We start from the raw sequence: 54,639 nt of genomic DNA on the forward strand, positions 1-54,639 counted from the left end.
CTTGTGTGTGATTTTTTTTACCTCTCTACCTAATCTTATACATATGTGACTGCAAGAAACTCTATCTGTCTATCCAAGACTGGTTTTTACCTCTTCACGTTTAAACCGCTAAACCAATTTCGATGAAAAGTGGCTTACTTGAGTTTTGCGCATTGTAATATGCCTACTTGACAATAATATGGAAGTACTCATTCTCGCGGACGAAGATGATTCATTAATAATTAAATTAAATACCTGCATTTGGATTAAAACAACCATTTATCTAACCTAAAGTACCTATTGATTAGAAATCAGCCTTTTTGAATAGTAAACTCGAAATTGTACATGTACCTAACGCTTTGTGTAGAGGCAATCTTATTATTACTATGATATATATGTTCCGCAAATTGCGCAGTGATTCCGGTATTATTATTTATATTATCGTGGCACAGCCGGTAGACATTTACGTGTTGTGGCGTGGCGTTATCGAGTGCGTAATCAGTTTATAACGTCTAAATAAGCAGCACACCACCGACAGACCTGTTATTTACTACTATGCAAATTACCGCGTAGAATGTTCTCATAAATTTACGGGAACCACAGCACGGAGACAACTATGCCATTATCACCCGATTTGGTATACGCAATGCTTTGATATGAGAATAAACGAGTTAATCAAATCTAATAGGTAGTATTATGGAAGCGCTAATTTGTATCGGCGGGGATTGTTGTAGAAAAGTGACATTGTAACTATAATATAATAAACCATGCCGTAAAAAACTGGCAATAGGCGCGATATAGCGAAAAAGTGCACAACGTTAAAAATTGCAAGCTAACAAATATTAAAAGTGAACTCAAGTAGGTGCGTTGTGGTGTTTGATGAGCTTTGATGAGATGAGCCGCACAAACGGCACAAAATAAACACAAGAAAAATAAAACCGGCCAAGTGCGAGTCGGACTCGCGCACGGAGGGTTCCGGACCATCAACAAAAAATAAAGCAAAACAAGCAAAAAAACGGTCACCCATCCAACCCCTGACCCCGCCCGACGTTGCTTAACTTCGGTCAAAAATCACGTTTGTTGTATGGGAGCCCCACTTAAATCTTTATTTTATTCTGTTTTTAGTATTTGTTGTTATAGCGGCAACAGAAATGTACATCATCTGTGAAAATTTCAACTGTCTAGCTATCACGGTTCGTGAGATACAGCCTGGTGACAGACTGACGGACGGACGGACGGACAGCGGAGTCTTAGTAATAGGGTCCCGTTTTTACCCTTTGGGTGCGGAACCCTAAAAATTAACAAGTTTGTGTTGAAAAATTACAAATTATAGGGCAAATGATACACTTTCCTGTTCCATCAACAGCACTCCGGTAATACGGTACCAATAAGTAAAACACCGGCCGATAGCATGTCGGGCTATTTATTATGAAGAGAAGACTTTTTGCGATAACTTAAAAACGGCTTAACTGGCACGAATGTGCTATATCGAGCTCTATTTTCACGATTTTTTTTTGATGGATTGATTGATTTATATTATATCCAATACCAAATTGCAGTTTTCTAGTTTGCAGGTTCACTAACCAGAAACGTCATCAACTATCTTTGAAGAACTCAACTCTTTGTTTTTATTGTGGTCGATTTAGGCTTTATTAGTCTACCTATAGCAAGTTTCACTCATTTGTTTTATCAAAACTGTTAAATACCGGTCCACTGAATATTAATTAAATCAATCGATTTACCCTTCCCACAATGGGGAGAGGCTGTCAGGTATCAATAAATAAGATGATTATCGTTTTTAGTGAACAAAGAAAATGTTAAGGGTAATTCGTTACGAATTCTCTTGAGAGGGGTCTCCTCGTTCCGAGCGTAACCTTAATAATTATTATAATGCAGAAGGCGGTGATCTTGGACACGGCGCGGATAGTCCGCCGGTTCCTGTCTCTGCAGCCCTGACCACCGGTAGCTTGGGCCTTGCCCCGCTGCTGGCGGCACCCTAGGTTAGGTTTTTTATAATGTGTTTATATGTATTTTGTATTGTTTTTGTAAGTGTTTTTGTATTTTATTTTTATATCCATATTATAAAATAACCTAACCTAAGTTCAAAAATAAATAAAGTGAATTATAATAACGTTTATTATCTTATTTCAGCTTGGCCTTTTCTTTGACATCAACATATACCTACCAGACATCTATAAATAAACACTCTTCAACATAGTGTTCATAGCTTGTAAAGGTATTAACTAGCAAAAAGCAGAGCTTTGTAAGGGCTCGCGGAGTTTTTCTACCTAAACGTACCGGACCGCGACTTTGATCCAGTTTGAGTCTTGTTCCATGTTCGATCGATAAGTGAGAGCAAATAGAAATATACTTACCTACTATTTGGACCCCGGGCGCTGTCCGGTACGCCTGTCTGTTACAACTTTTACTTTGTCCATTAGAAACCTGTCATCATCTTCCTCGCGTTGTCCCGGCATTTTGCCACGGCTCATGGGAGCCTGGGGTCCGCTTGGCAACTAATCCCAGTAATTGGCGTGGGCACTAGTTTTACGAAAGCGACTGCCATCTGACCTTCCAACCCAGAGGGTAAACTAGGCCCGCATTGGGATTAGTCCGGTTTCCTCACGATGTTTTCCTTCACCGAAAAGCGACTGGTAAATATCAAATGATATTTCGTACATAAGTTCCGAAAAACTCATTGGTACGAGCCGGGGTTCGAACCAGCGACCTCCGGATTGCAAGTCGCACGCTCTTACCGCTAGGCCACCAGCGCTTCCGCGCTTCTAATTGTCCATTAGAAACCTGTGCAGACGACAAAATCAAATTGCCAATATCATCCACACGTAATATACAATTTCATTAGCGCTTACTACATCGTACACGGTCGCCCAGTACTTTTTGCAAGGAAGCCTTCCTACATAATGTTGGTCAGCGAGCCAATGTCCTTGAATTTATTTATGCGTCCACACCACACAATTGAACGTAAAACTATCCCGTCTGGACACCTACTGGCGGTAATCATGCTGCTCCGCAGATAAACTTACGTATAATTTGCTCTCTTACGTGCTCATCAAGACGAGTGAGATGTCCAAAACAGCGTGTGCCTATGTTGCAACAAACGTGAGTTCCACTAAATACTGCCAGGGTTCAGCTACAGCTCTATCGTGAGTATCGAAACAGCTCTATCGTGAGAGATTGTGCCTATATTGTATAAAACCCGAGCTCCACTAGGTACTGCCAGAGTTCAGCATCAGCTACCTTGGGTACTACCCTACCAAGTGATCATCATGACGAGTCGGATGTCCAAAACAGCGTGTGCCTATGTTGCACCAAACTCGAGCTGCACTAGGTACTGCCAGGGTGAACCCTGAAGCATCAGCTCTATCTTGGGTACTACTCTCCTAAGTGCTCATCAAGACGAGTGAGATAACCAAAACATCGTGTGCCTATATTGCGACAAACCTGAGTTCCACTAAATACTGCCCGGTTCAGCTACAGCTCTATTATGGGTATCTCCCAAGTGCTCAAAAAAACAAGTCGGATGACCAAAACAGCGTTTGCCTATGTTGCACCAAACCTGAGTTCCAATAGGTACTGCCAGGGTTCAGCATCAGCTCTATCTTGGGTACTGCTCTCCCAAGTGCTCATTCTGACGAGTCGGATGTCTAAAACAGCGTGTATCTATGTTACACCAAACCTGAGTTCTACTAGGTTTAGCATCAGCTCTATCTTGGGTACTACTCTCCTAAGTGCTCATCAAGACGAGTCGGATGACCAAAACAGCGTGTGCATATGTTGTATTAAACCCGAGCTCCACTCGGTACTGCCAGGGTTCAGCATCAGCTATCTTGTGTACTGCTCTACCAAGTGATCATCATGACGAGTCGGATGTCCAACCCAGTGTGTGTATATGTTGCACCGAACTTGAGTTCCGCTAGGTACAGCCAGGGTTCAGCATCAGCTCTATCGTACTGCTCTCCCAAGTGCTCATCAAGACGTGTCGAATTACTAAAACAGCGTGTGCCTATGTTGCACCAAACCTGAGTTCCACTAGGTACTGCCAGGGTTCTGGGTCATTTTGTTGAACTGCACGCCGACGTTGCAATTGGCGTGCAGTCGGCGTGCAGTTTCCATACAAGTTGCAGTCGGGTTGTAGTCCGTCTGTATCGGCCCTAAATCACGGCCTAATATGCTTATCTTTATTTATAATTTTGGCAGTTCCAAGCAATAGTAACACTAAAACTGTTTCTCGAACTGAAAATACCCGATTTAAGTTTGCTAACACAACATGACTGATCAGTTCATCGGCGTCACAAAACATGCGAGTAAATTGACCTCCGCAGTGAATATACAGCAAGATTGAATGTTCCAGTATTCAGAGAAACTTAATTGCTAAATTGGGAATCAAACCGAGCGGTCGAGATGGGTCAGAAAAGTCAGAATCTAAAATTTTAACCCTATTTTGTATTCATCGTTGTTAGCACATAGTACATTAGCACGAATTTTAATTCATAATTTTTCTAACAGATGGCGCTAGTAGTAATACAAAGTGTTTTTCCTTTATTTTATTTTTTTAGGTTTATAAAATGATATTTTTATGTTTGATAACACATCTAGACATGAATTTAAATTACTATGTTAAATTTCAAACCTATAAGTGCGATAGTTTTTCCGTAAAGTGTACCACAAGAATGCATAGTTTGTCGAATAGTGATAGGCCTCGCTTCGCTCGCCCTAATTATGTAGGTACACTCAACAGTACAGAGATAGTGAATGCCAAAGTACATAGAAATAAGGACCACTTTGGCCGTCACTCTCTATTGCACGCTGACTGTACAATGACTTGTATTAGTTATTCTTTGTAAATATCTGTTATACAGGACGCTTGGAAGGAAACAAGGATTATGTATGTAGTTTATCCCAAACAACTTTTATGTGGGTAGTTGCAGGCGTATTTCTAGACCCACACCAATATAGATAATATTTTAACTGTACACAACGTTCAAATAGGCTAGCCTAGCCTATTTTAACTACTAGCAGAAATAGCACACCTGAGAATGATTCCGCATGATTCATGTGACCTTAAATTTAATTTAGGGATATATTTTACACTGCGCAGAGCACGTTTATGCTTATTCATTATTTGCTGTTACGTATTATGTAGAAAGCCCATATTTCCTGGATGCTGGCTGCAGCCTGTGCCCAAATGAAAGAGAGCTTTGATACATGTATTTCTGTAACTGCACTGCGGCATCGGTGCGATGTTAAAGCAAAAAATCCAAGCGAGAGCCACTGTTTTCCATTACCGTAATGGAGTTACTATTCGGTAACATTTTAGAGACTAAATTTTAGGTAGCGTTTCTGTGTGACTTTTTGGTAACGCAAAAAGCATACCTACCGCTCTTTGGAATCACTTTCCGGCTTAGCTACACTTGTTTACACAAACATAACACATACAGTCATACAAAGAGCGACTGAGTTACAAATGTGGCTTAATTTTAGTAAGTATCATTATAATATTATTCTGACCGAATAGCTTAAATGAACAACAGATTACTAGGTGGATAGTTGTAAAGGCTTGGCCAGTAGTATATCTACATTATCTACCTACCTGAGATTTACCTACTGTTGGTTACAAACTTAAGCATCGCTTAAACACAAGCCAAGACAAGGCTCTTTTTCTGTGAGAAAAGAAGACTAAACTAAACTTTACTAATTAGAATCATTGTAATTTAATTATTATTTTTTACATTATTCACAATGCATCTCGCTCCTTATAAAATCAAAAATTGTTAGTTTGAATAAGCCTTCAAATGTCACAGCCACCACAGTTTTGTGACCGTAACATATAATGCGACAAGAAATTGTAAAAATATATTGAAGCGAAACATCCATATAACCATCTCGTTCTCGCTCATAAGCGTGTCCTTTACACTTGTTGTTTGACGTTTGTCTTTGACCTATAGGTATACTTGGTCAATCAGATCTTGACAGTAGAAAAAGGCGGCAAATTTGAAAAATGTAGGCGCGAAGGGATATCGTCCCATAGAAAATTTGAATTTCGCGCCTTTTTTTACTGACACGGTTTGGTTGACCAGCTATACCTTCCTATGCATATAACCGATATTTTCAAGTGACCTCAAACTTTATAATAAATAAATTAGATCAAAACACTAAGAAATTCATCAACAACTGTAAATCCACTCCTAGATTTATGAATATATAAAGTTATGTAATAATCTACCCGTTATTTCACCAATTCTTTCATTAAGCATCTTTAAATCTGCTTGTTTGAACTGTATCTCCATTATTTTTAATTTTAATTTCAGGCTGAAAATAGCCCTACACGCGATTAACGGGATGCACGCGCGGCGTCAAAAGCGAGTACCTTACCTACGTCACAAACTCACATTAAAAAAAAATTCAAGGTATTAAAAATTATTAAAAAAAATTGGAAAACAATGGTGTATATTGAACACTTCAAAGAATTTATTTCCGTTAGAAATTTATGTTCAAATTAATTTTTCAACAAGTTAAGCAATTGTTAACTACCTGTATATACTGCTGTATAAATGTATATGTATAAATTGAAACCATCTTTATACATGTATTATTTATTACCTAAATAAACCGTTTTAGTGAAAACGCGGTCTCCCTATCTACAACTAGTTTTCTGTATCACCTCGGTGAAAATGCGTTTTCACTAGTTAAAACTAGTATTCCGTAAGGCTTTGGTGAAAACTAGTTTTAACTAATTGTTCAAATATCTATTTCAGTGAAAACTAAATTTTGACTAGACGGTACGCATAACACAAAAAAAAAGCAATTTTTCTAAGTTAACATTATAACAAAATCCTAGTTAAACGTAGTTAATGTAAGTACCTACTACAAAAATAAAATTGACTTCATTGACTTACATCATTAAGCAATATAATGATTCAGCTAACCAGCTGAATAAAGCAAGCGTGATTTAACCGAAGTGACGACGAAAACAGGTAAAGGGCGATAAATTTAAAGTTAATTACCTCCAGGTGTCAGAGCAACCGCTCCAACAACTTTACTTCATAAGTCAGCAGCGTCACGTCGACGAGCTGTTCCGAACATCCTCACATAATTTTATCCGGTTTTGATTCACTTTTGATTCTATTTAGCATGATATTCCGCTCAATCACAGACTCAAAACTTTTAGAAATTAGGTAGTCGTGTTTTTGTTAATCCAGTTAAGCATTTTTGAAGCAAAGAGTATTCACATGCCACGCAATAAGTATGGCGAATCGGCGACTGATAACCTCAACTACTTATCTTAACCATACAATAAACATTTCGCTTGCTTGCTTCAATTATATGAGTACTATTCATCATTATGAAAGCAATTTAAAGAGGCAGATTCTATACAAATACCAATAATAATTTTCTTATGCCGGGGCCACACTAACGGGAAACGCCGCGGGAAACGTCGTTGATTATCGCGATAATCCCAGTGTGGCCGTATGAAAAGTATTAATTATCGCGATAATCAACGGCGTTTCCCGGCGTTCCCGTTAGTGTGGCCCCGGCATTAGTTCACAATCAAGTTATCGGGAACGAGTGAGCGTTTTTGTTGTTGTTGGTAGGTTGAAAAATTCATGTCCCGTCACTTCCACACTCAATTATTTTAATTTTACTGAGCTTAACATCAAATTGTAAATATTTGATCAATAAATCGCTTATTAAATTCTTATTAAAGCTAAAAATGCAAAGGCACTGTAAAACAACAAGTGATTATGTTATTGTTATCGATAGATATTCCAGGCGGTATATCAGTATTGGTAAAAGACAAACATACAAAAAGTTCTTGACAGATATTAACAGTGAATCTAAGCTATGAAAACAGAATTATATTGCGTAACTATGAGTAACTATCGCGGTAACCGAAGACAATATTAGATTTTACAGTGTCACATCTGAGAAACACCAAGCGGCAATCCTTTATTTAGTAAAAATTGGTGAAACCTAATTCACTGTGGGTATTTTGCTGGTAGAACCAGCATACTATACATCAAATACACAACAGACGATCAATAAGCTGTCATTTGTAGTAAATAAATATTATGTCACAATAAAGCGCATTATCGTTTTAACAACATACTAATAGAGTTGGAAATCAACGTCGCTCATTGATAATAGTTGCTCCTAAGCAAAAGGTAACGTTAATCTTGCTGTCAGACTTGATTAAATCTAAAATACGAGCCGTCGCGGCAGCTATTGAGACAAGTAAATAAATAGCCGGCTTCAAAGTTGTCGCAATGTGCTAACGGGCCAAATATATCTTTAAGCGAGACCAAAAGCCTCCCCACCTTTAAAACAAAAGAAATACAAATGACCGCCCTGGCGTGAAATTAATTCAAAGCAATGGGTCGACGAAATTGTATACAAAGCTAAGCGCGAAATAAAGCGAGCGCTTGAAAAAACCCAAGGTTCTTGTTAGATAAAGACCGTGGCGAGCCTTAATTGTCAATTCATGTAGCGAACCCAACTGCGATCTATTTGTGGGGTCACTTCGTGTTTTCTTCGGCTTTCGAGCAATTGTTCAGGCATTAAGTAGGGAATTAATTCTGTACCGCATCGACTCAGATAATTAAATTCACTCAAACGTTCGTCTTGTATAATAAGCATTTCAGGTACGAGTATATTTCGCTTATTAATCAGCTTCCGAAACGGTTGGTTATAAAATGAAAAAAACATATTTCTTTCCACGACTAAATAGTAGGTAGGTAACATGTAATTTTATATAGGTAAATGTTGATAAACTAGATATGAACGGCCGAAATACGAGCAGTTAAATGGTCTCCGCTCATTAGAGCGTATTCTCCGCTGGAGCGCGCGGACAGCATCTTGTTTTTCCCACAATTTTACTTTCACTCCCTTGCTAAAGAGGTACGAGATCAGTGAAGAGTATTTTGTAGAGAACTTTTAAGACAGATCCGAAATTAGTGTTAATTTATGTCCGGATGATCGTTTGTTATATAGTTGACGTTAAAGGCTGAAATATACCTGCTGCATTCCGTATCTGCAACTTAGGTTTTCTTAAGTTTCGTAAGTTATTTTTCATTAATGGTAATATAAATATTTCGGAACAAAGTTATTTTTTTTTAAATTGAAAACGTATCCATGGTAATACATATAAAAGGCGGCATAAGTATAAAACAAACAATAGTAATATTAATAAATCACTACCTACATAGTATAAAACAAAGTCGCTTCCCGCTGTTTGTCTGTCCCTATGTATGCTTATTAGATTTTTAAAACTACGCAACGGATTTTGATGTGGAGCTGGGTACGTAGCAAGTAGTTAAAATAATGGAATGGAAAGTAAAAAAAAAAAAACAATTTCCTTAGAATAACATGGGCTATATCTCCCGCTAAACTGCTTATAATATTACGCCTTGTGAGCAAGTGATGAAAAGACTTTTATTTATATTTAAACAGTTTATTCAAACGCTTTGGGCAAGCGTGGGGACTATGACCCCAATCCCCCTAGCGTATTAGTGGAAGTCTGTGAAGAAGCAACGTTTGTGAAAAAATATCTTTATTAATATTAAATTTGTTCAAACATTATTAATAAGCCCACCCTGCCTATAACATGTTAGTTAAATCTTAAGACTGCATGTTTCAGCCGATAATTCGGTGGGTTACCTTATTCGGTGCCGCCAGCCAGTAGCTTAAGAGCCAACAGGAGTGGTCATTTCTCCATACAAACGTACTCGACTGTTTTCTCCGTGGGTTTTGAAGCTAGAGCAATGATTTTTTCAACACAGATTAATATTGTCAATATCTGTGTCGGACCGTTTTGCTTTTTTTGATATTTTTGTTTTTTAAGGCGCTAGAGCACTTCAAAAATGGCCAAAATGGCCTAATTGACTATGGCGCAATGAGAGGCGTGGTATTCAAAACTGATATCAATTAGCCAAAAAAGCAAAACGGTCCGACACAGATAATTTCATAATCATTTAGATTTCCAAACTTGGTTACGATTGGTTAAGTTTTGGAGGAGGAAACAGTCGAGTACGAAACCTCGATTTTTGAGATTTTTACGCAGGCTTTTTCGCCTTGTCCTTATCGCACTAGTTTTAGGAGCCGCTTCCGTTAGCGAGACGAGTATATTTACCTAAAATATTTAAATCTCAGCTCCTGTTTCGTCTTAATGATGTGGAAATAATGAAGACGGCTAAAGGCATTTGTTTAAAATGAACATTAAAAACGTTGAAGCTTAGCAATCTTCTTCCCAATATTTCCAAGTTCTTAACCCTTCGTATGATTCTGTAAAACGTTGGGTTTTATCTTAGCCATCAATGTTAGTCCGTTGGCTGGTTAGGGGGTCGGTGGGCAGTTAAAAAAACTGTTAAGTAGATTGTGGATGTAGTTAGTTTGGTCCACGTTGATGCTATACATACTTAATGTGACTATTATAAAGTGAAATAATTAGCATACTCTAAGGAAAAAGTGACCAAGTCACAATAGACACAAGAATATTTCACGGGTAGCAATATATTACTCGTACCTTAATTTGACACGCTCGAGCAACTACAAAAATCCGCTCTTGCCTACCCTTAGTTTTATAGATTCGAACTGAATTATCCGCACTTAATACCAGATTTGCACTTATCCCAACATAATACCTTAATCATTTCGTTGTATTGAAGTTTTAATTAATATACTTACTTAGTTGATAGTAAAACTTTAATAACGATGCCAAACACGTACTTTCGTACCCGTAATCCAAAAAAAAAATTATGTATATACTTCGCATTTTCTACATTCCTTGGCTGGTAAAATGGACGGTGTAATCGGACCACTGAACGCGGATTGTATGAACGTGTCTCTCTTATTAAATTTTTCAACGCTATACAATATTGCGATAGTCACGTTGTATTGTGAGTTCTGACATCGCTCGCTCTTTGTTCAGTGACACCAATAAATGTAACAAATGTCTTGTAATACATTTAATTCCTCCTCGACTGCTATCAGCCGCGCCGCATGCCTTAATTCAAATCTCTTGCGCAATTAGTATTATTGTCACACAACGTGACTCGGCGATGTCGTTGTATCATAATATTGTGGAGATTCTTGTTTGGTGAGTGCCTAATTTTGTACTCTCCTAAATCACGGTTTTGTTTGTGTGTGGCAGGCCTTTTGTTCGAAATGGCCGGGAGCGGCTATGGGTCGTTCTCGCATTTCGTGCAAATCGGTGTTTTCGGAAATTTACCAAAAATGTGGTGGCGTTTTCAAATATCTGTTAATGCAAGGTTGTAACATAGGGCCTAAAGTATATGTCTCTCCAATGAACAATTCTAAAAAGGTATGTATTTTCTTTATATGTACAATTAACACCCAATTTTTTCATTCATCTCTACATGTAACGCGTGAAGATGTAACTTTCACCTACATTTTAACCTTAAGATACTACAAATAGAAAATTCGTTGTTTGTTCAATAAATGACTTATATAGTTATGTTTTAAATCGTATAATATTAGAAGCTAGAAATAAATAATAAAAACTATACAGCCTTATAAGTGTATGGTTCAAGTAATTTCTTCATTACCGACGCGAGAAATAGATTAGCTATATTTTGCTATATTACGAGGTATATAGCGCCTACCGCCGATGCAACACATTGTTCGTCAGTCAGTTGGCCGCGTGATCTCGTAGCGGACACCCGTGTGCCGCTGTTAGCGAAAATATATACGATCTCTCGGGTCGGGAAGGAGTGTGGTTCTCGTTAGTCTTCATCGCCATCGCATGATTTATACAGTACGTAGCAAGTGTACATTATTATAATTATACGTAATGAAGTGTTTTAGTGTCGCCTTTCAGATGGTTTATTCTGCAAAATTAAGGTCTGATGCCAACTGATGTAGGCGACAAAAACTTCCAAAACTTCATTCATATCGGTTTCATTCACTTCTTTTCCTTCCAATTTTACTGGGGAAGGTAATGAATGACTTAAGAAGGTAATGATAATATATTCGAGGCAGTGCATTTAATGGAAAGAGGCTTAGTTATTATAAATATTACGTTGTTATAAACATTTAAAACTGTTTATGATAATAGGGGAGCCCAACCGGGGAGCCTTTGTAGTCTAAGATGGTCGACCTTCACCAATATGTCTGACGGATGAAACTTACATATTATGAAAGAAAATATGTTCCTGAACATAAATAAATAGGGTTGCTTAAAGAAATATGGTAAAGATTATTTTTAATTATTTTTTGAAAAAAAAATTTTTTTCTTCAAATTTCACCGATCTGTCTGACAAACGAAATAAGTTCCAATGGAAAGTATACAACTTGTACAATATAAATCAACTAGGTTGCCTATCTTTTTCCGGTCACTATTATGTGGTTATAGGGTTGCTTGCGAAAATCCGGTCACAAATAAGGGTTGCCAGGCTTTTAAATAAAATAAGAAGGGAAGACTTTTAGCGATAACTCATAAACGGCTTAACTTATCAAGTTTGCTTTAATTTTGTTTGAATGAGTTTATTAGGCACTATTTTTATGATTTTTTTCATATTTTTTGGATCGATTTTTCAAAAGTTAGAAGGAATAACCGTTTTTTATTCTTTCTAAATTATTATTTCCGAAATGATTCACTTTATCAAAAAATGTTGTTTGCAAACTCCTATTTATTTTTAAAGACCTATCCAACGACACCCCACACTATAGGGTTAAAACGATTAAAAAAATTTACATAGGTACAAAACGCGAATGATTTAAATATATTTTGTCTATGCTAATTTTTGAAAATTTGAAAACTATGTTTTATGTGATATGGTGCGCAGATGATCAAACCGACTTAACAAACACTTGGGGTTAACAATCTCGACTTATAATGATGATAAGTAAATGGTAAATGTACCATTTAGCTTGAACATTATAAGTTGAGATTGTCAACTCCAAGTGTATGTCAAGTCGGTTTGATCATCTCCGCAGTGCTTAAGACACATGTTTTTAATATTGTTGATTTTAATTGGTGTTAATTTTCTTGAAATACAGTTTTTTTATGTTCGATTTCATAAGTTTGTTTCATTACCGTCCACTGATAAAATTACCATCTCGGCCGAATTCATTACCAGCGCGTAGTTCATTACCAGTAGCCTTATTAAATGAAAAGTAATAACGTTACAAAGGTGCCTTTAGCAGAAAAATGTTAATAAATGAATCCACAAATTGACGAAACTCAAAAGTTTACCATTTAAAAGAAAAATTACAAATCGAGAGAATCTCACCGATTTGCACGAAATGAGAGAATGACCCCTATGTGTCTCGTTCCACCTTCATGTACATACTTCTGAATAATCAGAGCCAAGGTGAACGGGCCAATGTGAAATACTATAATAATGCGTTATATTCATATTCATACACGACAATTATTATTATTCTTTTTGTATTCTATTTTCTTTATATCTGTGATTAGTCACGTCTGATTTTTTCATTCTACTCTGTTTTCTTTTTTGTGTGTTTTATATACCTAAAACTGAAATATTGTATAGGTACAATACAATAGCACAGAACAAATAACACAAATATCGTCTTTCTCTAGATATCTGTAAGCAGGACTTCGCAGAGTTAACAACACGATAGTGTACTCGTAAATAGGTATGTACTATACATCTATCTACACAAAATATTGTACCAACTTAGTTACAATATTTTATTTTCTTTAACATTTTTCATTTATTCTTTCATAGACTGCCGAAGTCAAAACAAAGCGAGAAAAACCGCAAGCCACAATACAACTCCCCGCAAAAGTTTGTTTAGCAGCACATGGGTTATTAATCAAGTTGATAGCGGAATTGAAATTTAATCCGCAAATTCCAGTTTATCTGGCACAGCTGTCGCATCATAATCCTGAATTACGCAAGTCTCCAAGTAAATTTATTTTTAATGCAAATAAATACAGATTCGTCGCACCTGCCTGTCTTGATGTAGCGTATAATTAAAGCAGAACATGGAGCGAAATAATACAAATTACTTTGCGACTCAACTCGACTTTATTTGACGCGAGCGCTATAATTTTGGGTAAATCGCTTGACGTATCATTAGTATGTTGTCGAATATTTCACTGGTTTGTAAGGGATTACATTACCGTCATGAAATATTTATTAATGCAAACCGATAAAACCATTAAATATTACGTATTTGTTTAAAATTGTACTAGTATCTGGTATCGTTTCAAAATTAATAGCAAGCAGTAAAATCAGCTGCTAATATTTCGTTTCCAATTAACATTGTAATTTTATATGTTTGTAACTATTGCCTAATAAGTTAGCTACTATTATTGTATAATTAATGTAATTTTAGACTTTTAATTTTCGATTATATATCTACAATTTTAAAATTTTAGTGCTAAGTTGAGCTAAATATCAATTTATAATAAATCTTAACTAACAGCACTATATCACTTAGTTATTTTTCTTACGAAATATTTCATAAAAAAGTATATAGTGCCGTTGAGTCGAATGGATTAAGCTGACCACACATCTAATAACGTATTTACCCTCGACAAACAGTCCTTTGTAGACAAAAACTGGCCACTATAATGTTGTGACGGAATAATGTCCTAAATCCGCCCATTGGCATGGAACTGTTGTTTTCTCGGAAATATCTCTTCGTGATTGCCGACGAGACGAGCCCGTAATTGCTTCTTCCGCCTCTTGACATCATTATCTTTGCCATTATGCACCAAGCTAAGCCGCGACTCTCTCAACAGACACTTCCATAAAGTTATTGTATAAATAAAAGCCGTGTCGTTTTATCAATGCCGAGTTGCCGTTCAATTTTGTCAAAGAAATATTGTTCTGCAATATAAATTACCAAATTCAGAATAATTCGCAAAAAGCCATAATTATATTTTATTTTATGTATTGTATTTATATTTTAGTGTATTGAATTAATATAAGTTATTGTATTCAAGGACAAATTACAAAAAAAAAACACACGGAAACTAGATTATATTTGCAAGCCAGCAGGGGAAGACTCTTAAAGTCACGTAAACGTCTAATTTTCATTTAACTTCAGTTGTATTTTTAGGGTTCCGTAGCCAAATGGCAAAAAACGGAACCCTTATAGATTCGTCATGTCTGTCTGTCTGTCCGTCCGTCTGTCCGTCTGTCTGTCCGTCCGTATGTCACAGCCACTTTTTTCCGAAACTATAAGGACTATACTGTTGAAACTTGGTAAGTTGATGTATTCTGTGAACCGCATTAAGATTTTCACACAAAAATAGAAAAAAAACAATAAATTTTGGGGGTTCCCCATACTGTGAACTGAAACTCGAAAAATTTTTTTTCATCAAACCCATACGTGTGGGGTATCTATGGATAGGTCTTCAAAAATGATATTGAGGTCTCTAATATCATTTTTTTCTAAACTGAATAGTTTGCGCGAGAAACACTTCCAAAGTGATAAAATGTGGTTTCCCCCCCCCCCCCCCCCTGTAACTTCTAAAATAAGAGGATGATAAAACTAAAAAAAATATATGATGTACATTACCATGCAAACTTCCACCGAAAATTGGTTTGAACGAGATCTAGTAAGTAGTTTTTTTTTAATACGTCATAAATCCCCTGAATACGGAACCCTTCATGGGCGAGGCCGACTCGCACTTGGCCGCTTTTTTTTATATCGATTCATCACGCAGAGGTCACTTGCAAAATGCACTTTTGTATACTACGCGTAGCAGAGAGCTATAGCGCTAATTAAGTATGTGTGTTTTCAATCGCTCCTGGAGGCTACACAAAGTGTATAAATATGAACTAACTGTGAGCTCCATTCTGATTTTAAAATCTGTTATGGTTTTGATACCTATTGATGTTGGCAATGGCTTATGCTAACTGGTCAGTCGTGATAATAGGCATCTCGCGCGCACCTACTAGTGCACTGCGAGGGTCACGGGTCGATATGTTACGGTTAGGGTAATGTTAGAAGATTGATTAAACTCAAGTTTACCCGGGTATAACTAGTATAGTACATATTAGGTACCAAAGCTTTTTGGGTAAAGTCCGAATAAGAAATAATATGTGTTCGGCGTTTACCCGAACACACCTATATCTAAGTACCCAACGCTGGCTGGGTAGGCAAAACGCTGGCTGGCTGGGCAGAGAAAATATGCTGCATTCATTCGCCGTGCATTATCGATTGCATTGATGCATTTGACGTATCTTACGATATTTTTTAACATACATGGGGGTCAAATCGAAAGCTTTTAAGCTCTATAGTGATAGAGCTTAAAAGCTTTAGGCTAGTGAGCCTTCGTATTATCCGTTCTGAATGGAACAGCCTGTATGACTACTTGGCCGGCAATTCCTTGATCCCTTAAAGGATATAACCAAACGGAGACGCCTTGTCTGTAATTTTCTGTACAAAACAGTCTGCCGATTTTTGTGGGGGAGGGGCACGTCAAATATATACGTAACGTACAAAAAGCCATGTCAGATAAACGTCAGTCCATACATTGTGTATGACCATTGGCCGCCTATTTTCGACAGAGGGGAACGCCTATTAATGGCAACTCCGTTTGGTTATATCCTCTAAGCTTGATCCCTACTACAATTACTATTACTTTTAATTATTTTTAATAGTAATCTAAGCGACGGCTAGTTATGAACATTAATAACTTTATACGTCATAACTTCATAAAATCGTGGATTAATTTGGACTTTGCAGCTAATGTTAGAATGATTTCATAAAGTTAGCCACGACGCGTCACGGACATAGTTTCTTATTCTATAACGGTCCACAAACGAAACGACATCGTATTTACTCAAAGGAGCACTTTTGTTTCAAAGGTGCTTTTGCTGACTTCAATTTTCAACGAAGGTGTCGTCTACTTTTAGAGTATTTTTCACATAGCTTGAATATGTCACCGTAAAATTTTAAACACTCGTCATATTATAATCTCGCTAGTTACATTATAAACTGACGGTAGGGAGATTATAATCTAACCTAACCTAACCTACGTTAGATTATAAACTAACGGGTTCACAATCTTACGGTGTCAAATACACAAAATTGATATCTGAATACAATTTTGCGTTAAAATATATGGAGATGACACCTGTCACCTTTCCACGCCTCTTCTCTTTTCGAACAGATTCAAGCAATAACAGTTACAATTGCAATCTTTAAGGATTTACATGTATTGTTATATTAGAGACCATTGTCCTGGAACATAGAGGAAGTGTATTCTTTGAGTAGGCAAGTACTTTTTAAGTAGGTACACCAGCTCGTATAGGGTCTCTTTATTCTTTAAAAACTGAGTGGCAAAGTATGTAATTTGATGCAAATTTGAGTTGTTTAAGTACTCGGGTTGATTTCGAATGATAAATATTTAATAGCGTTCATCTTGATTGTATTTGCAATGTTTTACATTTAGAATTTTCATGAATTTGGTGTGGTGAAATTTTTTACTCGGTAGCAAAGCTTATTTAAACCTCGTGCCTTGAAACCCTCGCAACACTCAAGATTCCACTTCTCGAACCTCTCGCTACGCTCGTGATTCAATTTCAACTCGTTCACTTGCTCTGGTATTCATATATTGTGGGGTTAAACAACAACTTGGCTCTTGTAAAACAAAATGACAATCGTACCACATTTTTTAGAAGCCTGTCTATACGCTTGACAAGAATCGGTACAGCATTGTGACTATAAAAAACAAGTTTCTAGATCTTAAAATGTTTTTTTTGGACTCTCCAAATATATTACTTACGAATATTTCACCGAAATGCTCTTAAACGGACCAGCAAGATATTAGATATATTTTTGAAACATACATAAAAATATAACCATGTCGGTTTTATTAATTCGGGTTCCGTACCAAAAAGATAAAAAACTATTCCTTATGGTTATTTTCTTATTCAGCGTGGTTGGGCACGCTTAAATTGGTAGGTTAATTCGCTCTCCCTAGGCCACAGTTCCCTACTGCTGAATAAAGACCCTCTTAGTGACATTTGTTAAATAGTTTATACGATCGCATTGAACATTTTATAAATCGGCCTCGCACCGCCTCACCTTAAGCAGGTTTCATTGTACCTAGGTATAATGAAATTTACTTGTTATATGAACATAGATCTAAAATTACCTATACCTTATTTCTAAAATGATCAGCTCATTCTTGACCTCAGCCAAATTAAGCGAGGAAGTTAAAAGCGTTACTTATAGAATTACGAATACAACAATAACACGTTCTACTAATGAAGGCATTAACAATTAACGGGTTTTCAGCGCCAGCATTAACCTAGCTGGAGTCAACCTGACTGACGTGCTGTACAGCTAAAACCACGTTTTATATTCAGACAAACTCCACAAAGCGGAACTCGCGAGACAAGGCAAACTTGTGCCAGTAATTAAGACATTTGGAACTTGAACATTCACTAGAATCCTCATTTTCCCTCCCTAATTATGAATGATGTTTACCTATTCATTTTTGCCAGGGCTAATGATGATTCCACATTTGTGAGATAATTTGTTTTGATAAGAGTAACTATCAACTGAAATTATACTACAATTTCCTTTACACATGTCGTGTCGTGTTTTAAAAAATTCAAAGAACATACCTGCCTTATTTTATAGTGGTACAGGCCAATGATATTATATAATTATAGATAGTTTATACTCATACATAAGGAACACAAAAAATATTTTCCATCTGTTTCATTACCTACGAATGAATCTGTTTTTGTTGATTCATTTTCGCAAACCATTCATCTTTGTTATACCTACTTACTCGTTAAACAGATCGAATAACTAAAACAATTCGAGTTTTAGTTATTCGATCTGTTTAATCTGTGTAATTATAGCCTGTATAATCTATATGGAGTTGTAATATTATTATTGATTATGGGTTGATCTAAAAGTGTATTGTTACCGAAAATGTGTTTACATATTTATACTTAAGTGCCTAAACCATTAGGTAGGTATGCCTAACTTAATTTTATTTACGTAGTTCTGTATTAAGCTTGGTATAAATTTAATAGCATAGCTTAATAGCATCGATCGCAGACGTTTCTGCTTGTTAAAAAATTAAATAAATAGTTTTGTTTCTCTTTGTCGTATACAATTCATAATTGATAACTTATGTTATGTCGGTAACTATGGTGGTGAAGAAATATTTATTCCAAGTAAAAAGTAGAGCAATCCCATATGTACCTATTCCTAGATGCTAACGTTTAAAAGCCATTAGCGATAAGTTGGGTACCTTACAATATTTGTTGCGTTAAATCGGAATTTCCTCGTCGAGCCTTAGTGTCATAATTGCAACCATTCCAACCATTTAAAATCGTTTTAAATCGCATCAGGCTCCTGGCATTTCTTGTCCTTCAAAACCTTTATTGTCTAGGAAATAAAGTCTCGTTTTGAAAAATACAAACATGCCCGTAAAATACAAACCCAACTACAGGAAACTTTCGAAACACGGTTATTGCATTCGCTGTATGAGATCTCAACGTGTTTGCATTTTATAAAACTTTCGTAAAGGCACTCACTGTTAAGGCCTCTTCCTAGTGCATAATTGAAATATTATAGTGATATAATTTGAGGATAATAACATGAATATACACTTATAATATAATACAATTCTTGAATTGTAACTAGAGTCGGACCAAGGTAAGTTGGCAGCGATATTGTTGGCCCAGACGGTTCAAGTGTTAAGTAAACGTCATAATTTGATATAAGTAGGTAAGTTTGGCGTTTAAAAAACACGTGCACCGTCTGGGCTAACAAAATCGCTGCCAACTTAGCTTGGTCTGACTCTATACTGTTTTTAGTAGGTATATGTAAGTTACTCATGAACTTCGATCCGCGTGTCTATGTGACACTTATTAGGGTTCCGTACCCAAAGGGTAAAAACGGGACCCTATTACTAAGACTCCGCTGTCCGTCCGTCCGTCCGTCTGTCACCAGGCTGTATCTCACGAACCGTGATAGCTATACAGTTGAAATGTTCACAGATGATGTATTTCTGTTGCCGCTATAACAACAAATACTAAAAACAGAATAAAATAAAGATTTAAGTGGGGCTCATGGGAGCACTTGGACAACAAACGTGATTTTTGACCGAAGTTAAGCAACGTCGGGCGGGGTCAGTACTTGGATGGGTGACCGTTTTTTTGCTTGTTTTGGTCTATTTTTTGTTGATGGTGCGGAACCCTCCGTGCGCGAGTCCGACTCGCACTTGGCCGGTTTTTTTTTGCTTGTTTTGCTCTATTTTTTGTTGATGATGCGGAACCCTCCGTGCGCGAGTCCGACTCGCACTTGGCCGGTTTTTAATATTATTTTGTTTAATTACGAACATTATTATACTAAAAATAATTGGACGTAGGAAATTAACAGACAGAATGATCAATAATTGTATAAGTAATATTTAATTTCCCATGTCATTCATAAAATAAACCATACTGGTTTATACCGTAAGAGCAATATTTGTCTAAAGTTCTACATCATAATCTGCTAAAAAACGTTTTCAAATAACAATAAACAACCACCCATGCATATTCATCAAGCGGCCTATTTAAAATTATCGGAGAAAGCCTTACATCAACACACACAGCAAACTTTTTAAATACTCAAGCAACATTATGCCGTGGCCACATTAATTTACATTTTTGATAGGTGTACTTGCTAAGAAAAACGATGAAATCACGAGAATCGACAGATATTATGTTGATATTTTTTCCGTGGAAACATTGTGAACTTTCAACAAGGTAATTTCCCTTTAAATATTTATGTAAAACATTGATTTACAGCGTTATGGTTCAACGAAGCCGACCCCTGTCATTACAATGCGGCCTTCTTAAAGTTCAACAATTGACATTTGCTACGACACCATTACATCAGCGTTTCTAAGCTCTATCATTTTAACGATCGCGATCGTAACAAACTACTAACAGTCACTTGGATATTGATAATACCGTTCTTGTTTAACTGAATAAAATTCAAACTTCTAGTCACGTCAAAGAATCGGTGGAATAATAAATGCTGCAAACATCCTTGTTTACAGGAAATGAATTCCATAAAAATATTTAATTTGAGTAAAGTGCTCATAACTTTTCACGTACTTATCCATATTTTCCTACGTGCGATGTAAGTATCTGATTGTTACATACTGCCATTGTTTTTCGTAGGCTGAATAGAACGAAGGCGCCCGCGGCCGACGCGGCGGGCGGAAAGGGTAGCGGGCGCGAAGGCGGCGTTCGTGATTGCTGACATTTATCTTGTGGCTGGCTAATTAGCCAGCGTACGGCAGTGACTGCGGACGCACAGAGGTCTAACCGAACTCGATGGGTGGGAAAAAAAATTATATAGGTACATAGATATTGGCACAATTACTTCGGTGTTTTACCCATCCAAAGACGCATTTCAAATGCGACTCTACTGAAATTTAATTTGATTACGGGAATCGAGAACCATTCATAAAAATAAAAACTCAGTGCCATGGCCGTTTAATAAGACTGATCATTGAGGTCATAGAATAGTGAGCAAATTTTGTTAATTATATTTGCTTCTAAATTTGTCAATAATAACGCCTCATCTTCTTGATATTTACAATTATGTATTATAGGTATCTATTCGCATAGGACAAATTCATACATTTTTAAACAAATGGCGTAGCCTAATCATAATTATGTTTTAACATGAATAAAAAACTATAGAAATAACATTACCTACACAGAGATAAAACTAATACCTAGCAAAGAGCACTTTTTGTATTTAAAGAGCAGCCAATCTAAATTAACGCTGTATGTATGTTGAAAGCCTGCAAATTATGAAAGGCTGAATTTGTTCAAGCCATGGGCATGGGTAGACGAGCCCAGTAGGCGGATGTACAGCTCGTAAATACTAGTCCGTTTCGTTTTTCCGCTTCCGCTCCAGTGTTGCCATTATTCTACACTACATGTCTTACTTAAACTGTATAAGTATTCACTTAATTTGAAGTCGGTAAGGTGTTTAAATCACTGTTTGGACTAATCATGGACACAAATGGAAGCACACGTCGCTATCGGCTGCTTTATCTATTTTTATTACCAATGGCTTATAAAGAAAGCTTTTGTGCTGATATTTCATAAAACAGACTATATACTCGTAAAGGCAGTAGAGGATTAAAAGTGTTGCTGAGAATTTCTAATATTCCTTTTTTATTATTTGCAGAAAGTTTTTTATTTTAAACGAGGAGGTTTTTTACTTTGAACTTACGTTCCGTTCCAAGAATATGTTGTGATTCATTATTTTTATTCTGTTTTTTAATAGAGACAAACCAAAGAAAGTCTGCAGCGCTAGATTAAAAGTAGTTTTTAAAAATCAGTATGCGACAACACCACAGAAAATGGATTAAATAGTCTTGATACTTGTGAAATTTCTACCATATTTACCGTCTATGAAAAAATTAAGCTGTATGCACAGCTTAATTTTTATGGTAAAATAAATTTCATTCCAACAATAGATGTCACTATTAATATGTAGACATATACTAATATTGATAAATAATATTAGGAGAATGTGACATTTGGCTTCATCAAAATTAATAAGCTTTTGTAATATCCGCGACGGCGGTAAATAGGTACAGAGGGCCTACCGCGAACACCGGAGTTCTCAATATGCGAGCATCTTTCTCTTTTACTCCCATTAAGGCGTAATTAGATTGACAGAGAAATTGCCCGCAATTTGCGAACTAAAGTTTTCGGAAAAACGAAATAAACCATTAAAACAATAAACATATATTAAAAATTAATTTTAGCTTTAACTAGTAGGTACCCATGCCGTGAGCATAAGCATGGAGGTTGTGGGTTCGAGCTCAAAACCCGGCTAGTACCAATGAGTTTCTCGAAATGTTAGAGGAAGTTCATAAGTATGCCTATACCTATTGGGTGTGTTCAATTTGCTGTGAAACCTTTGTCTAAACCAATATTATATTATCTATCTTAATACTTCACCATATGTACCTACATATGGTGAAGTATTAAGATGTTTCATTCCACTTACCCGTCATCAACTCCAAATTTTGTAAACATTGTCGTTTTTCAGCTTGAATCGCCTCGTGCTGACTTTTTACAAGTGTAAAATTATTCGTCATGCGGAAAAGTAACTCCCGCACGCCGGTTTTGTAAGGTTTCACCATGTTTATTCCGTTCATCACAAAACACAATGAATATTTAAACGATTTTGACAAACACGTACCATAGTGCATGACATTTCCTGACTGCTTAAAAACATTGCCATATGTAGTTTTTTAATTCGATGTCAAATTATTGCGCTGCAGACTTTCTTTGGTTTGTCTCTAGATTGCTTAAAATATATTTGATGAGTTATCCCGTGTTATCGAGTCACATGAACACATGACTGCATCGTTTATGACTCTCGAAACTCTAAAAAGTTTAAGGTGCAGTAGGCTCAGAGAACGGAGTTTTTGAAAAGCCGTGGCGCTTTTTTTAAGTCACAATACGGTTGCCAACAATTTAATTAGCAAACTTCAGGCCTTTTTCTAAAGACGTCAGTGATTCGAGTGATTTCATGTTGATCTCAGCGATTACTTTTTTTATTATTAAAACACACAAAAAATTAAAATTCAAAAACACCATATCCGCGGTTCCGAGCACGCACATCCACATCCATCTCGTTCACGCTTACGTTCAGGAAGAGTGAGAGAAGAACACGAACCTACTGGGCCTTAATAGACAGTGGCCGTAGAAGCCGGTCTTTTTATAGCCGTCGTTGCCACGTCGGGTTTTGAATGTCGTTTGCCTTGTTCTTGGTTTAGTTAAGACTTCACGTGGCTGTAACGGGTAATGCCTCACGCTAAGACACTTCCCATACATCTCCGTTACCTCGGGGAGATACTGATAATAGTGATAATACCTAACCTCCACATCTGAATCACAGAATACAAAATCACATATACACTTGAATATATTGCCATAAAGGCATTTATTGCACGCAGGCTTAGCGGGAGTAATAGAAAAAGCGTTTTCCCTAAGGAGTAATGAAGTTTCTAGTACCATAATTAACAGTTTCTTGTCTTTATACTTCATTTTTTTATCGCAAGTGTGATGAAAAACATTGTGTGTAACTCGGGGCGTAAAAATATTGCAAACTAGAGTCTATAAATCGCTCCGGTATGCTCTCGTTTGCAATATTTAACTTACGCCCCATGTTGCACAATGTATACTATTACAGTACATATGGTGCTACTTTACCGCACTAGTGCGATAATTAGCACATTACGTAACTATATCGACTGTTTAAATTGACATAGGTAAGTACTGTAAAACGTACGATACATGTGCGAATAGGTAATTTGCAACTGGTTTCGGATTTCCTATCTTTCGCACTTGTATCGTAATGTACTATTGATCATTTCATTCCCTAGCTTTACGCCTCCTCTTAAGTAAGGTGTTTCAAGGAGATGCAGCAAACGAGGAACTTATACAGCGAAATAAAAAGACGCTTCAGTGCAGTCGTCGCATGTAACTAATGATACCACGTCTGTGTCTGTCTGACTGCGGCAGGTACTAGTGGTACTAGACTAGGAGAAAACCTATGCCTCTAGAACTCGATCGTTTTATATGTATGTCGGCGGCCGATCGTAAGATCAGGCAGATCGTAATGTTCCTGTGTAATGTTTTGACGATAGTGACATTAAACCAATATATAGGTAGGATAGGTTCGTTAGGTTGCTTTAGATGCCCGAAAGGCAAAATGCCCAGAAATAGGAGCCCCGCGTAGCGGGGCTCCATCGACTCAGGGAACGGGTCAAAGATTTTCACGTTTCACGATATGCCTAGGAAATTCACGATATGCCTGAAGGCCTACCGCGAACCACGTTCGACGTGTTGCCTCCCTGTCACACTTACGTACCAAATTACAAGGGCGACAGAGATGCAACACGTCGTACGTGGTTCGCGGTAGCCCCTCTGATCTTACGATCGGCCGCCGACAGCATGTACGCTAGCGACCCGCCCCGTCTTCGCTCGGGTAGACCCCATTTATACAAAATCTTAACAAATAATAACACCTAAACCTTCTTCAAGAATCACTCTATCGGTAGGTGAAAACCGCATGAAAATCCGTTGAGAAGTTTTTGACTTTATCGCGAACATACAGACGCGGCGGGCGACTTTGTTTTATAAGGTGTAATGATAAAACTTGAAAAACGAATTCACTGTCACCTCCCACTACCTAATTACTTACTTACTTAACTAACCATAATATAAACACCCTCTTTAGATTTACCCTTAGAATATGGCCATGTGATTTAGTCGTGATCGTCTAGTCTAGCGTTAGGACCCCTCGAAGTGAACCGCGGTACCCTAAGTTCTTTAATGAGTATCAGCTAAATTTTGGACTCTGATTTTATTTACAATTACCTGGACTTTGGGAAAAATATATTATGAAATTGGAAGCACATTTATTATGATGTTAACGAGTAACTTACTAGAATAATTTATTAAAATACAGAAATAGTACTGAAAGTTACCAGAATTTATTATTGTAATGTAAATGTTGTTATATTTTACTTCAAATAATGTTATTTAGGTAAATGCAGCATATATGATAATATGAATATAAAAGAAATATATTTGGTAAAATGAGTTTAAAAATGGGGTTGGTAAAAGCCTGCTACAATCTATTAAGCCTCCGGGATAACATATGAGTAGCACTCCTGGGGTAAGCCCATTTACACCCTAGCATTTAATATTATTATCTACCAGCTTCTATTCGAAATATGCTACCCATACGCTCGATGCAGGATTGGGGGCTCCTAGTCCAATCAGCAAGGTCAATTGGAACTCCTACCCTACCTCTTTAGCCAGACGGGCTATGACCAACACTTCGGAACCTATGCGTGCCTAGATGACTATGAAGAGAAGTGTCAAAGTATCCATCAGTCATCAAAATTACTATTCTTTTTTATTTCAAAAGCTAGGGATGCGAATCCCATTTCCATTCCCCAGAACTAAAATATAAACTGTATTTCTAGTTTTTTAGAAGTATGAACGAAGTACTAAGTTTATTTGTTAAACTATATACTAAATTTTATGAGACTGAAATATCAAGATGAGCATTATTTCACTCAAATTATCCTTTGGATTACTCTTGCCTGCCAAAGGTTCCCTAAAACAGCTAGTCGTCGATTTTCTATCTCCGAATAGACTGTGTTCCTAATCCCAACTTGATATTTATGATTTTATTGTGTAAATACCTTAGAAACATAATTGTAATTCTCAGTACCTCGTCTTTACACCAGAAAACCAGAACTTCATAAATAAAAATAGAGATAAGATTTTACGTTAGTTATTTTCCCCAAATAATTTAAATATTGGAAGATCTAAGCAATTCAAACCCTATACCTATTTACGCACAATTTTAGTATAGCGAGACCGTAGTTGAAGTCCCTTAAGAAGAAAAATACATCAGTTTTACAGACCAAGACTAAAACGAACCCTAAATTCCGAATAATTAGTGTGTGAATTTACCCTAAACCTACCCTTGTCCCTACTCTAGTATAACCAAAGCACAGTTCGTACTTACCATCGACCTGGTACTTTGGAATATACGCAAGTGTATCCCTACTAAGAAGCTGTAAGAGTTCGGCGAGCGATTCCGAGAATGCAACCTAACAGCTCGTGGTCTTGTCTCCCCCCATGGCGGGTTGCACAAAGGCAGGGTGGCAACATGGGTAAGACAGGGCCCTATTATGTATATAAGTGGTATAAATAAATATATTTAATATACGAAGCCTCCAAATACTGTAGATTTCAAATGGGCCCAGATTACTCCGGATGATGCGCACGTGACATCCCCATTATTCATCTAACAGCTGGACATTGGAGAGCTAAGGAGGGAGACGTTTTTCACCTTCTATGTTGGTAAAGAGAAGGTGCCAAGATAACCCTCATCTTGGAGCAAAAAGACTCCTAGACAGCTCACATTTAACACCGCAAGGGGTGAGCGGTCCAGTCGGACAAACAGTCAGTCCAAACAATGATCTGGTTTTAAACTATATAGCAAAAGACCCCATAGTAAAACACTAAAAATAACTAGGTTCAATTTTTACGAACCAAACTACCCACAAAATCAAACTAACTAAACACAGAAGTGAAATTCCCTTAAACACCGCTATCTAAGTTCAGTTTTATGACGATATTGTCCCCACAAAACCAAACACAGACACGCTTTCCAAGCCCCTGTTATGCAACGATATTGTCCCTGCATAACGTGACGGCACTTAGAAAACACAGTGTAGAAAACTTCACTATAACAACACACAGTAGCAAAGAATCCCCGCAATAGCCCAAGTTCAGTTTTACGACGATATTGTCCCCGTAAAACTAAACACAGACACGCTTTCCAAGTCCCTGCTATGCAACGATATTGTCCCTGCATAACGTGGCGGCACTTAGAAAAACACTGCGTAGGAAACTTCACTATATTTAAATCCCGTACACGGTAACAAAGAATCTCCACAAAAGTCTAAGATCAGCTTTACGACGATATTGTCCCCGTAAAACCAAACACAGACACCATTTCCACGTTTAAATTCACCAGGATAATTCCCGGCAAAAACAAACATAGTAACAGTAGTAGAGGAACTTTGCTCACCGAATATTTAAACGCCCGAGAACCAGAGTCACTGCTAGCCGATGGTTGAAGAATGAATGAATACCGGCGGTCCGCACCTGCCTTTTATACTCTTTTACTGGCGACATACTGGCGACATAACGGCGACATAATGGCGACATAACGGCGACATAACGGCGACATACTGGCGACATAATGGCGACACAACGGCGACATAATGGCGACATAATGGCGACATAACGGCGACATAATGGCGACATAACGGCGACATAACGGCGACATAACGGCGACATACTGGCGACCTAATGGCGACATAATGGCGACATACTGGCGACATAACGGCGACATAACGGCGACATACTGGCGACATAATGGCGACATACTGGCGACATACTGGCGACTGGCGACATACTGGCGACATACTGGCGACTGGCGACATAATGGCGACATAACGGCGACATACTGGCGACATAATGGCGACATACTGGCGACATAATGGCGACATACTGGCGACATAATGGCGACATAACGGCGACATAATGGCGACATAATGGCGACATAATGGCGACATACTGGCGACACAATGGCGACATAATGGCGACACAACGGCGACATAATGGCGACATACTGGCGACATACTGGCGACATACTGGCGACATAATGGCGACATAACGGCGACATACTGGCGACATAACGGCGACATACTGGCGACATAACGGCGACATACTGGCGACATAATGGCGATATACTGGCGACATAATGGCGACATACTGGCGACATAACGGCGACATACTGGCGACATAATGGCGACTGGCGACATACTGGCGACATAATGGCGACTGGCGACATACTGGCGACATAATGGCGACATAACGGCGACACAATGGCGACATAACGGCGACATACTGGCGACATAACGGCAACATACTGGCGACACAATGGCGACACAATGGCGACATACTGGCGACATAATGGCGACACAATGGCGACATACTGGCGACATAACGGCGACATACTGGCGACATAACGGCGACATACTGGCGACATAACGGCGACATACTGGCGACATAACGGCGACATACTGGCGACATAACGGCGACATAACGGCGACATAACGGCGACATAATGGCGACATATTGGCGACACAACGGCGACACAATGGCGACATAACGGCGACATAATGGCGACACAACGGCGACATAATGGCGACACAACGGCGACATAACGGCGACATAACGGCGACATAATGGCGACATATTGGCGACATAACGGCGACATAACGGCGACATACTGGCGACATAACGGCGACACAATGGCGACATACTGGCGACACAATGGCGACATAACGGCGACATAATGGCGACATAACGGCGACATACTGGCGACACAACGGCGACATACTGGCGACATACTGGCGACATAATGGCGACACAACGGCGACATAACGGCGACATAACGGCGACATACTGGCGACATAATGGCGACATAACGGCGACATAATGGCGACATAATGGCGACATACTGGCGACATAACGGCGACACAATGGCGACATACTGGCGACACAATGGCGACATAACGGCGACATACTGGCGACATAATGGCGACATACTGGCGACTGGCGACATACTGGCGACATACTGGCGACACAATGGCGACATACTGGCGACATAATGGCGACATAACGGCGACACAATGGCGACACAACGGCGACACAATGGCGACATAACGGCGACATAATGGCGACACACTGGGACAAACATTAATCAGAAAGTACCAGGATACCATGACTGAGGAAGAGGTTATTTGCCCCGTACCTATTAGCGATATGCAACCGACGACCAGTGATTTATTAAGACAAATGTTTACCAAAAGTACCAGGCTACCATAACCGAGGAAGAGGTCAAAAGTCGTAAAGTTCGATGCTACCAAGATCTATCCCTTTCACGCTTGCGTCTTAGAGAAAGACGGAGATATTCTCAATGACGTCTACGCACACATTCACAGGCAATAATCGGGTAGTCAGTTTGAGTAGACTAAATTGTAATAAAAAGGAACGCTTTATGGCCCCTCTACACGCACGAACCTGCAAGCATTATTTTACTTTGGGATACTTTTAGTCTCTTTCCGAAAAACACTCCCGTGTGGAAGTATTCTATGTTCACCAGTAGCAAACATACTCAAAACATAGCGGGAAGTTTAAAATCTTAGGAGTTTTTGGACTGTTTGTATTAACGCTGTACTAGGAGTTCAGACTTCAATATGACCGAACGTCACGCTGTCAATGTCACTGTTATTCTAATGCCAAAAGTTCACATATTTGGGTTAGTTTCAACTTGTGATGGTTATTTTACGTAAGTTATTAATCTAAATAGCAAAAAATTTATAGTGGGTTATATATTTAACGAAACCACAAGTGGTGAAATACGAAACGTGCACTTCAAGTTGTAATTGTGACATTATTCATTGGAATCATGCATGAAATACGCGACTGAAAGGGATTTTAGTTTCAAGGTATTTCTTTCTAGTTTGTGTGTTTTGTAATGAACAAATTAGGTTAATACTAGGCATGTAATAGGCATACGACCAGTCACATCACCTACATACCGTAAAAGGTTTCAGGTCTCTGAAGTAAGAAGAGCCAAGGCAAGACAAGGGCACCTGCTGATACAGACCGATTTTGAACGATCAACTGGTTGTCGTTAAACCGTCCCTAGACCATACATTAGATTTTACAATTCAAGATTAATAAAAATCACCAGTTAACCAATATTTTATTGAAGGAACCATGAGAATATTTTCAAAATTAGAATATTATGTATAGGTTTAACATTTTCCACGCCGTGTCAAACACAAAAGCTGTCACTCAGACGCCACATCATTGAAGTGTCAAAACTGAAGTTGAACTTTATGTATATGCACGTAGGCACGCATGTTGCTCTGTGGTCTGTGACCGATAAATCGGTCTTTGGCGTTGAACCTACGGTGCGGATATATCGGTAATTGGCGTCCAAACGGTTAAAGAACTTAATGACATAACTTCAGAATTGTCTCTAAAGACAATTTATCAAGTAACCAAGTAGCTAGTTATATATTACATCTATTTAATTTATAGTATGTACGTATATGACATTTATTTCAGTTTTTTTATACCACGTGTGCGGTATATGGCACGCTTACAATCGGGTAATCATGCCAAGGCGGAACATTAGCTCGGTTAACTTTGCATGTTACCGCGCAAGTTTAACTCAGGAATGAGCTCCGGCAGGAATCACTGCACTCCGATCTGAAACAATTTGAATAATTCTTTAACCAATGCCACAGCACTTGGAAACTCCGACAAAGTCGCTTAGTTGTTACATACCTAGGTACTTGTTTCTGTGTTCTTGCTTAGGTGAAAGTTAATTAAAAAACATTATTTATTTTGGCATTGATGGTCTCCTGTGTAAGGCCTGAGTGGACGCTCGAGTTGGGCGTGCAGCGGGGCGGTATGGAGGAGGTATGGAGGTATGGAGTTCACATTGAACGGAGGCTATTTAAAAATTATTAGGAAACGAGGCGTTTTGAAAATTGTATGTCTTTTTTAGACATGCCTACAAATGGATTGCAATATCAAAATTTCCTAATTATTTAAATTTATCCTGGCGGACGTGGTTGTGCAACTTGATTCTATTATTTAAATTTTAACCGGTTCCCTGCAATTCAGGCGAAGTCTATTTGTATACTATCAAAGTTGTAAACATTACTTAACTTTCCTGCTACCCAAAGGTTGTCTGGAAGAGATCACTTTTTAGCTATAAGACCGCCTGTTGTTACCTGGTCTTAAGCTTGTATTTCGATTTCTGTGTATTTTTTCATTTATGGTGCACAATAAAGAATAGTAAATATTCTGTTTAATGTTTAATGTAGAATAGTAAATAAATAGTCTGACTACTTAAAAATATTTTCGAATCTTTTACAAGTTTAAAGACTGGTTCTTCCAATGACTCGTGATTTTACCAACACTACGAGTAACAGTGACTACTTACTACCTATACAGCTTTAACTAGAAATTACATAATACATTATGTAGTTGCTCGTTGATATAATGCCCGAATGAACAGCTGACGTATTTAATCCGTGCAGGCGCACCTAATGCGACCGTGATTGAATGGATTGGTTGAGTCAATAAAGAAGGATAAGCCGTAATTAGCGTACACATAGTAGATGGAGTCGAGAGCCAGATTAACACCTTAAATAGGTACCTCAACTGATACCCACTTATAAGTGTGCAATAGGTACATGCTTGCCTTTGCTCATTCTGCTGCTCAAATCTTCAATCGAGCATTTTCATCTTCCTTGAGTTATTTTTGTATATTTTTACCATTAAATCTGATACTGTTCTGTCGTTAATAATAATTGCACAGAACAATCACAATTAGGCGCTTCATTTCTGGATACGTAGGCGATTTGTTGTGTTTGTACTCCTCAATGTATGATAGAACTTTCTAGAGCTAGTTGGGGGTAAAGTAACTTACAAAACTGTTGTGGTAGGGACTTAGGGACTTAGACAAGCCTCTATTAGGCCTACGGGCTGAGCTGTGTACTGTGTAGACCGGAGACGCCATTTACGTCTTTTTACAAATAATTGAAATAATGGAATAGGTACTTTTTGTGATAACTCTAAACTGCTTTTACTGATCTAGTTCGCTATAATTTCCAATTTCCATTGAATGTCTTTATAAAGCTCTACTAGGTACCTACTCAAAATAGTTATTTACGATACAAGTGCGGAAAAGAGGAAATTTGAAACGAGTGGCGATAAATTAAAACACGACCGAAGGGAGTTTTAAATCGACACGAGTTGCGAATTACCTATTCGCACGTGTATCGAACAACGTTTTACAGTACTTATGGCACTTTAAAGTTTCGACATCGCGCGAAAAGTGCTATTTTACGCACTAGTGCGGAAAAGTAGCTGTGTACTGTAAAGTAATGTTTTTGAGTATATATATAATATATACCTTTCCTTTCCTGGTTCCTGAAGTTTTAATGCCACGCATATTATAGCTACATATTCTTATAAACTACTTTTTGACGTAGGGTTCTGGCATTTCGAAAAAGTAACTAGGTACTTGTCAATCCTTTCCCCTATTAGGACAACGGGTAACAGCCCTGACCGTCGGACGTGACGTCCGGTTTATTGAACGCCTCATTGGTTGCATGCCTTCGCGAACGGCTTGAAGCATGATGATTGAGCACGAAAGGAATATTTAGAAGCGTCCGGCGTGACGTGCTGCCTGCTATGCTACCAAAGGAAAGGCAGGACTCAGTGTAAGGCCTGAGTGGACGCTCGAGTTGGGCGTGCAGCGGGGCGGGGCGTGCGGCGTGCATGTTAAACAAATGCAAGCGTATATGAGCGGCCTTAGTACACGCTGCTCACATTACTTGTGAGCCCGACGCCACGCTGGACGCCCCGCCGAACACTCCGCTTCGAGCGTCCACTCAGGCCTTACACTAAGGCAAAAGGCGCGCAGCAGGTGAGGAGGTCGTGCATTTCGCTCGTAAGTACCTATTTGTACTTACATGTATTCCCGCGAGCAAGACGCACGATAACTATAAATGTCGTCATTAGATATCATTCTGATGTCAATGTACGTTCGAATTGGCCTATTAATTTTGATGATTAATTGACTGTAGGCTACACGCGTAGCGCTATGTCGTAGCTGATAGCATATTCAAATGCATCGTAGAGGCGCAGGTGAAGGGAGTGGTTCAGCTATTAAAATCGTTATTTTACACAATGGAATAAACTAGTGGAGTTATTCATAAACGGCTGCTAACTTAATCGGTTGATAATCGTCGTTTGTCTGTATCTGGCGTTATGCCATAGCGAGGGACAAACGATGATCATCAGCTGATTAACTTAGCAGACGTTTATGAATAACGGCGTAGGTATATACGTATTACCGCTGAATGGGTTATTACAGGGCCTTTTGCGTCTTTATTCCACCTACTTAAGGTGACAGTCCATTTCCAACCGCAGCTGCACTACTGTTCATTTTACTATATTGACAGTAACAGCGACGCGTTCAGTACCAGTAGTGCAGCTGCGGTCAGAAATGGAATGTTACCCTTAGGGTGAAATCACATCTGTCAGCATCGAGCCGCATTTTATATATGAGAAATCGCTCGTTAGTATGAAGATGCGTACGCATCGGAAAGCTGAAAGCATGCGTACGCATCTTCATACTAACGAGCAATTTCTCATATATAAAATGCGGCTCGATGCTGACAGATGTGATTCCACCCTTAGACATTCTAATTGAAAACAAAAGGTCTTCCAGTATTATTTACACAAGTTACTTCTTATAAATAATAATTCTTTCAAAATAGACTCAAGCTAAAAAAAAGGTAGGTACAGATAGCTGCATTTTTGTGTCAGGTTTTTGTTATTATACGACTCATTGCTGGTCGATTCACAAACGTATAACGGTCAATCGGATATAGGAATACAACGATTGAGTCGCTAAAACAATCAGTTATGAAATTGCGGCGGGTCACTACTAACACAGATAGGTACTTATTATTGGTATAGATATTGTATTACGAATAAAAAAAATGTGTATGAAGTTTTATACATTTATTACATATCTTTTAAGGCCTTTACTACACAAATATTGTAGAGCAAATTGTTTTGCAGCCGTGCCCACGCTTGAGTCGCCGCTTCCTCCACGTCGTGCAATGCCTCTCGCAGCTCCTCGTTTTGCGCAATCGTTTTCGTGTGCGATTTCAAGAACAAACTTAAATACGACTGCGCTAGCTCAAAGTCTCTGTTACTTCTCAACATAACATTCAACATGACCAGAAACTGTTTCAAAACCTCGACAGTACCTCCCGCGTCCGGCGACATACACGAAACTTCGGAATCTATGGCGGCCGGCGAAAGCGTCTTCAACTTCTCTATACACTTCTCGAAGTTCTCTTCACTTTTGCACTCCACTAACTTCTTAGCAAACACGCTTAGTGTCGAGAGAGACTCGGGTATTAATAGCTTGCTTTCTTTATTGTCTTTTTCGCTTTCTAAGTCGAATTGCAAGTCGAGACTAGCGACCGTGGGCAGGAAGAACGGCGCAGATTTGGGGACCGTCAAAGGCGTCTTAGGTTTGTTTCTTTTCTTTACAACGTCCAAATGTAGCAGATTGAGCCATTTGGAAGTGGGCTGGCTAGACAGCGTGATAAGCTCGCTGCTGATTTGCGACGGCGACATGTATTCTGGTTCATCTCCGATATCGATCGTGCCTATATCCTCTATGCTAGGCTTCTCAGGTACTGTAGAGGGTAGCTCTGTAAAAGAAGATTTACTTAACTACGAACTTCTGGTTAACAAACAAGCATAAATTGTCAAGGTAACCTAATATACATTGCAAGAGCAAAATATGTGTTATTTACCGAATTCAAATGGGGAAAAATATACCTAAACTAATTCTGCCGTAGTTTTTAATTTGATTTAGGTACATAATTAGGTTTTTAAATATGATTTCGTAACTTATCGATTACAGTGTCATACGATCGAGTGGTGTGTATTAATAATGACTTTATTTAATTTTTTAAATCCTCAACACAAAACTGTTACAGTACAGATGTAGTGCATAATCTTTTACCATCGTTTTTCACTGAAACTCACGAACGTGTTATGCTATTTCAGTCAGTCTCAGTACGAAAAGTACTGAGGTTGACTGAAGTAGCATGACAAATACGAATGTTTCCGAGAAAATACGATGGCAAAAGATTATGCACTAGGTAAATCTGTAAACCCAATTGTTAAATAGAACCCCTCAATTTCCAGAACGAACACCATCTAAACTAATCTAAAGTGTCATTCAATAGAACTTGCTAACTATGTAAACAAAAGTTACTAGTAAATGGACATTCAGTGTCAATTTTAGTATGGCGGTTTGTTTACATAGTTAGCAAGTTCTATTGAATGACACTTTAACTAAGAACAGTTAGTAACAAGAAAGCACTCACTGATCTTAGGCACTTCCATGTTGGCCCGGTCGATGGGCTTGAGGAAGACCTTCTCGTACAGCAGCCTGTTCGCCCACAGGAACACGCCCAGCTGACCCACGTGTGTAGTCGCCAAGTAGTCGCCGGTCGGAGACATGCTCAGACACGTCACCGGATCCTCCACCTAGGTACAACATCGTCTATGTTATAGTTCATTTTTTGCGATACAAAGATGTTCTGAAGCGCCACATGCGGAGATGTGACATTGAACCATCGCACTGGGAGACTTCGGCACAAGATCGGCCGAAGTGGAGGCATACAGTGAGCACAAAAGTGCAAGCCTTCGAAGAGCAGAGGCGAGTGGAACTCGACGCAAAGCGTGACGAGTTAAAGGCCCGACCACCTGCGGTCATCAACTACAATTATGTCGGAGGGGTGCTGAGCTGACCTGCGGTGAGTGCGGTCGTGCATTCACTGCAAAGATAGGCTACGTCAGCCACCTAAGAGCCCACGATCGTCGCTCTCAATAACCAGTACAACCCCAGTCGCCGTGGCCGAAACCGGCCAGGAAAGGATGATGATGAGTTCATTTTTTAGGGTTCAGTACCCAAAGGGTAAAAACGGGACCCTATTACTAAGACTCCGCTGTCCGTCCTTCCGTCCGTCCGTCTGTCACCAGGCTGTATTTCAGGAACCGTGATAGCTAGACAGTTGAAATTTTCACAGATGATGTATTTCTGTTGCCGCTATAACAACAAATACTAAAAACGGAATAAAATAAAGATTTAAGTGGGGCTCCCATACAACAAACGTGATTTTTGACCGAAGTTAAGCAATGTCGGGCGGGGTCAGTACTTGGATGGGTGACCGTTTTTTTGCTTGTTTTGCTCTATTTTTTGTTGATGGTGCGGAACCCTCCGTGCGCGAGTCCGACTCGCACTTGGCCGGTTTTTTTTTAGCATTAAAAAGAAATTAAGCGATCTTGACATGTTTTTTAATTGAAAAACGCTTTTTAAAAATCAATGGGTAACTATTACTTATGAAAGCAAAATAGTTATTTACGATACAAGTGCGAAAAAGAGGAAATTCGAAACGAGTGGCGATAAATTAAAACACGACCGAAGGGAGCGAATTACTTATTCGCACGTGTATCGTACAACGTTTTACAGTACATATGGCCCTTTAAAATTTCACATTAGCACGAAAAGTGCTATTTTACGCACTAGTGCGTGAAAATAGGACCATATGTACTGTCAAAATATAAATGATCGTATTAGATTCATAATTGTTACATATTTGCCATTATTTATTGTTTACCTTATTTCTAATGCTAAAAAAAGCGAACTTTAGTAACGTAATTTGACGACACGGAATAGGCTACAAGTAATCGTTGGACAGAAAATATAGAATCATCTCATCATAATGAGGTCATATATGATTGAACATTTATTGACTGAGCGTCAGCGAAGGTCTCCATTTCAGCAAAAATGCTTTCGTGTCCGGATGTTCTCCTCTGCAGACTGGCGGAATGTGGTCTAAAGGACTTAAGCGCCAGCAGGGTATACAAGACTAATTATGAGTTCGCTGATAATGATTCAACGAAGTAGGTATTTATTATTTTTTTCATTTTTAAGCCTATCGCGGGGTCTACAGCTCACAGAGCCACTAGTATATTTAGATATAGGGTCATTCGACAGTAACTGGCCACTGTTAGTAATTGGCCACCTATTAAATTATATTCACCTATAAACAGAATTCATTTTCGTATAAGGTTTCAATAACTGGCCAGCCTTTAATAACTAGCCGCCTTATACTAAAATGAATTCTGTTTATAGGTGAATAGAATTCATTTTTTGTTTAGGGCGGCCAGTTACTAAAAGTGGCCAGTTACTGGCGAATTACCACCGCCATTTGTGTGGTGAAGTGATGATAATGAAATATATAGCTGGTCAAACCAATTTGTCAGTAAATAAGAACCAAAAAACTATACTCATCCTTTTCTTTTGGGTGCTAGTACTAGTGTAAGACAAAGATAGTATGATTCTTTCTGTCTATTTTTGAAATGAGACAGTCCTTTGACAAACTATAGATAGATTATACTTACTGAAAATATGTCCACTAAATGCCCACTGGGTATGTCCCAAGTACACAGTGTGCAGTCCATTGACGCACTGAACAGCCATCTACGAAAACCAAGACAATTAGTAGGTACGTAATTCTAGTGAATTTTTGAATTGAATACTAGTTTTGACTGACAGTGCACTTCTTTTAAGTTATGCATCCCAGGAGTCGCTCTGTTAACTCATAGGCAATAAAGCGGATCATTTTTATGGGCAATTCCATACAACTTTAGTATTTGATAATTAAATTATGAATGCCTTCATGCTCTTGGAAATGGCTGAATATTAACTAGAAAAATATGAACAACCAAATCTATAAAAGTAATTATGTACTTGTAAATCAAATTATTAATATATTTGTTTTTATAAAGCCCCGTCTCCATATCGCGCGGCCAACTATCGAACACTGGCTCGCGCGGCAGCCACGCGAGCCAATGTTCGATAGCTTGCCGCGCGATATGGAGACGGGGCTTAAGGTTAAAAATTTCACACTATACCATCAACTTCCTTTGCTTACCTGCTCTGAGAATCAAATCCGATGTCGTTGATTTTACCCATGTGTCCCTCAAATCGCCTCACAATATTCATAGTATCTATGTCCATAAGGGTGATTGTGAAATCCTCGTTGGCCAGTGCCAGAAGGGCACTTTCTCTGTGGCACTTTGTGAAACTGACCGATTCTTCCAGCTGCATCACATGGTATGGTGTATTTGCTAAAAATTAAAAAACGTTTAAGTATGTATTTAAAATTACCACCTATTTTAATTTGCTTAAATAAATAAAAACATTACCTACTCCCACAATGGGTACACAAACTACAAACTATTTTAATCCTGGTCTAAATGTCTTAGCTTATATTCATGCCAAGTATGTGCTTAAGTGAGGTTACCTCTTTTAGTTATTACTATATGAGGGTTTTTTTTGTTATGATCTATTTACTTGTATTACTTCCTCAAACAACAGTTTTCATTATGTAATGTAGATATGATAATAATTATGTGACTTGTTTGTATTCTCGAAAATGGAGATGAAATTCAGAATGTAATATAATATGGAATATTACATTCTGAATTTCATCTCTCAGTTATTTTTCTTTGAATTCTATTTTTTTTTTCTTTGTTATCACGAGTTTACGCCTTTAAATAGTTAAGATTACTCACCTGATTTAAAATACCAGAACTTGAGTTTTTCATCCGCGCCTGCAGTGATTACCCTCTGGTTGCAAAGGTCTGTCTCCACTCCCCGAATGGCACCATTGTGTGCTATTTTTTTGTCTAAAACCTCGCCATAGTGTCCTCGGTGAATACCGGATTGCATGTTAAACTTGTGAACCTGACCATGGTCATATCCTGAAAATTAATACATTCATTAGAAATGCATACATTTTAAAATATAATAAAATAATTGTAATGTCTCTACATAGTTTAAAAACATTTGCGCTTAAGGTATCTCAATGACAGTTTAGTTAAGGATATTCTGGTGTCATCTAGAAGTAGATGTTATACACCTGAAATTCTAAATAAAAAATATTCTTACCGATGATGACAAAATTACCACACTGTGTCACAGTGAGGCAAGTGGCTACCACTTTTCTTGGATGATCCGGAAGGTATAGTTTGTATTCACCCATTCTAATCTTATTGTATGACCAGGTGGTGACCACACTCTTGCCACGGTGGAGGGTTGCTATACTGTCCCATTGCTTGTCTCTTTGCATACATGAGCTGAGTTTTACTATGGGTCGCATAATCTTGGTATCTACCTGTAGTCTTTCTAAAATTAAAACAAACTTTTTTAGGTTTAAAAGTAACTTATGCAATGGAGTGCTTTCCATTTAGAGGCAAACAATCCGTTTATATTAACATTATCTATAAAATTTTGGTGTATATTCATTTGTCTTCACTCTATGTGACCGCTGGGAACAGATGGGAATAATTCATTTGAATGCACCTATTCCCATCTGTGCCCAGTGGGGACAAATGAGAATCTGTCCCAGAAAGTGTGTGGTCTCTCAAGGTGTCTGTAAGATTTGTAAATTTTTGTGTTACCTATTAAATCTTACATAGGTCACTAGATAAGTTTTGCAAGACAAACAAAAAAACTAAGAGGTGGCTTCTCACAAATACTTTTTTAAACTATATTTACATAGACAATGTTTTATCCAGTGACCTATGTATTACTTTATTAGTAATTGTCCTTATGGAAGTGGTGCAGGAAATCATTTAAACAACAAAAACTATTCACACCAGAAAACTACTTTGTCTAATTTACTTACTCTTATTTTTGGTTGCCTGTTTATTATATGTGGCCTTGCCCATGTTCTTGTTGAAGGTCTCTGTGACTGTGTTCATGATGTGGAGCGTGCTGTCATTGCCGGCTGCTAGCAAATTCTCACCAGTGGGCTCGCAGTGCCAAACCAGGTTAGGTGGGCGTGAATGGCCGGCTCTGTAACATTCAATATAATGAAGAAAAATATTTGACAAATATTTACCTTATGAAACCATAAGTCAAATCGTCTATTTTAAAACTGAGAGACTCTAATCTAAGCCATTAAAAAATAGGGTTTTAAGCCTCATTATATTGTGATTTTGAATAATATAATATATTTATTGAGTTAACAACATACCTCACTTTCAGGAGTCTAGCTCCACCATCAGGCATGTCAAAGATCCACATCTTCAGTGAATTATCAGCAGAGTTTGTTACCATCAATGGTTCAGACATTAAGCACTGCATGCCAGCCACCATCTTCGAGTGGCCAGATGTTACTGTTGACATTACCCTCCTCTCCTCAAGATCCCACACCACAATATGACCCAGTGTACTTCCTGTCACCATTACAGGCACTCCATCCATTCTGAAGGATAGAGTTGCAACGTTTCCCCAGTCATGAACAAAATCCATAACTGTCTGGTCTAGACGTAAGTTATGCAGGATGATTTTTCGGTTTGACAGTCCGATTGCCACAACATCAACCGCCGGCGCGGGCTCTAACGCAAGCACGCGCGCCTTCCATCCTTTGAATGTGTAAACAATCTTTGAAGTACGTAGGTTCCACAATTGCAAAGGCCCTTGCTTACTGCCAAGCAAGATCTTATTCAAATATGTGGGAGGATGGCAAATGGTGGATACTGTAAAATCGTTTTGAAAGTCCAATTCTAGATAAATAGACTCTTCCTTTATATCAAACACTTTCAGGTGATTCTTTATGTCAACTGTTATTAGATGTATACCGAACGGTAGCATTAAAAGTATCGGCGCATTGTGGCCTTTGTACACATGTTTGAGTTCACAGCCTCGTCTCCATGCATAAACATTGTTGTCACTCGCAGAATAAACATGAAAATTGTCCCCGCTCATACAAGTGATGGGGCCCGGGTGTTGGCCGCTGATACTTAGTAGACGGAATTTATTACATCCATATGTATGGAACCACTTTCCAACACTTGTGCAAAGCACCGTTTCACCACGCTTCTTGATAAATCTAGCAACGAAGGGCACATGTGTACTAACATAACCTAGGACTTTCGAACCGGTAAATATTCGACTATTGGATTGTTCTGCCATGTTTGAGGTTGTATCTATTGGTAATTAATCACATCGTCTATTATCGTAGTCAATTGGCTCACTTAATATCACAATTTTTAAAATAAACAACCTGGAAATACATGCTGCTATTCCACTCCTAATAAATGACACGAATGACACTGACAGTGACACTACTGACCACAGACAGCATTTTCGCTCGCGCTTGACTACTGACAGACCAAAGAGTAGTATAATATATAAAGTCCGTCAACCAAATCTTGTCAGTAGTAAAAGGCGGCAAATTTGAAAAATCGCGGGTTAGCAACACTGTGTTCGAATAATTCCAAAATGCGTGTCATCTGTGTTTTATCTGTGGAATGTGGATCGTGAACGACAGCCGTCACCTTATTTGTTTTCATTTGGTTTTCATTCTGAATCGTTTCTGTTTCAAGAGATATTTCTGCTGTCACCATTAAATACCAATACATTAAATAAGAATAAGCAAAGCTAAGGGGCCTACAATGTACAATCATGCTCGTTGACGGTAAACATTACTAAAAATTGAGGTTATGACAAGTACATGGAAGAACTCTTTCGAACTTTTAAGATTATGTTCAGTTTTTTTGTTTTAGGGTTAAAAGGCATAAATAAAATTAAAACGTATGCCTAAATCTATCCAACAAGACCATAAACTGTGCCCTGGAAACCGTCCATAGGCCCACATGTCTAATATTTTCAGCAATCACTTGTAACTATTTACAAAGATGCAATAATACTACAGAGTATTATGCTTGGTTGAAGTGACCCGGTAACATTGGTAACTTCATTATATTTTTTCAATTAATGACCTGAATTATAGTGTAAGCTAAAGTGACCCTTATCTTATTTACTTACCTTTAAATTAAATAAACACCCAAATATCAGTTGTTTTATTTTTAATATGTAATCCTATTGTACAATATATACCAATCAAAAAAATTACACAGGTATGTCATATTCATCCAGAAGAGTACACTAATTTACATTAACAAGTGGCATATTATATTGTAAATAACAAATATATGCACTATCTAATTATCTACATTTTGATATGATTTTATTTTAGTAAACATAGAAGACATAGATAGGGAACAAAGAGAATATAAGCACTACAATAGGCAGTTGTTTTTGATATCTTCAAATTTGTTCATCATTTTGATTAACATTGTTTTAACATCGCTTTTAAATTGTCCGTCCATGTTTCAAATTTTTTCAATAAACCGCGAGTGACAATTTGAATTAACGTACGCAGGGCGCGCTCTGCGGAAAAAAAAATCTTTTGGTTCGATGTACATTGCTGCTATTCTTAGCGCAATACTGCTCTTTGAGTGTTGCCCTACTTTAGTTTGCTTTACATTGCTACTGACAAGATTTGGTTGACGGACTATAGATGGTCAAGCAAATCTGACATTAGGTTCCGATTAAATTTGATGTATAATACCTTTGTAAATATTGTAAATACTGTTTATTTGAGTTGTTAAATAAATTATAAAAAGCAAATCTTGTCAGTAGCAATGTACTGCAAATTAAAGTAGGGTAACACCGTGTAACACTCAAAGAGCAGAATTGCGCTATGAAAAGCAGCAATGTACATCGAACCAAAACGTGTTTTATTTTTGCGCCCTTCATACGTCAGTTCGAGTGAATTATCATAACCTCCAATTTTAGTAATGTTTATCGTCAACGAGCATGATTGTACATTGTAGGCACCTTAGCTTTGCTTGAGGTCATGCATAATCTTAGTATTTAATGGTGACAGCAGAAATTTCTCTTGAAATAGAAACGATTCAGAATGTAAACAATAAAATGATGGCTGTCATTCACGATCCACATTCCACAGATAACATACAGATGACACGCGATTTTGGAATTATTCGAACACAGTGTTGCTAACCCGCACTTTTTCAAATTTGCCGCCTTTTACTACTGACAAGATTTGGTTGATCCAGTATAATATATATATGGTCTGAGGCCTGTTCGATCGTGTGGACGGTGGTCCACCGTACGTTAAGGAGGACAGCTAGAAGTGAGAGCGAGAAAGACATATGCTGACCGGACCAAGGTCACAGTCCGGTACGCCATGGGTACGCTCTTCAGCTTTTATGTAGAGCCCATGTCATAGACAAAAACATTAGTGGTAGACATTTTCTCTGTCACTGTCACTGTCAACAAGCATAGAGAGAGCATAGAGAGAGAGAAGAAACCACGTGTGGTTGTGGTATTAATTCCCTCGGTTTTTGAGCTGTTAAAAATTTACTCTCATGGTTTAATTAGTTCAAAATGCCGACACCCGACAAAATTCTTTTAAGGAAAATTAAGAAACGGGAAAAAAATAAATTAAAGTTAGCCGAGAAAAAATCAAGCGTGCCAGGTAAGTAACCTTAATTTTACGTTAGTACATCTACATGTTTCTTTTTCCTTTAGAAAAATATTACATACAGAATAATTCACGATCTGTAAAGCTTAAACTACAAAGCATATTAGTAACCGTGTAAAAATAAGAAAAACAATATTTTTTACTTGCATTAGATACATCTTTCTGAGCCAAAAACCATAATGAATGTTATAGTTTTCTACCTGTGTTTAGTATTTAAAATGTATAAATAGGTATAAAATGGGAACAGTACTTAAAAAACTACATAACAGTTGCACCAAAATACAGTCGGCTAAATTGCGCCAATAGTCCCACTTATTGTGTTATTATCTTATGCTCATCATAATATTTGGTATCATGACATATAATATGGTAGCAGGGCAACATACTTAACACAGTTAACACCTTGAAACTGCTGCTTCTGCAAATTGCCATTCAGTATTATTTTAAGATTTTTTATTTTGATTCAGAGACCACATCCAAGCCAGAGCCAATTAAAGATGTAAAGAAAAGGCTACATGAAAACAATGTTCCTGAAAACATAGCAAAAAGTAAGTGCTTAGTTACCTTTTTTTTGTTTTTCTACTTCATGTTTTGTATTGAAATGTGGCTTGTACTGAGATATATTTTATAGAAAAAAAGAAGAAGAAGGTCAAACAAGAACCAGTGGAAGTAAAAGAAAAAAGCACAGACAATGAGGATGGAAATGAGAGTGATGACAAGGATGAGAAGGAACCAATTGAGGACAAGCCAGATCCAGATTCCAGCCAGTGTAAGAATAAGAATATCATTGCTTTGCCTATATTCATAATTTTGTCACTATAGATAGAGTAATGTAACATTACAGTATTATTATCTTAAGAGGTTGTTGTAATAATTTCAATAAAATTAGCATGCCAAAACTGGCAAGCATTCATTGTTTTTACAAAAGAAAAATATTCTTAGTAAAAAAAAACTATACAAGAATAGTGAATTGGTCCATTTTTTTGGAAAGAATGAAACCAAATAGTCAACTAATAAGTTTATTGTCTCGAACTTATCAAATATGTCTCAAAATACACATTTAGTAAATTGTTTTGGTCAACAGTACCAGGATCCAGCTTATGCCTTGGCATTTTATCAAGTCAAAAATTCTCTGCACTAGAGGACAAAGTCTGTGAGGCAACACTCATGGGAGTAAAAGATATGGGTTTCACAACCATGACGGAGATTCAAGCTAAGGCCATACCGCCTTTGCTTGAAGGCAGAGATCTTGTAGGAGCAGCCAGGACAGGCTCTGGAAAGACTTTGGCTTTTCTAATACCAGCTATTGACCTTATCTACAAGTTGCAGTTCAAGCCAAGAAATGGTAAGTTTATGAACTTTGTAGTGTAGTAGGTTATGGTAAAATCTTATTGAGTCTCCGCACAAGCTTAGAATAAATTTAAAAGTGGAAAAATTACTGTCTTGGGTGAGACTTGAACTTTTATTCTAAGCTTAATAGCATTGTTCGCAGACGTTTCTGCTTGTTAGAAATTAAAATGAGTCTCTGCATGTTTCAAATTTTTTCTTTATCGTACACGGGTAGTCAAACATGTATACACAATTTGCTACATGTTTTGTTAAAGATGTAGAAGTTTTACTTTTGTATGATGACAAAAAGGCGAATATGAAAACTGATTCCATACATCCAAAACCAATGTTTGTGTTGAAGCTAGACTAAAGAGTCTCCAGTGAAAACTGTTGAGGCACATAGGACTAGTCTTAATGCAACCACTGGAGGAGTATGTTTAGAGTGGTTATATGAACACAGAATGGATATCTGATTTTGTATAACAGCAATAAAATGTATGCTCTATTATGTAACAATGTTATTGAACCTAAACATAATATATTACAGGTACAGGAGTCATAATTCTATCACCAACAAGAGAGTTATCTATGCAAACTTTTGGTGTATTGATGGAGTTAATGAAATATCATCACCACACCTATGGGCTGGTCATGGGTGGTGCTAACAGAAGTACAGAAGCCCAGAAATTAGCTAAAGGTATGACATTACATTATGTATTTATTATTAGTAATTAGTGGCTAATTCCGTCATAGGGACTATTCCGAAAAATACTAGTGGACCGAATATCCCCTATGATGGAATTAGCCACTGACCTTATAGCTCTTCATGACCATTTTAGGAATACTCTAGGTAGAATAACTTTACTATACCTTATCCACGATAACGAGCTAGTACTAGAAAACTCAGACTGTACGTGATTGGTCAGCGATAAGGGCGATGCATGTGCAACGGGTGAGTTTACATGACAGTCAACTCTGTATCTTTTATGGTGCGGACGCGTCTAATTGCTCTCCTTTGTATTGTTTCCCGTTTAACTACTTTGTGACTCAGCCCGTTTACTGGATTATCTTCTGCTTACTTTGCGACTCGGCCCGTTTACTGGATTATCTTCTGCTTACTTTGCGACTCGGCCCGTTTACTGGATTATCTTCTGCTTACTTTGTGACTCGGCCCGTTTACTGGATTATCTTCTGCTTACTTTGCGACTCGGCCCGTTTACTGGATTATCTTCTTATTGTTATGTTACACCCAAACACCTATTTAGTTAAATAAAAATATAATAATATGTTGACTATCCATTAACTATTTTTGAACTGCATGTTGTACCTAATCAATAAATAGTTATTTAAAGCATACCTATAGTCCACCAAATTGTAATTTCAGTATTGATCATAAATTTGCAGTTGGTTATTAAAACCTAACTAAAAAGAGTATAAAATAAATATTATAACCCTAAGTAATCTATAACAATAAATAATCGCACCGAAGGCATGTAAGCCGCGCAGGAATGCGAGGTGCCATTGTTTACGCCCACTGTCCTCTTTTGTCCTTATCATCTGCATACAAAAGTGCAAAAGAGAGACCGCTATACTAGCTCGTTATCGTGGATAAGGTATAGTATTGTGCATAATCAAAAATTAAAAAAATATGTACACATACTTGACAAGATTCTTTTGTTTTCAGGTATCAACATTTTGGTAGCCACTCCAGGTAGACTGCTAGACCATTTGCAGAACACTCCAGACTTCTTGTACAAAAACCTACAGTGCCTAGTTATTGATGAAGCAGACAGGATACTTGAGATTGGATTTGAGGAAGAAGTGAAACAAATCATAAAGTTGTTGCCCAGTAAGTTAAAACTTGGTTATATTATGATATACTCATCAGCAACAGAACAATTTGGCTCCTATGAGGAAAATTCCATACAATGTGACTTATGTGACCCATTTCCATGGCTCTTGAGCTTCAGTGTATCTATTTAACTGAGCTATTATTTAATCATGGCCAAAATATTAATTCCATGTTTTGTGTTTCTTGAGGTCTCGCTTCGCTCGTGCGTTTATTATGCGCCATTCTATTAAAAGTATTAAAGTTATGCGAAGAAGTAAGGAAGTAGACTCTGTTGAGCACACACTAATGAATTGTAGTTTTTCTTTTCGTATTCAGTTTGATTGGTAACTTGATGAACTTTCCGTCAAGGTAATTTGCCGTATTGGACGTTCTAAAAATTATCAACTTTTGTAAGTGTTGTACGCGACACAAATAGCTGACTTTCCCCACAGAACGCCGACAGACCATGTTGTTCAGCGCCACGCAAACAAAGAAGACGGAGTCGTTGACAGCCCTGGCCGTAAAACACGAGCCTGTGTATGTAGGAGTCGATGACCACAGGGAGCAAGCGACTGTGGATAGTTTGGAGCAAGGGTAAGAATAACAATATCAATACAAATTTTTACTTACATAATATATTAGGGTAATTCCACCGTAACTGACGCTACATTTGACGCGAGGTATTAGCGAATTTCAATTTAGGATACAATGTAATTATTAAACTTGCAGAAATTGGATAATAACTGTAAATGTTGGCGTGTGAGAGGCATACCTTGATTGATATGGTATTATAGAAGAGAAATGCTGTAGAATTGATTTATATTATACAAATCCTGCCCTAGTAGCACGGTCGCATTTTTATCGTTTATCACCATGCCTGTCACGTTCTAACAAGTATGTAAGTGCGAAAGTGACGCGCATAGTGATAGTCGATAAAAATGGAACCGTGCTGAGCCCGCAGGACAGCAATATTCATTTTTAAATATGATAATGTAACAATACTTTTTATTGCACACCTCGAACTATGATTCTTACCATTTCATTATGTTTACAGTAAGCTGCAGACTTGCAGTGATAACTGACCCACCCTGCAAACAAGTTTCTATGCAGGAGGAGTCAGTTATCTCTGTACCTTACTAAGCTGTACCTTTTCTACATAAACGTTTGTATTTTTACAGTTACATAGTTTGCCCGTCAGAAAAGCGCATGATGGTCCTATTCACATTCCTCAAAAAAAACAGAAAGAAGAAGGTGATGGTGTTCCTGTCCACCTGCATGTCGGTGAAGTACCATCACGAACTGTTCAACTACATCGACCTGCCAGTCATGTCTATACATGTTAGTACATATAAATACTACAATGTTTGTTTACCTACACATACAAATATGTTGACTAATCTATAGTTGGTCAAACCAATTTGTCAGTAAATAAGAATAAAAAAAGCTATACTCATCCTTTTCTTTTGCGTGCATGTACTGTTTGACGACCGGTCTGGCCTAGTGGGTAGTGACCCTGACTGTGAAGCCGCGGTCCTGGGTTCGAATCCCAGTAAGGGCATTTATTTGTGTGATGAGCACAGATATTTGTTCCTGAGTCATGGTTGTTTTCTATGTATTTAAGTATTTGTATATTATATATATCGTTGTCTGAGTACCCACAACACAAGCTTTCTTGAGCTTAGCTTGAGCTAGTGTAATAATGTCCTATAATATTTATTATATTTATTATTATTCTTTTATTTATTATTATTATGTTTGAAATGAGACAGTCCTTTGACAAACTATAATTTTCGATGGACTTATGTTTGAACAGATATTCTTTAGCTAATTTGGAGTTTTACTGTTCAATGCAACAATTAAAAAGTACTGTCACTTTAACTGAAAACTGTACGAGTTGAAGATACAGATTTTATTAATATTCAGTAAACAAATAACAAAAAAAGCAACAATAATTTTAGACATGACCATTCCAAGTAGTTCCCAATTTAGGTTTTATTTTATCAAAATACCCAGCGATATAAAGGAGCAAAAAAGGAAAGGGAAGAGACAAGAAACCTCTAAAACCCTATTGTCAATAAAATTGTGAAATATATCAGTATTATTTTAACAGAACATGTAGGTATATCGCTAATTTGACCTGTCTCATATTTCAGGGTAAACAACAACAGACAAAGCGAACTACAACCTTCTTCCAGTTCTGTAACGCCGAAAGTGGTATTCTGCTTTGCACAGATGTGGCGGCCAGGGGACTGGACATACCAGCTGTCGATTGGATTGTCCAATATGATCCACCTGATGATCCTAAGGTATGTTTGTTTTACTAGGTATGACTTTATAAACTGCTGATAAGCTGACCACGGTCCAAAATTAGTGATGTACCGACTATTGATTTGGCCGACTAATCGGCGCTCGGATGGCCGATTAGTCGGCCGACTAGTCTGCCAGATCATTAGTTTCGTCAAAGTTCGGTTCGGATGGACCTAAAAAACAATCGTTTTAACCATTTCGTCGCGCTATTCATCTAATCATAGTAACGCTAAAAAATTAAAAAATCCAAAGGCTACATTTCATACGACAACCGGACAATCGGACATACCACACGGTCAATAATTCGAACCAAAGTTTTTGTAAGCACCTAAAATAAGTATTTGGGTAAAACAGGTGAAAAGCTTATGGAAAATATTTGCTGTTTATTTCTTTTTGTCCTGCTTTTATGTCACAAATAAAGTGCCGACTAATCGGCCATTTTTGCCGACTAATCGCCGACTACAAATGAGGCCGGATAGTCGGCTTTCCCGACTAGTCGGCGACTAGTCGGTACATCCCTATTATCCAAAATATAATGGATTGGGATCCATAGTCTCATGGAACTAGGCCTTAATATTCTCAGATAATTTATTTCCAATCACTTGACAGGAATACATTCACCGTGTGGGCAGAACGGCGCGCGGACTCGGTACCAGCGGTCACGCGCTGCTGTTCCTGCGGCCCGAGGAGCTCGGCTTCCTCCGCTTCCTGAAGCAGTCCAAGGTCACCCTCAACGAGTTCGAGTTCTCGTGGAACAAAGTCGCCGATATACAGCTGCAGGTTGGTAACTTCACAGGCATTGAGGTATATACAAGAGACGACATCTCGAACAAAATGTTTCCGCACCTCAGAGAAGTGCATGCACTTCTTTGCTTTTAGTACGTCACCGACCACTGACGAGATACCACACAACTACAGAAAATTAAAAAAAAAAATTAAGAATTAAAAAATGCCTTCGTGCGTTTTAAAAAGTTCCAACAATAGCACAAGAAAATATAATAAAAGGGATGGAATAACATTTCACCGGTAAGCAATGGAATAACTGTTGATTTACTATTATTTAGTTTTCAAAGTAAATGTTTGGTCTTAGAAAAAGTATTGTATGCAACGTTGTTTAACTGAGTCAAAAAATACTCGTGGCGTCTTTATTAACAATTTTCGGCTTCGCATGCATGCATGCACTTCTCTGAGGTGCGGAAACATTTTGTTCGAGATGTCGTCTCTTGTATATACCTCAATGTTCACAGGAATATTATCTACCGTGAGGCCTCGGGCCGAGTAAGAAAGCCGGCCGGTTCGTGCCGGTCCCATATTAGGTTACCCTCCTTCCTACAATTTAGGAGGGAGTTTAATCTTCTCGGGTCAGTGGTGTAGGGCTAGATCCGGCGTAGTTTTATCGCGTAGCTTTATCTTTACTTGAAAATAGTCGTAATGTATAACGAGCCTTATGAACCAATTATTGCATGTATAACCAGCCTCAAAATTTATACTTTATGGTTCATTATTTTTGTATGTGGTAGTTTTGCACATTGTAGGTAGTTTTCCTCAGACCACGAACACTGTAAAGGGTTCAAAACTGGTTCAAAACGTCGGGATGTAGTATATTCAATATTCGCGATATAATCCGTTTTAATAGTTTTATTTCATGAGTAACTTTGAGCTTTAGGTATGCTTGTTTGCATAAAAAACGTGAATACCAAAAATAAATCTAACAGGTATTGTATTTCTTGTTACAGCTGGAAAAACTAATATCGAGAAATTACTTCCTCAATCAGTCCGCCAAGGAAGCATTCAAGAGCTATCTGAGGGCGTACGACTCGCATCACCTGAAAACCATATTCGACATCGACACTATTGACATGGCTAAAGTATCAAAATCATTCGGATTTACTGTACCGCCCGCAGTTGAACTCAAAGTCGAGAAGAAAGGGCCTCCGACTAAGCGAAAGGGAGGAGGCGGGTATGGATACTTCAAGTCGCTGAATGCTCCGACGAGTCAAAAGAATAAGGCAGAGAAAACGAAAATCTACCGACAGAAAGGCGGTAACAAGAGACCAGTGAGCTGAAATGTATTTTAAGTTATAATAAAACATTATAATTTACATTAACATATTTTATTTATAGTTTTAATTTGATTACAAAAAGTAACTAATAAGTATACTTAAGAGTGCTATTACATTTCGGGGATGAGCGAGTTTAGGTATTTTACGCGCTGCGGCAAGCCCCGCGAGCTCAGTACGCCGATCCGTTCCACCGCATTTTCCCTCGGTCGCACTACAATGATGGATTAAACATTCTTGATCCGATCGTGAAGCATATTGAAATCAACCATAACAACACTAACTGTACTTTAATATCAAAGTCCTAAAAATGTTATTTGGTACGAAAATACTAAATCCAGTGTAAATATACATACTTATGTAGGTCATTATTACTAAAAAGAAATTATACGTAAGTACTTACTTAGGTACTCGCTTATTTTCATTTTTCGTCATTGCATATGGTATAGGTTGTATAGTGAAACTATTTTAGCTATATAATAAAACCTTTAATTTGTCTCAACGAGGGTTTAGAAACGAGCTGGTACTAAGCATCTGATGATGAAGCCTGATGATGATGATGAAGGTGGTCACGGATACCAATCAACCATGTAGTAACATGATTAGGCTCGTTTGATTCGTGTCAACAAGATCTTTGGCACTAGGTGATACTCAGGGTCTGATGATGGAGCTGGAAGGTAGTCACCGGTACCAGTCAACCATGCAACTAAACCACTTCGTGTTTGGGCTCGTTTGATTCATTTCAACAAGATCTTTGACACAAGATATGACTCAGGGTCTGATGATGGAGCTGGAAGGTGGGCACCGGTACCAGTCAACCATGCAACTAAACCACTTCGTGTTTGGGCTCGTTTTATTCATTTCAACAAGATCTTTGGCACAAGATATGACTCCGGGTCTGCTGATGGAGCTGGAAGGTGATCACCGGTACCAGTCAACCATGCAACTAAGGGATCATCCATTAATTACGTCACACGAATTTCTAGGTTTTTTTACCCCTCCCGTCCTTGTTACACTTGGTCACATTTTGCAAACCCCACCCCCCCGGTTTGACGTCACATTTTAGGCAATTTTGTTTTCAACGAAATCGACAATATTAACTCGGCATAATTTTTTTAATAAAAAAATATTTTTTATATATAAATATTAGTAATTTTATAACACAACGAAAGTTACATCCAAAATCTCATTATTTAACTGTACAGCGAATAAAAAAATATAAATTAATTTTCGGTTACTGATGAGGTTAAAGTGACATCACAATGTTTGTGACTCCCCCCTCCCCCATGTCACAACATGTCACATTTCACATTTTCTTGACCCCCTCCCTTCCCCTAAACGTGTGATGTAATTAATGGATGACCCCTAAACCACTTCGTGTTTGAGCTCGTTTGATTCGTCTCAACAAGATCTTGGACACTAGGTGATACTCAGGGTCTGATGATGGAGCTGGAAGGTGGTCACCGGCACCAGTAAACCATGCAACTAAACCACTTCGTGTTTGGGCTCGTTTTATTCATTTCAACAAGATCTTTGACACAAGATAGGACTCAGGGTCTGATGATGATGCTGGAAGGTGGTCACCGGTACCAGTCAACCATGCAACTAAACCATTTCGTGTTTGAGCTCGTTTGATTCGTCTCAACAAGATTTTTAATACAAGATAGTACTCAGGGTCTGATGCCATGGAGCTGAATGGTTGTCACCGATACCAGTCAACCATGCAACTAAACCACTTCGTGTCTGGGATGACCACCTTCCAGCTGCATCATCAGACCCTGTGAGTACTATGTTGTGTCAAAGATCTTGTTGAGACAAATCAAACGAGCCCAAACACGTAGTGGCTTAGTTGCATGGTTGACTGGTACCGGTCACCAACTTCAAGTTCCATCATCAGACCCTGAGTTCTATCTTGTGTCAAAGATCTCGTTGAGAGTAATCAAACGAGCCCAAACACGAAGTGGTTTAGTTGCGTGGTTGACTGGTACCGTTGACCACCTTCCAGCTCCATCATCAGACCTTGAGTTCTATCTTGTGTCAAAGATCTCGTTGAGAGTAATCAAACGAGCCCAAACACGAAGTGGTTTAGTTGCGTGGTTGACTGGTACCGTTGACCACCTTCCAGCTCCGTCATCAGACCCTGACTTCTATCTTGTGTCAAAGATCTCGTTGAGAGTAATCAAACGAGCCCAAACACGAAGTGGTTTAGTTGCATGGTTGACTGGTACCGTTGACCACCTTCCAGCTCCATCATCAGACCCTGAGTTCTATCTTGTGTCAAAGATCTCGTTGAGAGTAATCAAACGAGCCGAAACACGAAGTGGTTTAGTTGCGTGGTTGACTGGTACCGTTGACCACCTTCCAGCTCCATCATCAGACCCTGAGTTCTATCTTGTGTCAAAGATCTCGTTGAGAGGTATCAAACGAGCCCAAACACGAAGTGGTTTAGTTGCGTGGTTGACTGGTACCGGTGACCACCTTCCAGCTCCATCATCAGACCCTCAGTACTATCTTGTGTCAAAGATCTTGTTGAGGCGAATCAAACGAGCCCAAACACGAAGTGGTTTAGTTGCGTGGTTGACTGGTACCGTTGACCACCTTCCAGCGCCATCATCAGACCCTGAGTTCTATCTTGTGTCAAAGATCTCGTTGAGAGTAATCAAACGAGCCCAAACACGAAGTGGTTTAGTTGCATGGTTGACTGGTATCGTTGACCACCTTCCAGCTCCATCATCAGACCTTGAGTTCTATCTTGTGTCAAAGATCTCGTTGAGAGTAATCAAACGAGCCGAAACACGAAGTGGTTTAGTTGCGTGGTTGACTGGTACCGTTGACCACCTTCCAGCTCCGTCATCAGACCCTGACTTCTATCTTGTGTCAAAGATCTCGTTGAGAGTAATCAAACGAGCCCAAACACGAAGTGGTTTAGTTGCATGGTTGACTGGTACCGTTGACCACCTTCCAGCTCCATCATCAGACCCTGAGTTCTATCTTGTGTCAAAGATCTCGTTGAGAGTAATCAAACGAGCCGAAACACGAAGTGGTTTAGTTGCGTGGTTGACTGGTACCGTTGACCACCTTCCAGCTCCATCATCAGACCCTGAGTTCTATCTTGTGTCAAAGATCTCGTTGAGAGGTATCAAACGAGCCCAAACACGAAGTGGTTTAGTTGCGTGGTTGACTGGTACCGGTGACCACCTTCCAGCTCCATCATCAGACCCTCAGTACTATCTTGTGTCAAAGATCTCGTTGAAAGGAATCAAACGAGCCCAAACACGAAGTGGTTTAGTTGCGTGGTTGACTGGTACCGTTGACCACCTTCCAGCTCCATCATCAGACCCTGAGTTCTATCTTGTGTCAAAGATCTCGTTGAAAGGAATCAAACGAGCCCAAACACGAAGTGGTTTAGTTGCGTGGTTGACTGGTACCGTTGACCACCTTCCAGCTCCATCATCAGACCCTGAGTTCTA

General features: G+C 38.3%; 2 protein-coding genes across 3 annotated transcripts; one reads left to right on the forward strand and one right to left on the reverse strand.

The window, feature by feature from the left end:
* Positions 1-34,199: 34,199 nt before the first annotated feature.
* On the reverse strand, positions 34,200-41,373 carry LOC134657936 (WD repeat-containing protein 36). The gene is made up of 8 exons (XM_063513534.1): positions 40,325-41,373; positions 39,974-40,143; positions 39,235-39,471; positions 38,859-39,047; positions 38,216-38,411; positions 37,683-37,761; positions 35,600-35,762; positions 34,200-34,915 (listed from the first exon to the last, which is right to left on the reverse strand). Exons 1-8 carry the CDS (start codon positions 41,263-41,265, stop codon positions 34,215-34,217), a joined length of 2,676 nt encoding a protein of 891 aa, XP_063369604.1. The 5' UTR covers positions 41,266-41,373; the 3' UTR covers positions 34,200-34,214.
* A 2,088-nt stretch (positions 41,374-43,461) lies between these two features.
* LOC134657413 (probable ATP-dependent RNA helicase pitchoune) lies at positions 43,462-51,213 on the forward strand. 2 transcript variants are annotated; one of them, XM_063512962.1, is made up of 11 exons: positions 43,462-43,636; positions 44,110-44,201; positions 44,282-44,411; positions 44,727-44,987; positions 45,519-45,668; positions 46,656-46,820; positions 47,255-47,396; positions 47,981-48,140; positions 48,956-49,108; positions 49,719-49,889; positions 50,846-51,213. In XM_063512962.1, the coding sequence occupies exons 1-11, from the start codon at positions 43,546-43,548 to the stop codon at positions 51,173-51,175; spliced, it is 1,845 nt and encodes a 614-aa protein (XP_063369032.1). In that variant the 5' UTR covers positions 43,462-43,545; the 3' UTR covers positions 51,176-51,213. The 2 variants fall into 2 exon arrangements, with proteins under 2 accessions (XP_063369032.1, XP_063369040.1); XM_063512970.1 differs by having other exon boundaries at positions 44,110-44,190; positions 44,274-44,411.
* Positions 51,214-54,639: the final 3,426 nt, after the last annotated feature.

This window comes from Cydia amplana, chromosome 2, assembly GCF_948474715.1.
Source record: "Cydia amplana chromosome 2, ilCydAmpl1.1, whole genome shotgun sequence".
NCBI lineage: Eukaryota > Metazoa > Arthropoda > Insecta > Lepidoptera > Tortricidae > Cydia > Cydia amplana.

Bases quoted from the DNA above. Each gene is read 5' to 3' on its own strand.
- LOC134657936 (XM_063513534.1), bottom strand. From the start codon at position 41,265: ATGGCAGAACAATCCAATAGTCGAATATTTACCGGTTCGAAAGTCCTA. The intron at 39,048-39,234 runs GTAAGAATATTT...ATTAATTTTCAG, and splicing joins TGGTAATTTTGTCATCATCG to GATATGACCATGGTCAGGTT. The intron at 37,762-38,215 runs GTAAGCAAAGGA...TGGTTTTCGTAG, and splicing joins GGATTTGATTCTCAGAGCAG to ATGGCTGTTCAGTGCGTCAA.
- LOC134657413 (XM_063512962.1), top strand. From the start codon at position 43,546: ATGCCGACACCCGACAAAATTCTTTTAAGGAAAATTAAGAAACGGGAA. The intron at 46,821-47,254 runs GTAAGTTAAAAC...CTTTCCCCACAG, and splicing joins AATCATAAAGTTGTTGCCCA to AACGCCGACAGACCATGTTG. The intron at 47,397-47,980 runs GTAAGAATAACA...GTATTTTTACAG, and splicing joins GTGGATAGTTTGGAGCAAGG to TTACATAGTTTGCCCGTCAG.